Below are 72,089 nucleotides of genomic sequence, written 5' to 3' on the forward strand. Positions count from 1 at the left end.
TAGGCAGAAGGCGAGATGTGGTTGTCTTAGAGATGCCTCTTCAATGCTACCCTGTCAATGTGCCACAGAGAAGGCACTCAATGCATTTGTCTTGAGCAATTGACCAAAGGAACCCATGACAAGAGGGAGTGCCAGATTGCAGTCAGAAAGTCCAATCCATCAGAATGATGGCAGGCTTGTCCTGGCTGAAGGAAGTCAGTCTCAGAAACCAGAGATAGAAAAAGGCAAGTGTTGAAGCAAAGGATTTTTTGGGTTTTGTTTGTTTGTTTTTTCATTTATTTTTATTAGTTGGAGGCTAATTACTCTACAATATTGTAGTGGTTTTTGTCATACATTGACATGAATCAGCCATGGATTTACATGTATTCCCCATCCCAATCCCCCCTCCCACCTCCCTCTCTACCCAATCCCTCTGCATGAGACAAGTACTCGGGCCTGGTGCACTGGGAAGACCCAGAGGGATTGGGCAAAGGTTTCTTAAGCAAGAAAACCAGAGATGGCTCCAACTGGACCACAGATAGAGATGTCCAGGTAGTCTGGGGTACCTGGAAAAATGGACCAGTCAATCATAAAAGAAATCAATCCTAAATGTACATTGCAAGGACTGTTGCTGAAGCTGAAACTCCAATACTTTGGCCCCCTGATGTGAAGAACTGACTCATTGGAAAAGACCCTGCTGCTGGGAAAGATTGAAGGTGGGAGTAGATATGGACGACAGAGGGTGAGATGGTTGAATGGCATCACCAACTCGATGGGCATGAGTCTGAGTAGGCTCAGGAAGTTGGTGATGGACAGGGAAGCCTGGCACGCTGCAGTCCTTGGCGTCACAAAGAGTTGGACATGACTGAGCAACTGAACTGAACTAAGGATTGATTGCTTCTGTCTCCTTGCCCTCCATCTGCCTCACTGAAGACTGCCATACTTCATCTTTACACAAATCCAACATCTGGAAGCCCCCCACCCCCACCCCCAACTGCCCTCAGCCCCAGATGCTGGTCAGCATGTACCTTCGCAAGTTGGGCGCTGTAGAAAGAAGAGGAAGACATTTACCTGTTCCCTGTTTTTGTTTGTTTCCCTCTTTTTCTTTTCTTGCTTTTTTTTTTTTTTCCCAGCCATATTTCATTTCTTTTCTAGGGCAAGGGCTATATCCTGCTGCTTCTCTGCCCCAAGTCCTAACCACCCACTGCACTCTTTATATTCTTCATCCAGGATCCCAACAGAAAGGAGAACAGTGTGTGTGTATGTTGTCTGTGTGTGTGCCCGTGTCTGTGTGTGGGCTCAGTTGCTCAGTCATACCTGACTTTTTGCGGCCCCATGGACTATAGCCCACCAGGCTCCTCTGTCTGTGGAATTTTCCAGGCAAGAATACTATAGTGGATTGCCATTTTCCTACTCCAAGAGATCTTCCTGACCCAGGAATTGAAACTGTCTCTTGCATCTCCTGCATTGGCAGGCATACCTTTACCACTAGCATCACCTGGGGTGGGGGAGGGGCTGGTGACAAATTGACCCTTGGATTTCTATTGATCCTCTGTATTCTGCAGCAATGATGCTGAATTCTCTTTTCGGAGCCCATGTTCTCAGGGTGATCAGAATGCCAGCCAGTCCTCCAGCAAGGCCTGCATTCTTGGAGATCACTCAACATCGCAGAGGCTCCCCAGAATCTCGGCGTCCCAAAAGTTCTTTCACCCCACAATTTAAGAACTAAGAGAGACATATTTCTCAGACTCAGAGGCAGTAGCCACACAGGAAGAAACCCCAGGCAGCTAGAACACAGAGGAGAAGTTACTGGAAAAAGATGTGCCGTGTCCTGAATCCCAGAAGGCAAGAATGGAGTTAGCCATATAGTAGCTCCCAGGTGACCTGGTGTTTGCATGCTGAAGATGCTGAGGTCCTGAGGCACTGAGCAACCTGCTTAAGATCAAAGGACATTCAGGACAACTCAGCAATAAATGAAAAGAAAGATCTGCTGATACCTGCAACAACATGGATGACTCTCAAAATTGTGCAGAGTGAAAAAGCCAGACCAAGGAGAACTCCTACTCTATAGTTCCATTGATAAAACCTTTAGAAAATGAAAATTAACCTCTAGTGACAAGATGATCAGTTGTTGCCTAGGGAGAGGGAAGGGAGGGGAGACGGAAGGTGGAGGGGAGAGGAATGGCAAAGGGGAGGAGGAAACCTTTAGGTCAATGGTCATGTTCATGATCATGATTTCATGGGGATACATTGATAGATAGCTGAAATACATTATCTATGTATTTATAGGAAATGGGAAGTGACTGCTAACAGGTATGGGGTTTCTCTCCCTGATAATGAATTGTTCTGCCACTAGACAGTAGTGATGGCTGTGTGTCCATGCTCAGTCGCTTCACTGGTGTCTGACTCTTTGTGACCCTGTGGACTGTAGCCCTCCAGGCTCCTCAGCCCATGGGGATTCTCCAGACAAGAATACTGGAGTAGGTTGCCATGCCCTCCTCAAGGGGATCCTCCCAACCCAGAAATTGAACCTGAGTCTTGAATCTCCTGCATTGCAGGTGGATTCTTTACTGCTGAACCACCAGGGAAATCCCAGCTATGGTTGTACCACCTTATAAATATACTAAAACCACTGTGCACTTTATAAAGCTAGACTTCATGGTATGTGAATTATATCTTGATTTTTTTCAAAGTTTTTTTTAAAAAAATATTTATTTATTCATTTGGCTGCACTGGGTCTTAGTTGCAGCACTTGAGATCTTCTATCTTTCTGGGCCATGCAGGATCTTTTACCACAGTTGGGGCATGCGAACTCTTAGTTGCAGCATGTGGGATTAAGTTCCCTGACCAGGGATCAAATGCGAGCCCCTGCTTTGGGAGCTGGAGTCTTAGCCACTGGACCACCAGAGAAGTCCCTCTTGATCTTTTTAATGGTGGAAACATAGAACCCAAGAGGCAGCAGCATCCTCTCGGTCCCCAGAGAGGGCTGGGCAGCCCCAAACCAGCCCATCAGGGATTTGACAGGGCAGGCTGAGTGACAGCTGGGAAGAGCTGGCTGGGAAGAGGGAAGAAAGCTGGATGGATGTAGAAGAAACTTCAGCCAGTATCTGAGTCTCTCACCATGGATGGATGGCTAGGCTGTGCCCACAAAGGGCTTGGGTGGCTGTGTGCTGGCAAGAACCAAAGACCTCATGTCTCCTTCCACCTCCAGTCTCTCAATGTTCTTTTGGTTTCTCCCTTATTCTCTGCTTTATTCCTCCTCCACCCCCTACCTACCTCCTGGTCCCAGACCCACACACTTAGCCTGGCTAACTACTGCTCAACTTTCCAGCTTGAGATAAAATGTCCCTCCAACAGTGTCAATGATAAACACATTGGCACTGGAAGTGGAAGTGAGTGAAAGTGGTGAAAACAGATTTTATTCAGTCACTACCGACAGTGAGCAAAGGGCAGAGCTCCATTTCCATTGTGCAGAGGTGGTGGGGCATGTTACAGGTGGATTGAAAGAGCAGCTGGGGGTGGGGTGGGTGGTGCAGGGGCTCAGTACAGTCAGAGAAGCCAAGAATCGCAATGGGTCAGTGGGTTGGTCAGTGCCCATGCAGTTAGGGCAGCTGTGTCTACTAGCTGGCATGTGGAGGTCAGGGTTTCATCCTCCCACAGAGACTGGGAGAGATGAGAAGGGAGAGGAGCCCTATCTTCCTGATGATGACTTCTCAAGGGGATGGTCCTCAGGCCCAAAGAAGCCCCCCGAGATGTAGGAGATATGTATATATCTCAAGGGGACAGAGAAAGGATTCACAATGGTAAGTACTTTTTAATAGATCACTAAGAAACAGAAGTTTGGATCAATGTCAGGTGTTGGCTAGAACAGCAGTGAATTCTCGTGGCAGCCTGGAGGTGTCCAGGCAGGCATTTGATGGGGATTGAGATCTTCCTAAGGACAAGATCTTAAGCTCCTAGAAACCTGCTAGGGTTTGGTCCTCTCCCAGTTGTAGGGGTTTGGACAGAGTCTTTAGTTCTCACCAGGGGCCTGTTGACTTAAAAAAAAAAAAAGTACAATGTGAAAGTTGCAAGATCAGTTTTATTTGTGGCAAAATGAGGACTGAAGCCTGGGAGACAGCACCTCAGATAGCTCTGAGAAACTGCTCCAAAGGGGGTGGCGGGGAGGTCAGTATATATGTGATTTTGATGAAAGGGGAATACATTAACTTGATCACATACATATTTTTTGCAAAAGGTTTTTGCTAGTCACGAGAAAGAGTCATCACCATGAAGGATTTTAGTGCTTTTCTAGATATGAGGAGATACAAGAATTGGGCTCATAGCCAGGACATGGAAGCAACCTAGATGTCCATCAGCAAATGAATGGATAAAGAAGCTGTGGTACATATACACCATGGAATATTACTCAGCCGTTAAAAAGAATTCATTTGAATCAGTTCTAATGAGATGGATGAAACTGGAGCCCATTATACAGAGTGAAGTAAGCCAGAAAGATAAAGAACATTACAGCATACTAACACATATATATGGAATTTAGAAAGATGGTAACGACAACCCTATATGCAAAACAGAAAAAGAGACACAGAAGTACAGAACAGACTTTTGAACTCTGTGGGAGAAGGTGAGGGTGGGATGTTGCGAAAGAACAGCATGTATATTATCTATGGTGAAACAGGTCACCAGCCCAGGTGGGATGCATGAGACAAGTGCTCAAACCTGGTGCACTGGGAAGACCCAGAGGAATCGGGTGGAGAGGGAGGGGGGAGGGGGGATCGGGATGGGGAATACGTGTAAATCTATTGCTGGTTCATGTCAATGTATGACAAAACCCACTGAAAAAAAAATAAATAAATAAATTTAAAAAAAGAAAAAAAAAAGAATTGGGCTCATAAAGTCAGCTCCTGAAAATATCTATCTGAAGACCCAGTCAAACCCAACCAGCACAGAATTTCTGCTCTCCACTCTGAATTCCTTTCAGAGAGGTTGAGAGTCAGAAGCTGCAGCAGCACATGATTTGATCTTTGTGAAGGTAGATAAAAAGTGAAAGTCACTCAGTCATATCTGACTCTTTGTGGACCCAGTCCATGGAATTCTCCAGGCCAGAACACTGGAGTGGGTAGCCATTCCCTTCTCCAGGGGATCTTCCCAACCCAGGGATTGAACCCAGGTCTCCCACATTGCGGGCGAATTCTTTGCCAGCTGAGCCACCAGGGAAGCCCATGGCAAGTGCCAATTTGTAGCTGACAGGACCTTTTCCTGACCGCTCACCCTGAACTGGCCCTGCTCTGAGGCTCCCAGGCACCAGCATTCCCCAGCATAAGTCATCACACTACTGTGCATCACTTGTTTGACTTGTTTTCTCTGATGGAAAACTGCTGGTAATGAGAACCTGTTTGTCCTGTGTTATTAAATGTCCAGTGCCTGGCCCAGGGGATACATTTAACAAATGTTGAATAAATGAATGAGTGAGTGAATCTTAAGAAAGAAGCATCTAAGACAAGGAGGATTTGAGCAGAACAAATGGAGGGAAATGAGGGGAAAGTATAAAGCCAGGCAACCTGGGAGCTTGTTACACTCTCCCTAGAACTAGAGAGGAGTGGGGATTGACAATGAGTCAGATGGTGGCTTGAGGGGCTTGGGAACTGGAGGTTTTTAATGCCCCACTTGGACTTCTGTCCCAACCTGGCCTTTCCCTGGTTGTAGGAGTAAGAATGGGGATCAGAAATCACTGAGCCAGTTAATTGCACATTGCATCAGCTCTCCCCTCCCTTCACACTTGTTTCCCTCCAACAAGCAATCAAGCACTTTAGAAGATGCAGGATTAGTGAGAGAAAAAGCTCTTAGAGGGAACTCTGATCAGAGTGACAGACTGACCTCCATTGACAGCAAATCTCCAGAAAATTAAATATCCTGAATGCCACATAGCCTCCTCCCTCTAGAGGCAGGTGGTGGACAAGGACAGGTGAAGAGCATCCTCTTCTCCCTCCACCCCTGGGTTTAAGGCTTTTTTGCAGGGGAATCTGTCCAAGTAATTAATGGAAGTAATTAGGGTCAGATGGTCATGAAAGGAAATCTTTCGATACCAAGCTACCAATGTCAAGGCTAGTTATGCCAAGGAGAGGAGAACACGAGGGAGGGGGACCCAAAGTGAAAAAGAGTCAGTTGCTGCCCCCACCCACAGCACATAGTGATCCAAAGAGGGCTTGTTCTCCTGGCTCTCAGACGAAAGGCAGGGTGCAACGTCTAGGGGTTTGCGTCTGTAATCAGCAGCCCACAAAGAGCAGAGGGGAAGACTTCAAGCTGCGACAAAGATGGGCAACTACTAAAGAAGGAAACACCACAAGTGGCTCCTGACAGTACTGCAGCCCAAGGCTCAGAACTGTGCCCTCTGCAAGGTGAAAAAACACTTTCTTTTAATGTACTCAGTATATCTTACGAATCCTTCCTTGATTATATTCCTCACACGTTATGTGTGGCTTTCAAGTCTTTGAAAGGGTGGAAAATTTTCCATCCACTCATCTACCCATCCATCCATTCATCAATCCACCCACTCATCCATCCATCTGCTCACTTACTCACCCATCCATTCACCCACCCATTTATCTATCCATCCACCCACCCACCTTATCCATCTACTTCGCAGATATTCATCAGATTTCTGCCAAGCCCTGGGCCTACAAGGCAAGCAAGGACCTTGCTCTTGCCATTAACAATTCAGGGAGGAGGAAATGGTACACAAGCAAGCAAACAAACCCCGGGAAGCCCACACATGAGTGCTGTGAAGAGAATGAAACAGGGTGTAGCCTTAAAAAATATTCATAACTTCAAAATTGAGAATTGTGTTTTATTTGCGGAGATCGTTAGGACTTTCAGCCTGGGAAGCAGTCCATGTCCTATATGTAAAAAGCACTAAATTCCTTAACTTGAGATATCTGGTTTTCATTTACTTAGTAATCTTTTGATATTCAGACTACAGTTGTTGCAAAGCTTCTATAGAGCCTGGCTGCTCCCCTTGCCTCTTTGGAGCAATTCTCTCAGGGTTACTTGAGATGCAGCTTCCCAGGCTGGAAGTCCTAAAAATGGCCACCAAATAAAATGTAATTTTCAACTTTGAGGTTGTGAATATTTTTTAAGGCTACACCCTGTTTCATTCTCTTCACGGCAATCATGTGTGGGCTTATCGGTTTTGTTTGCTTGCTTGTGTACCCTTTCCTCCTTTCTGAATTGTTAATGGCAAGAGAAAGGTCCTTGCTTGCCTTGTAGGCCCAGGGCTTAGCCGAATCTGATAAATATCTGTGAAGTACATGGATAAGGTGGGTGGGTGCGAAGAACTGACTCATTGGAAAAGACCCTGATGCTGGGAAAGATTGAAGGCAGGAGGAGAAGCGGATGACAGAGAATGAGATAGTTGATTGGCATCACCGACTCGATGGACATGAGTTTGAGTAAAGGTGTTGGTGATGGACAGGGAAGCCTGGCTTGCCGCAGTCCATGGGGTCGCAAAGAGTCAGACGTGACTGAGTGACTGACTGCACTATGTATAGGAAGATGCAAGAGTCTAAACTCACTGAGACTGTTCCTTTGATATGCCCCACAGATATCTGGGACCAGTATCCTGCATTTCCACATCCTGAGTTTCCTCAGGGCTCACCTTAGGCTGCAGGGAATGGCTGCAAGATGGCAAGTATTCTTTTCCTCCCTGAGTGTCCTCAGGGTTCACCAGTTCAACTGCTGATGATTTTGACATCCTTTATTTACTGATACAGCAGGAAATATTGCTTTTCTCAAGGGTGACAAGGCATCAGAGGGTGACAGATGAGGTTTTCTTCAGCTGGGATAGGCAAAAAGACCTTTTTGAAATAGTGACCTTTGAGCTGAGGCTTAAATGCTAAGGAGAAGCAGAGGTCTAGAGGAAGAGCATTCTGGGCTGAGGGGAGAGCCCTTGATTGAAGGAGTGCCCAGAGGCTGAAAGGAGTGAGTGGTGAGGAAGGGGGCGGGGAGGGGAGCAGTCAGCAAAGTCCAGGACCACTCACTGCAGCATCATACAACCTGAGGGCCTGCTGGTTACCCTCCCAGTACTCAGGCGGAGTGTGAACACCCTGGTACTCATACACCAGTAAGTTTTATTACCCTGCTATTTCAGTGCTCCAACAATACTTCTTCCAAATACTCTGTTAGGACCATTTCAGTGGTTGTAGGTCAAGTGCCATAAGCTGGCATGAACCCCAGCCTGCTCCTGCCTACTCCCTCTCTCGGACTCCCTTAAGGTAGACCACATGGTGTGACCCTCTTCAGATGGGCGAGTGTGCATTTTCTGCTGTTCATGTGACAACTGAGGTCTCCTGTCTGCCAAACTGGTCAAAGACTGGTGCTTAGTGAAGGTGACCGACTGGCTCTGACTCTGTATGGAGCATCTCTGGGGACGGAGAATTCCATAGTGCCAACTCAGAGCCCCCTGGTAGGAATATCTTGTCCCTGCATTTCTTGCCTTCCCAAGCAGCTCTCAGGGTGTGGAGAGTCCAGGACTCCCCCCGCCCCCCCCGCCCAGTCTCAGCAGAACCTGCAGCCTCCCTCATCAATTAGGAAGGATGTCTGTATCCATGTCCCACCTTAGCTACCTCTGGCTCAGAAGCTGGCTGATTGCCATGGCTGCAGGTAGGGGCAGCCCTGCCCAGGGAATCTATTTGCTCTTGTTGATAAACTGGAGTGGAAACCTGAGGGAGGAAGCCAGAGAGATGAGGAAATTGGGAAGTTCTTAGGGGGTCTGGTTCTAAGCCTGGCCTAGGGTCTAATCTAACCTAACCCTATGGAGGGGGGTTGTCCCATCTGTGGGAAACACCCCATGGATGTGAGTGAGGGAATGGTAGTCTGAGATCATACACCTGGATAGGGCAGGGATGGTGTGGGGAGATGAAAAGTGAAATATTTCCTGCCATATCAATAAACAAATGCCATATCAATAAATGACTATGACTTCATCAGCTATCGCAGCCCTTCAGTGTGAGCCAGTGAGCCCTAGGGGCACTCAGAAAGGAGAAGAATGCCTGCAACCTAGCAAACATCAGATTACAGCCATTCCCTACTCTGAGCCCCAAGGGAGCTAAGGATGTGAAAAACACAGGATACTGTCCCCTTAGCTGAAATGCATATGAAGGGAATGATTTCAGTGAGCCCAGACTCTTGCATCTTCCCATGCATAGAAAAGCCCTAAATTCCTTGAGATATTTGGTTTTCTTTAATTAATAATCACCTTTTGACGTTCAATGGGCTTCCCTGATAGCTCAGTTGGTAAAGAATCTACTTGCAATACAGAAGACCCCGGTTCGATTCCTGGGTTGGGAAGATCCTCTGGAGAAGGAATAGGCTACCCACTCCAATATTCTTGGGCTTCCTTTGTGGCTCAGTTGGTAAAGAATCTGCCTGCAATGTGGGAGGTTTTATCCCTAGGTTGGGAAGATCCCCTGGAGAAGGAAAACGCTACCCACTCCAGCATCCTAGCCTGGAGAATTTCATAGACTGTATAGTCCATGGGATCACAAAGAATCAGACATGACTGAGTGACTTTCCCTTCGATGTTCAGACTACCTCCCCTTCGTTGCAAAATTTCTATATAACCTGACTCCTCCCCTTGCCTCTTTGGAGCAGTTCTCTCAGAGGTACTTGACATGCTGCCTGCCAGACAAGAAGTCCTAAAAACTCCCACCAAATAAAGCATAACTCTCAAACTTTTAAGTTGTGACTATTTTTTAAGTCGACAGAGGGGTCCCCCAAGGAGCCACAGTATGGCTGGTGGAGGCCATGCTGCCCAGGGCAAGCATGAACCCTCAGCAGAAATGATGGATGCTTGCTGGAAGCCAGTTCATGCTGGATTTCAAGCCTGAGAGAGACTCCCCATTCCCATAAATATGTAGTGTCTGTAGGGCGGGGGTGGGGTATTCTTGCTGACTTGCCATCAGGCAGGCAGGATCCACAAGGACAACATAGTCTGAGTATTGATGTGGCCTCATTTGTATTCCTGATGAGTGGACCCCAGGGAGATGCATGCAAAAGTGGCCTCTGACATTTATGCAGACTTGAGTCCCAGATGCAGCTGGGTTTGATAGGCCACTGGCAGCAGGGCTGGGCACTGATTACAGCATGTAGAAATGAGAACTGAGCTCCTATGATTACCCACTGGGGTTGTCAGACTGCTGGCTCTTGGGGCCTGTTATCTGATGCTGGCATTCAAGATCTGGTCTTGATCTCTTGAAATGGCACCCTTTTCTATGGATACCCAAGGACTCTGGAGAAGGAGGGAAGGGACCACCTTTGGTTGGAGGGGGCATCCCTCCCATTGTTTCATTGTGTTCTTTCTCATCAATTCTGCCAACAAGTTAGTGTTTCTCTGTTCACAGGGGAGGACTTGAGGTTCCCAGAGGGTCCCTGGCACAGCCCAAAGCATGAGCTATGGGCACAGGCCTTCACTCCACTGGAGGCTGACCCTCCACCCCTGAGGGCTCCTTTTAAGGCCAATTGACATATGATTGCTTCATTCCAATTATGAATACATAATCAAAGGCTTGGATAGGGATGGTGGGTCTGTACTGGAAAAAACACTCCCAACTTAGGCACCAAAGGCTCTCCAGAGAGCAACTGAGCTTATGACTTATGTGCATGGGTGTGAGGCTTCACCAGAAAAGCACATTGTATTTTTCCCAAGGCCAAAATATAATAACTCATGTACTCCCTGGAAAAGTATGTTTTCAGAAAATGGATCACGTTTGCAAACAGCAGAGAACCCTGTTTATTTTTATTTCTAAAAATTATTCAATATGGAAAACAATGTAAAGTTTGGATGTGTGTTTATTAGTCTGGAGTCTTAAAGAATAAAGCTACCTTTTTGATTGCCGAAAGATAAAATCCACAGACGTCTGCTTTGGGGCAATTTCAGTGAGAACAGACCACTTGCAAATAATAAATCACTAATCTTCAAGGCCACTAGAGATCACTTAAAAAAATTTAATGGCAGAGGTCCAAGGCTCAAGGTCTGAGGTTGGCTCAGTTGGTGGCAGTGGGATGTTAAGGGAACAGAGTCTTGATGTGTTCTGGAGTCCAGTTAAGTGTAATAAAGGTGGAAAAACCACCTACCTCCAGCCACTGACATACCTAGAGTTTAGGTCTGTAACACTGGTGTGGGGAGGAGAAAGTAGAAGAGGAGGGGAAGTCAGAGGGGGAGGTTCAGGATGAAGAGGAAAAGGGGAAGCAATGGAGTAGGGAAGGGAAAGCATGAATATTCAACGCAAACCTCTCCATCACTGGTGATAGCAATCAGTGTGTGTGCCTTTTTTAGCCTTTCTGTATAAAGGCTCCTGTGGACCAGCCACATAAGGAAGCTGTGTGCGCTCACACACGTGTGCTGTGTGTGCTCCGTCACTCAGTTGTGTCCAACTCTTTGTGATCCCATGGACTCTAGCCTGCCAGGCTCCACTGTCCATGGCATTTTCCAGGCAAGAATACTGGAGTGGATTGCCATTTCCTACTCCAGGGGATCTTCCCAACTCAGGGATAGAACCCACATCTCTTGCGTCTCCTGCATTGGCAGGCAGATTCTTTACCACTAATGCCACCTGGGAAGCCTTTGGGAAGAAGCGGTGTCCAGTCCTAGGGCCATGGCCAGGGGGCATGTCTGTCATTTTGTCTCTGCTGTGGTACTCGGGCTTACCTGTAACATCTGTGAAGCCTGGACAAGAATACAAATATGCTCCACACACCCATACCTACACATTCATAAGTCATAAAGAAAGATAAACTGCTAAGGCAACATTCCACCCAACTATCTCGACAAAAATACCTTCTTAATGACTTGGAAGATGTTTAAATGATGATTCTTGGATTCTTGGAAATTTGGTCAGAGCACCTGTTGCCAAATCCTACTCCATCAGAATATGGGAATGTGGGGAGGGCTGAGCCATCTAAGACCTCTCCCTTTCTCTTTCCAGCCCCTGCTCCATCCTGACCTTCTAGGGTCTTGTATACCTACACTGGATGCCCCAGCCTGCACATCCACCCTCTGTTCACATGCCCTGCCAACATCCACTGCCTGGCCTTCAGTCCACCCTGTAGGAGGAATGCTTGGAAGCACCCACAGCCCCCTTCCCCCCACCCCTGCCCCTAAGCTTGGAGTTATTTGTCCAGGGAATTTTGGTGTCTTGAGAATGTGCTAGAAGAGGGCACTGATTCTGGGTGGATGTATGTATGCCCTTGGTCCTTCAGATTCTTTACCCTGGCTCCTCTGTCCATGGGATTTACCAGGCAAGAATACTGGAGTGGTTTTCATTTCCTTCTCCAGGGAATCTTTCCGATACAGGGATTGAAACTGCCTCTCCCGCATTGGCAGGTGGATTCATTACTGCTGAGTCACCAGGGAAGTCCTGTACTTGTGGTATCCACTATCTTTACAATAAGATGAAATCATTTGTGATGTTGCTGGAATCCTCTGGGCAATAGATCTTAAGGAGAGCAAGGTGGTAAGACAAGATATTTTGGTGGTTTTGACTCTCACAAATGGGTCTGCGATGTTGAATTTGAGGCTCAAAATGAACTCATCCGGGGTGCACCCAGCAAATGCAGGCTGCTTTTCCTGAAGCAGAGCACACAGCCTCTAGAAATGTGCCACTCTGTGCAGTCCCTGCCAGGCCAGCTCCTGCTGACCTGAGACAGGAATGCAGTTGGGTACAGGGAGTGTATGCCGTGGTCACAGCATCCTTTGCCAAATCCTATTCCATCACTTATCAGCTATGTCCAACCGGGTAATTTATTCACAGGACCAAATCCAATCTCTCAGTGACCACATGGAGGCAATGAATCCACAAAGGAGAGATGACAATGGTACCTAACTATGATGATTTATTTTATGTGTCAGGTTGGTTGGGCCCTGGTTTCCAGATGTGAGGTCAAACATTATTCTGGATGTTTCTATGAGAGTGCTTTTAGATGAAATTAACATTTCAATCAGTGGACTTTGAGGAAAGCAGATTGCCCACCATAATATGGGTGGGCCTCATTATATAAGTTGAAGGCCTTAATAGAACAAAAGACTGACCACCCCCAAGTAAGAGGGGATGTGCAGCAGATGACACCATACTTGGACTGATATACTAGCTCTTCCCTGGATTTTCGGCCTTCTGCAGATGTGGACTTCTTAGCCTCCACAATCACACAAGCCAATTCCTTAAAATAAATCTGTTCATATATAAATGTGTGTATGTATACATACATATACATATACATACATATACATATATATATATATATATATATATATATATATATATGCATTCTATTGGTTCTGTTTCTCTGGAGAACCCTGATGAATATACTGCCTTACAGGGTAAGTTGCACAAAGGTCTTGGTCCAACACCTAGCCCAGAGAATGCTCTCAATACACATACAATTTTAACCAAGAGCATAGCTTTGGAGTTCAACAGCCACAAATCTGTCCTGGCTCTGTTGTGTCCTATAATCTAGCATCTTCTCTGAACCTCGGTTCCGTCACCTATGAAATTGAGAAATGGAATATTTCCTGCCATATCAGTAAACAAAGGACATCACAGTCATCACTGGTTGCAGCCACAGCCAATGGTGAGCTGGTGAGCCCCAAGAGAACTCATATCAAAGGAATGATTTCAGTGAGCCCAGACTCTTGTATCTTCCCATACACAGAAAAGTGCTAAACTCCTTAACTTGAGATGCCAACTCATTGGAAAAGACCCTGATGCTGGGAAAGATTGAAGGGAGGAGGAGAAGGGGGCAGCAGAGGATGAGATGGCTATATTGTATCACCGACTCAGTGGACATGAATTTGAGCTAACTGTGGAAGCAGTGGAGGACAGAGGAGCCTGGCATGCTGCAGTCCATGAGATTACAAAGAGTCGGACATGACTTAGCAACTGAACAACAAGAAGCAACTCACTCCTGGAGTTGCAAGGTGTTTTAGTAGCACTCAAGTTTGTAAAGTTTATAGTTCATGGTGCCTGGAATTCATTTGTTGCACTTTCACTCCATATGCATATTGGTTGTGCCACTACTGTTCAAATGCTGGAGACATAAAGGGCCTGAGTTCCTGCCCTTGGGGAGTTAATGCTTTAGTCCAGAAAGGAAGACAATAAACATGTAAATAAATATGTAGGATAATTTCAGACCATAGTACGTGCTGTGCAAAAAATAATACAGGGTAATGTTGTCAACTTAAAAAAATGCACAACATGAGAATTGTGAGACAAGTTTTACTTGGGAGCCAAATGAGGACTATACGATAGCCCTGAGAAACTGCTCCTAAAAGGTAGGGGGGAAGGTCAGTATATACATGATTTTGGTGAAGAGGGAGTTCATGCAATGAAGCACATATTTTTTTTGCAGAAGTTTTCTTCTAGTCATGAGGAGCAGTCATCACAATGAAGAATTTTTGTGCTTTTCTACACATGAAGAGATACAATAACTGAGCTCATAAAATCAGCTCCTGAAAATATCTATCCAAAGAACTGTTCTGCCAGTTTTTTCCAGAGCACAGAGTGCCTTATTTCTGCTCTCCATCCTGAGCTCCTTTCAGGAGGTATTGAAAATCAGCAGCTGTGGTAGCACATGATTTAATCCTTATAGAGGTAGATGGCAAAGGCCACTTTGCAGTTGACAGTGTGTTGAAAGTGACTCTGAGGAGGTAGCACTTGAGACCCAAATGACACCTATGGAGACTTGGAAGAGGGACAGTCCTGGTGCAGAGGAGGCCCTCAACTAGCATGCAGAATTATCACTATTGCTAATAATATCTTGAGGCACAACAGCAAGTCAGGGAGCACTAAATCATCACCTACTGTTTGTGCAATGTCACTTCTCAAAAGGTGTTTCCCTAATTGAGCTAAGCTCCTGGTCAGTGTATTTCCCTGGGTTTGACCACAGATGTCCCTAGGTCCCCCATGGTGTCCCCAGGGCTTCAGAGGAACTTTATATCCAGGAGATGACTGTTTCAACAGGCAATACTTTAAAACTCTTCTTCTTCCCTAGAATCATGTTCTTTCCAAAACTCTGGGTTGCAGCTGGCAGAAATGATGGTTGATGGGTACCCAGCAAGCCAGGGAGCCTCTCCCCCACTCACCTGTCCATTCAGCATATGACCCCCGGCTTCTGTACTCTGCAGGGCTTTTGTATTTGAGCAAACAACTGAGTCTGCTGACCACAATGAACCACTGGAAGTGGAATGAAGGAATGAAGTAGACTCATTAAGAGGGAACTCATCTACCAGTACCTACCACAATGAGGGTGTAATGCTGTTTACACAGCTTACAGCTTGGGGGCACCACCTCCCTAGGATTCTGGGAGAAACACACTATGACTTTGGTAGAGGTTCAGTTGGATTGGGCTACCGAGATGGCACAGTGGTAAAGAATCCGACTGCCAATGCAGGAGATGCAGGTTCAATCCCTGGGTCAGGAAGATCCTCTGCAGAAGGAAATGGCAATCCACTCCAGTATTCTTGCCTGGGAAAAAAAATCCCATGAACCAAGAAGCCTGGTGGGCTACCCCTCATAGGGCTGCAAAGAGTTGGACACAAAAACTAAACAACAACAAAAATAACAGTTGGATCCAGGGTCTTCAGTTATGTCCCTGGTAGGATACTCTTGGGAGTGGGGATTAGAGACAGTGATGACAGAAGTCCAGTACCACCTAAGTCTCATCTGAGTCTGTGGCCAGGCTGGGGTGGTGCTGGTGTTAGACTGTTTTGTGTCTCAAACTCCCATCCTATGAGCCCTCAGCCCTCTCCTTCACGATCTTTTCTATCTCCCCTACAATGGCCAAACATCAGTGGAGTTCTCTCCCTTGATCAAAAACCATCTCCAGATACCTTCATTCACAGTAAGGTACAAATGATGGCTGGAGTCTTTCAACAAGAATTCAAGCAGCATCTTGTATGTTCAGGATGACCAGTGTTTTTGCCTATATTGTTTCCCCAATGGAAGCATTACCTGCTCTGAGGGTGGAGCCCACAGATGTTGCTATGAACTCTGGGAAGATGCTGGCATACTGCTCCACCTGTGCAGAGACTCTGAGAAGACAGCCCCTCTGAGCTGGGGGTCTCCTCTGCTGGCGTCAACAATGCTGGTGGCTGAAAGGGTGACCAGGGGTCTCCTCAAGGGTGAAGGAGAGAAAGAAGAGTAAGGACAGAGAGTGAAAGAGAAGGAAAGCAGGGATGAAGTGAGAGAGGCAAGGAGGTGGGAAGAGGAGGCAAGATTTAGGCTCAAAGCAACCCAATCAGAGGTCCCCGGGTGATGGCTGATTTTATGCATCAATTTGTCTAGGTCATAAGGGACACAGATATTTGGTTAACCATTATTTCTGGATGTGTCTGTGAGGGTATTTCTGGATGCAATTAGTACTTTAATCTGCAGACTGAGTAAACAGATCACCCTCTCCAAAGCGGGTGGGTAGCATCCAATCCATCAAGGGCCTGAATAGAACAAAAAGATGGAGGAAAGAGGAATTTCTGTCTCTCTCCTTCTCTTCCTCTCTCTCTCTCTGCCTCTCTCCTTCTCCCTCGCCCTCTGCCTGACCACTTGATCTGAGTTTTTTCCTGCCCTCAAACTAGAACTTAACCTTTGGCTCTCCTGGTTCTCAGGCCTTTGAATTCAGACTAGAATCAAATCACTAGCATTTTTCATGTCTCCAGCTGGCTGGCTGCAGACCATGGGCCTTTCTGGTTTCCATAACTGCCTGAGCCAATTCCTTATAATCCAGACAGATGGACAGACAGATGGATAGATGATTTCCTATTGGTGCTGTTCCCCTGGAGAGTCCTGGCTAATTCACCCAATCATCCACTCTTGACTGTCTCCAAGCAGTTATTCTGTCACAAGACCTCATTTAGTTCCTTCACAGCACTTATCACTACCTTAAATTACTGTTTCGTTTACTTGTTTGTTTTCTGTTTCACCCATAAGAATATGAGGCCCAAGCCAGCAAGAGCTCTGTCTTCATCATGAAAGGCACACCCACAGCACCTGGGCTAGAACACTTAGCAAGCACTCAGTAATTCTCTGTGGAGGCAAAGACTTAAGGCAGCTTCCATATACATGCGTTAATATGTGGTATTTGTTTTCTCTTTCTGACTTACTTCACTCTGTATGACAGAGTCTACGTTCATCCACATCACTACAAATGACCCAATGTTGTTCCTTTTTATGGCTGAGTAATATTCCATCATAGGTCCTGATGAGCCTATTTGCAGGGCAGGAATAGAGATGCAGAAGTAGAGCATGGACTTGTGGACACAGTTGGGGAAGGAGAGGGTGGGACGAACTGAGAGAGTAGCATCGACATATATACACACCATGTGTGACATATATACACTACCATCATCAGGGCTCTGTGATGACCTAGAGGGGTGGGATGGGGGTGCGGGTGGGAGGAAAGCTCGATAGGGCAAGGAGATATGTATCAGTTAGTCAGTTCAGTCGTTCAGTTGTGTCCGATTCTTTGCGACCCCATAGACTACAGCACGCCAGGGATCCCTGTCCATCACCAACTCCTAGAGCTTGCTCAAACTCATGTCCATCAAGTTGGTGATATGTATACACATAGCTGATTCATGTTGCTGTACAGTAGAAAACTACACAACATTGTAAAGCAATTATACTCCAACTAAAAAAAAAATAAATGTCATTAAAAACTAAAAGTGAAAAAAAAAATTCAAGGGGAGCAACAGAGAAAGAAACATAAGGAATATATTATGGGAAACAACGGAGAGATGATTCCCAGAAATATCCCAGGAGCTTCTCACCAGTCCCCTGTCTAAGTGCCAGTCCCCAGCAAGGTCCGATGATGCTAACACCCATCACTTTGCATCAACCTGCCGGGCGTATGACATTGTTTCATATCATCTCTGAATCACAGCACTGCATTCCACATCCTGGAAAACACTGCCTGTCACAGCCTATGCTCCAAAGAAATGTCACACACACCCTAAGGCCACTGATGTAGGTTTTTCAGAAGCCAAGTCCCACGGCTTTTTTTTTTGTTTTGGTGTTTTTTTTTTTCTTTTTTTTTAACATTTCTTTGGTCCAAGGTAACCTGTTTTTTGGAATCCTGGCCTCCAGGAAAGTTTATTTCAAGTTCTGGAGATGACAAGTCTGGAATGGTGCCGGCACAGAATGAACAGGTGATATTCAGCGGAGGTGGGACTCACGGTTGGGGGAGGTGTCAGGGCAAGTGGGAACCACCTGGCTGTACTTTAGAGGGAAGACTCTGAGCAGAGGCCATCGCAAAGGTATGAATCGGCTGTCCTTCCTTTATGAATCAGAGGAGGATATGACAACCCACTCCAGTAGTCTTCCCTAAGAAATCCCATAGACTGGAGGCTGGTGGGCTACAGTCCACAGGGACACAAAGAGTTGACACCACCAAGTGTCTAAACAACAACAGCAATCTCAGGATAACCATGAGGGTTTGAGTTCTGTTGACAAAGTTTTCCTGACCCACTCAAAAAAACAGAATGACAAACACCCTTTGTCCAGGTGTTAGCTTTTTCCTCAGTGCCACTTTAGCCAGACACGGGTTGTTCTCTATATAACATCTCAAGGTGGCTGAAGCCTATTTCAGGAACAGAAATCCTGCTCCCAGGACTTGAATTCCAGTCCCCACCATCTGGGCTGCTGCCTCTGGGGATGAAGGAGAGGCTGCCTGGTCTCCCAGTCCAAGTAGGAGAATTGGATAGGACAAAGTCATCTTTGCAGGTCAGGCCTTCCAGTCTTCACATCCCCTACGCGATTCTCAGCTGTCAGCTCCAAAGCCTGACTCAGCCATCTTCCCCCGGCACACACATCTCAAGCCACGAGGCAGGCTCTTCTCTGGGAATCCTTCCTCGACTCCTCCACTCTACGGATTCTAAACTCCGAGATCGGAGGTCTCACCAGATGCACCCAGGGGCCAGGCTCGGAGCATGCGCTCCTCTGGTCACTGATGGTCCGTTCTCCTCCCTTTCAGCATTTCCCTCTCTTCTCAGAGGGGAGCCACCGGCTGGGGATCAGGAGAGTGAGGAAGGGTTGGGGGTGGCTCAGTCGTCCTCATCCTCGTCTTCGTCCTCGGTGTCCTTGTTGGGGGCACACCTCTGGAAGCACTGCACCACGGTGGCCAGAAAGAAGCTGGAGATGATGGCAGCGATGGACACGGCCACGCCGGAGAAGATGATGACAAACAGGTCTGTGAGCGAGAGGCTGAACTTGCACTCGCTGAAGCTGGCCTCCGACAGCTCGTGCAGGAATATCCTCCTGTTCTCCATGGGCAGGGAGCACTGGATTTCGTCCAGGCCTGTGAAAAAGGCAGGCAGAATGAGAGAGGTTTAGGCTGTGTCTCAGGATGGCCCAAAAGTCAGCAAGGTGAGTGCAGACCAAGTGCAAAGGGCGCATCACCCAAACACAAAAGGGGGACAAAGTGGACTTGAATGCAATTTAGACTGTTTCAAAAGGCCTCACAGTAATCACATGGTAGAATCCAGAATGTGCTGGTCTCCCCTGACCCGCTTCAAGACAGGGGTCCCCAACATCCAGGTCACGGACATGTACCTCCTATCAGATCAGCAGCAACATCAGATTAGAAGTGAAGTGCACAATGAATATAATGCACTTGAATCATCCCCAAACCATCCATCCATCCCTCTGCCCACCCCCCTCATCAGCCCGTGGAAAAATTAGTCTTCCATGAAATCAGGCCCTAGTGCCAAAAGGTTGGGAACCACTGCTTTAAGGCATGGCACTCTTGATTTTGAATCACTAAGAATGGTTGATGGAAGGGAATATCACCTTTTTAGGGTTTAGAAGCTCAGTAGACCCTAATCCAGACCTGATAATACCCAGCCTTGCGGGTAGGCAGAGGGTGGGGCAGAGGCGGTGGGATGTATAGGGCCAATACCAACCAATGATGGCACACTTCAGTTTGTAGGGTAGCTTTCCAAGAGGAATGCCAGCCTCCTTTTCACTGCTAACCAGGCGAAACTGAACAAAGAATCAGTGTAGCATCATAGAGACTCCAATCACTACTCTAGAAGAGTAGTGGGGAAAATAAGCCTACATCCAAAGGTGACCTTCAGTATATAGTTAGGAAGCTGGCATGAAGCTCCTGTGTGCTTCAGAAGCACCTGAAGACTATACTGAAATTCAGATTCTCAGGCTCCACCTCTTGGAGAATCCAATTCAGCAGGTTTGGAGTGGGACCCTAGGCTCTGCATTTTTAATAACCATGAGATTCTGATGCTGCTGGTCCCCAAGGCACACTTGAGAAACATTATCTTCTAGTTGATGAGGAAGAGTGTGAGGGGTTTTGAGAGAGAGTTCTTGGGACACCCACCCCACTACAATCAGAGAAGTCCCTGCAATTTCTGTTTCATATATTGGGGTTCCCTTTAAGATCTCACTTGAAAAGTGTCTTGCTAATTTAAAAAGAAGTTTCAAACCCACAGGCCCCCCCAAAATATTACACCTGGATATGTGCTAAGAAAATGCTTCATCAGTTCAGTCTCTCAGTCGTGTCTGACTCTTTGAGACCCCATGAACCACAGCACACCAGGCCTCCCTGTCCATCACCAACTCCCAGAGTTTACTCAAACTCACGTCCATTGAGTCGGTGATGCCATCCAGCCATCTCATCCTCTGTTGTCCCTTTCTCCTCCCACCTTCAATTTTTCCCAGCATCAGGGTATTTTCAAATGAATCAGTTCTTCACATCAGGTGGCCAAAGTACTGGAGTTTCAGCTTCAACATCAGTCCTCCCAGTGAATATTCAGGACTGATTTCCTTTAGGATGGACTGCATAGCAGCGACAATAAATGCAGTCTAGAGCTTACCATGGGCTTCCCTGGTAGCTTAGACAGTAGAGAATCTGCCTGTAATGCGGGAGACCCAGGTTCTATCCCTGGGTTGGGAAGGTTCCCTGGAGAAGGAAACGGCAACCCATTCCAGTATTCTTGCCAAGAGAATTCCATGAACAGAGGAGCCTGGTGAGTTACAGTCCATGGGGTCACAAACAGCCGGACATGCCTGAGAGACTAACACACACACACACGTGCACACACACACACAAAGCTTACCATAGGCCAGGCACTGTTCTAAGCACCTCACACATAACAAATTATTAAATACTCACAACTCCATGAGAAAGGTCCTGCTATCATCCCCATTTTAAGGATGAGGAAACAGGTTCAGAAAGGTAAAGTAACTTGTCCAAAGCAGCACAGCTAGTAAGCAGCCTAGCTTTAACGCTAACTCAAATAATCTGCCTCCAGTAGACCTGGCCTATTGCCACTGTGCCTCCAAAAGGAACAGAAAAGGGATGCAGGGCTGGAAAGGATAGGCAAGAAGACAGGGGGCACAGGAAGCTGATGCTGTCTTCCCATGACGGCCACCAAGAGGAACGGTGGCGACAGAAGTTGTCAGTCACCTAGGGGTGAGGGACACGTTCCTAGTGTAATGGGTTTATGACATTTTAGATACTTCTGGAGGACTGCTCCCTCATCAGTAAACTGTTCCTCCTGGGGTACCCCATCTGCCATCAAGCAAAGTGAAAGGAGAGCTAGAGAACTACAGGTTGGTGAATTTTATCCTTTCCACTTACTTGTAGGAGCCTAAAGCTGAGACTTGTCTGGGACAAAGGACCATCTTTAGAAGGGGTTGTCAGTTAAGGTCTAAAGGATAAGAAGGAACCAGCCATGGAAGAAGAGTTCAGACATAGAAGAAGAAAGCTGGTAAAGAACTCAGGATATGGGAAAAAGTTCACCTGGGGCTGCAGAGTGAGCCAAGGGGAATTTAGCAAGAGCTGGGGTAGGAGAGATGGACATGGGCTGAGCCCCTGAGAACCCGGGTCTCCAAATAAATACTACGAACAGAGGCCCACCTCCACCAGCAATCCTATTATGGACTGGACTAAACCTCCCCACACCTCAAATTTATGTGTTGAAGCCCTAACATGACTATATTGGGATACCAGGTCCTTTAAGGTCTTTATGAAGGTGATTAAGGCTAAATGGGGTCATAAGGGTGGGGCTCTGATCAGTAGGACTGATTTAAGAAGTCCTTAAAAGAAGAAGAGACAGCAGAGAGCTCTCTCTCTTTCTGCGCGTGCAAAATCCATGTGAAGATACAGTGAGAAGGTGGCCACCTGCAAGTCAGGAAGAAAGACCTCAGCAGAAACCCACTCTACCCACACCTTGATCTGGACTCCTAGTCTCTGGAACTGTGATAAAATAAATTTCTATTGTTCAAGCCCCCCAATCTGTGGTATTTTGTTATGGCAACCCTAGTAGACTAATAACAATCCTCACCACACACAAATAAAAGATATAGACTTGTGTTAGTATTAAACAATAAAAATTGTTCATTACCAAGCATAATCTACACATCCTGATGGATATACAATACGAACTATATATTAATACTAAGTCAAATTATTGCCATAAATTCAAAAACTTCCAAATATGAGAAAATGCATAATAGTAAAATGCATGATATTAAATTAATAAAAAGGTCAGCTGTGTCTCTGATCTGGAAGAGGAGAGAAAAATAAAGTAGTAGTAACTAACATTCATACTGCACTTACTACACCCAAACACTATTTTAAGTACTATATGCATATTAACTCTTAATTCTCACAGCAATTATTACTATACCCATTTTACGGATGAGAAAACTGAAGCACAGAGAATCCATATAGCTTGCCTTCAGCAACACAGTTTCACAGAGATGTGAAGACACTGTTTTCACATTAAGCTCACCTGCCTGCAATTTCTGTTTACCTTTGACTTCCTCTCCATTCTCAGGAAACCTTCCATTGTTCTCTTTTTCAGTGCTTCCTGGTTTCAGAAAGCTGCCTTCAATCCATCTCCATGGGGTACTTCCTCACACCTCACTAATTTGTGTATCTTTCCTTCTCCCTCAGAAATGGAAGATGGAGGCAGGCTGGCTGAGCTTCCGCCTTCCTTCTGTCCTCACCCACCTTTTATGTAGTCTATAGCCAACCCACTGATGTTCTCCTTCCCATGGGAACCATTGTCTAGTGACCAGATTCACATTCCCTCCTCTCCCTGAATCTGTGCCTACCTTAGATATCCAAGGAATTACCTGAACCAGAGTTCTGCAGGTTTCTCCAATTTACACTTGACAATGTTTCTGCCTATTTCTTTTCTTAAGCCAAGCTTTTGCTTACCTCTAAGTCTTTAAAATGCAGTTAAACAGAACCAGAGAGTTTTAAAAGAGAGTTTTAGTGAGGTTCCCTTGCAGACACTGTTTTCTTCAACAGAAAATCGAGAAAATCAATTGATCTGCCTCTTCTTAGCATCCACCCCACCCTTCCCCAAAGATATTACAAAGGAAACAAGATGGACACCAATGGACTGCATGAAGCCCAGGCAGTTTCTAAAACCGAGGTAATATTTGCAATTTTCAAAGTCATAATAGGTCATTATGACCCAGAGAAAAGGTCCAGAAGTCCTTTTTTCAATGAGCTGTATTAACTGGCAAACAACCACCCCCCCAAAACAACACAAGTCCACAAAGCCTGCCATTTAAATCTACCTTTGCCGGTCACGACTCCTCAAGTCAATTCTGATTTCTGTAAGTTCTTTGTGCCTTGAGATTAGGCTTGGCATTTTTACAAAGAGACACTTTTAGAAAATGTCATCTCCGATTTCTCTGTGGCTAGAGAAAACAGGCTTGCTTGAAAAACACCACACACAAGCCCACCAGGAGTGGGAGACTCTGGACGCACGCTTGATGGAGCCATCACGATAAGACATACTGACTTAATGGGTTTTTGTATTTCACAAAGGGCAGAGAAATGAGAGTCAGCAGGGCCCAGAGGAGGGGGGCAGGGCACTGCTGTCGGGCCGTCTAAGGACACATTCAAGGCTGGCTGCAGAACTCAGGAATTGGAGTCATATTTCTCTGGGGTCACCTCTTCTCTCCTGCAGGAGTTACTCAACCAGGGTTTCTCAACCTCAGTACTACTGACATTCGGGCCTGGATAACTCTTTGGTGTAGGGGGCTGTCTTACACACTGCAAGATGTTTATCATTGTCCCTGCCCTCTGCCCGCTAGATGCCAGCATCCTTACCCAGTGTGACAATCAATAATGTCTCCAGACAGTGCTACATGTCCCCAAGAGGAGGGCAGAGAAGGAAACAGAATTTCCTGGTTGAGAACTGCTGCTTTCAACTGAAATGCTCAGCTAAATAGATAACTTTCTAAGGCAGGGCTACTGTTAGCTACTAGGCACACATTTAGTTGTTAAATGGCTTTTTAATTCATGCATCAAACAAAACTGGTAAGGCTTTACGCTAGATACAGAAAAAAATAAGAAAGGAGAAAAAGGCAGGAAGGAAGAAAAAGGAAGAAGTGCCATATTGCAAATGGCTGGTCCCAACTGAGTCAAAACTGGGTGGAAAGCAGAACTAAGAAAGCCCAGGGGAGACCCAGAGGCACCCTGGGTAGATTTCTGAAAACAAAGACACACACATCTCCCAATCCAGTGAGCCCTCATTCATTTCCCAGACTGTGAAGAATGTATGTGCAGGGGGCAGGTAGTATTTATTGAGCACCTACTATGTTCTGATGCAGTGCATACCCCTTATAACTTATAAGCATGACTTATAAGCATGACACTTATAACTGACCTCCCTTGGGGAGGTGAGTGGCATTATCGTCAATTCATAGGCGAGGAAGCAGGCCTCAGAAATCTTGGCAATTCACGTACTATTAAATAAGGAAAGCCCGAATTCAACTTATCCTCTCAGCTCTGTTTTAGTCTAAAGCCTGTGTTTTTCCTACAGCCCTATGTTGCCTGTAATGCTGAAGAAAGGGACACATTTGGCCTCAGGAAGCTCATAATCTGGCGTGCCTGTGTGTTCAGTCGTTCAGTTGTATCCTACTCTTTATGACCCCATGGACTGTAGCCCGCCAGGCTCCTCTGTTCATGAGATTCCCCAGGCAAGAATACTGGAGTAGGTTGCCATTTCCTCCTCCAGGGGATCTTCCCAACCCAGGGATCAAACCCACGCCTCCTTCGTCTCCTGCATTGACAGGTGGATTCTTTACCACTAGGCCACCTGGGAAGCTATGGTCTGACGGAGAAGCCTAAACTTAAAAACAGCAAGCAGTGGATAAGACGATGCATGACTGAGAATCGAGTATGGACTTTACAAATTCAGAGAATAAAGAGCTGAATGTCTGGAAGATATGGTAAGTATTCATCCATATTCATGGAATGAACGAGTTCTCTTTGAGTTGGGGGGATCATTGGAGAGGAATGAGAAATGTACTGCAGGTAAGAGGCCTGAGCAGAATCTGGACATGTGGGTGGGAAACTACATGAGATATGTCCTCCTGGGCTACTATGGGCGTTCTTAGTCGCTCAGTTGTGTCCGACTCTAAAACTCCATGGACTGTATCCCTCCAGGCTCCTCTGTCCATGGGGATTCTCCAGACAAGAATACTGAAGTGGGTTGCCATGCCCTCCTCTAGGAGATCTTCCCAACCCAGGGATGGAACCCAGGTCTCTCACATTGCAGGCAGATTCTTTACCGTCTGAGCCAGGAGGAAGCCCAGTACTGGAGTGGGTTGCTGTGCCCTCCTTCAGGGGATCTTCCCAACCCAGGGATCGAACCTGTGTCTCTTAGGTTTCCTGCATTGGCAGGCAGGTTCTTTACCACTAGCACCACCTGCAACATCTGGGCTAGAATAGCAACCCCTAAATACAACATTTTCCCAAATGACTGTTACTGGTTGGTGTCCAGTGGCTGCATGTGGAGTCACAGGAGCATCGCTGCAAGGAATTGAGAATCTGGATTAAGAGATTAAAGGAAGGCAGCCCTGAGCCAGGATCAGGCTGCAATAGCTTTTTAAGCTTTTTTTTTTTTTTTAATCAACTCAACAATTGTTGTTGTTGTTTAGTCGCTAAATCATGTTGGACTCTTTTACGACCCCATGGACTGTAGCCCTCCAGGTTTCTCTGTCCATGGGATTTCCCAGGCAAGTGTATTGGGATGGGTTGCCATTCTCTTCTCCAGGGGATCGTTCCAACCCGGGGATCAAACCTGTGTCTCCTGCATTGGCAGGTGGATCCTTTACCACTGAGCCATGTGAGAAATTCCAATTCAACAACAGGGGTCTTTTATTTTAAGCATCTTAAGAAAACATTCAAATCAGGAGATAAGGCAATGCTGTCACACAGAGAAAATTGTCAGGCTTCCCTAATGAGACAGGACACCTGGCGTGAGCCTGCTCACTCATTCATGTCACCTGATGGCCCCTGGGCAGGCATGTGAGCTTGTAACCCCCTGGGCAGTGGGTTTCTGCATGTCCTGCATCCCAGAGGCAGCCAGAAAGTACAAGGCATGGGCAGAAGTTGAGGGTAAAACCATCAGCCCATGACTAAGATTGCTTGGAAGCCTAGAGTCCAGAGCTATGGTCCTCAGGCTTCTGAATTTTATATAGTAGTAAAAAATTTTAAAGTAAGAAATAGATGAGACTGACAGAGGACTGCAGCTGATAATTCTGCTCAGTTAGGACACCGAGCACACACACACAATCATCATTTTATAAAAGATAAAATTTGTACATCTGTACACCATTAAAGTAGAGACATCATTTTGCTAACAAAGGTCCATATAGTCAAAGCTATGGTTTTTCCAGTAGTCAGGTATGGATGTGAGAGCTGGACCATAAGGCTGAGCACTGAAGAATTGATGCTTTTGAATTGCAGTACTGGAGAGAAGACTCTTGAGGGTCGCTTGGACTGCAAGGAGATCAAACCAGTCAACCCTAAAGGAAATCAACCCTGAATATTCATCAGAATGATTGATTCTAAAGCTGAAGTTCCAATACTTTGGTCACGTGATGCAGAGAGCCAACTCATTGGAAAAGACCCAGATGCTGGGTAAAGCCGAAGGCAGGAGGAGAAGGGGGTGACAGGTTGAGATAGTTGGATGGTATCACCAACTCGATGGACATGAGTTTGAGCAAACTCTGGGAGACAGTGAAGGACATGGAAGTCTGGCGTGCTTCAATCCATGGGGTTGCCAAGACAGGGAAGTCTGGCATGCTGCAATCCATGGGGTTGCCAAGACAGGGAAGTCTGGCATGCTGCAATCCATGGGGTTGCCAAGACAGGGAAGTCTGGCATGCTGCAATCCATGGGGTTGCCAAGAATCGAGCATGACTTAGCAACTAAACAACAACAACATGAATAAAGATGGGATTGGAGAGCATGGCTTACCTGTGTGGCCACAGGAGTTCCTAAACCATCTCCCCAAGGGGACCGACTGTCCCACCTAATGGCCAATGGTACTGGACAAGCACAGGCCCCTCCTTTGCGGGACAGAAGTCCTTTTCCCTAAACTCATCATCAGATACTTCGCAGCTGCCTGGAAAGAGGAAGAAGTTTCTCCCATGCTTTTCCCTCTTGGAAGGTGGAAACATTCACTGCTTTTTGGAAACAGGTAGAACAGAACAGAGCACTCACAGAGAGTGAGGCCAATCAGCTCACCCCTGCAGCCTTACAGGATAGTCTGCCAAGCGCTGCCTTGTCTGTGGGGGTACGTGTGTGCTCGCTCACTCAGTCTTGTTCGACTCTCTGTGGCCCCATGGACGGCAGCCCTCCAGGCTCCTCTGTCCATGGGATTCTCCAGGCAAGAATACTGAAATAGATCGTCATTTCCTTCTCCAGGGGACCTTCCCAACCCAGGGATCGAACCTGCGTCTCCTTCCTCTCTTGCATTGGCAGGCGGATTCTTTACCACTGAGCCACCTGGGAAGCCCCTATTGCATTATCTATGCTCCTGTAATCTATAAAACAACCTCCATGGCTAGTACTGTAGTGACTCTGGTTTGCAGACAAACAGAATACTATTTATGTTACCTGCTTCCGATTCCCCAGAAGAGAAACGATGGAGCCTGGATTTGGAGTCATTACTCTCCCCTATTGCCTTACAAATGCTTGAACAAGTTTTTGTGGGGATACTGAGACCCAGTAGGTCACAGGCTTTAGCCAAAGCTGCACAGGAAACTTATACACTCAGTCTAGAATCCTTACTACCTCCAATGGAGGCCCAAGCCCGGAGTCCTCAGTGGGGAGAGGTCATTTCTTAAGGGTTTGGGTGTTGTCCTAACTTCCTATGGCTGCCATAAAAATCATCACAAACTGGGTGGCTTAAAACAAATTCATCTTCTCATAGCTGAGGTCAGAAGTCCAAAATTAAAGTGCCAGTAGGGCCAGGCTCCCACTGAGGGTTCTAGGGGAAAACTCTTTCTGGCCTTTTCCAGCTTCTCGTGACTCATGGCATTCCGTGGCTTGTGGCAGCATCACTCCAGTCACTACCTCTGTCTTCACAAGACTTTCTGCTCTGTATTTGACTGACCAAACCAGTCAATCCCAAAAGAAATTAGCCCTGAATATTCATTGGAAGGACTGATGCTGAATCTGAAGCTCCAATACTTTGGCCACCTGATTTGAAGAACTGACTTATTGGATAAGACACTGATGCTGGGAAAGATTGAGGGCAGGAGAAGTAGGCAACAGAGGATGTGACGGTTGGATGGCATCACTGACTCAATGGACACGAGTGTGAGCATAATTTATGAAGGACAGAGAAGCCTGGCTTGCTGCAGTCCACGGGGTTGCAAAGAGTCGGACATGACTTAGGGACTGAATAACAACAGTCTCTTTCACATCACTCTCTTTCTCTTACGAGGATGCTTGTCATTGGATTTAGAGCCCATCCTAAATCCAGGATGATCTCATCTTGAGATCCTTAACTTAACTATATCTGCACAGATTTTTTCCAAATAAGGTCACCTTCACAGGCTCTGGGTATTTGGGCTTAGACATATCCCTCTAGGGGATACAATTCACCCAGTCGAGATGTCTAGCATGTAACAGTCATCCTTCAGCTTTTTTTTTTTTTTTTTTTTCAGCTTTTTACACTCCATCTCTACTCATATGGAGTCTGCTTTCAGATTTCATTTTGGGCAATCACCTCTCACCCCCTGGGTATGTCTTGTCCAACTTTCTTTCTTTATTCATTTATTTTTTGGCCGTACTGCACAGCATGTGGGATCTTAGTACCCTGAACAGGGACTGAACATGCAACCCCTGCAGAGGTCGTGTGGAGTCTTATCAACCAGATTACCGGGACAGTCCTTTGATGTGACTTTTTAAAATGCATGACCCCTCGCCCAAGTCTCTCTGTCCCAGCACACTGATTCTTGTGTGGACTGACCAAAAGCATGGCCAGAGCCCACTCAATCCAGCAGCCCCGCCCCGCAGAACTCATCAACTGGTCTCTGCTTTCCAGACTCCAGGGCGGCCCCATTCTCTCCTGAGTCTGCTTCCCAAGCCTTCTCTTCAGTTCTGTGAATTACCTGACATCCTTGCACTTGCCTTGCGTACATTAGCCAGGATTGGCTTCTGTTGTTTACACTTCAGAGGCCAAATTAACCAACAGATTATAGGAAAACTGAGTTCAAGAATGAGCCGGACACCTGTTATACTGTCACAAATCATCTCATTCTGCCCAGCTGTCCCACCAAACCACATGCTGTGGCTCCAGGCTCTTGGGAGAGCAGGGATAACTCTGTGCAGCTCATCTCCTGGCCTAGGGACACAACTCAGGGAACAGGCACAACTGATGGGAATCTGAGTTTCTACCTTCTGTCTCCTTCCTCCAACCCAGACCCACCTTCCACTGAAACAAGGTGGGTGCCGGCTCATCCGGGCCCAGGCAGAATGCAGCACACTGCTCCTTCACTTCAGAACCACCTCCTCCCGCTCTGCCAGGCACGCTCCGAAGAGATGGGCCAGTCCTCATGCAGGGCGGTTTGGCTCCCTGCCTGCTGCCACCCCTCCAGACCCTCTCCTCTGACTGATGACTTCTCCCCAGCAGCTGACACCTGAGCCAGAGAGGGTGAAGAGCTGCCACACTCCTGAAATAGATGGTGACACAGCGGAAGGCAGATTGAGATTAATCTCTCGTCCCTTTGCCAACAAACAGGCCTGCAGCCAGCCAGAGGCTCACATGGGGCCCTTCCCCTGATCTGGCCTCTCTCGGGACCTGCCTAATGCCAGGCTCTGCTAAGTGCCTTTTGTCATTAAAAAATATATTTTTGTCTTCCTAATTCCACTTATTATGCAAAGCCTGTGTATCCACCAAAACAACAGAACTAAAAAGAAGGTGGATAAAAGAACCCTTAAATACATGTTTAATACATTGGCTTACACCTGTCAAGAATTTTTTTCTTCTCTGTGTTCAGTTCAGTTCAATCATTCAGTCATGTCTGACTCTTTGCAACCCCATGGAATGCAGCACACCAGGCTTCCCTGTCCATCACCAACTCCCGGAGCTTGCTCAAACTCATGTCCATCGAGTTGGTGATGCCATCCAACCATCTCATCCTCTGTCATCCCCTTCTCCTCCTACCTTCAACCTTTCCCAGCATCAGGGTCTTTTCCAATTAGTTGGCTCTTTGCATTAGGTGCCCAAAGTACTGGAGCTTCAGCTTCAGCATCACTCCTTCCAGTGAAGATTCAGGATTGATTTCCTTTAGGATGGACTGGTTGAATTTCCTTGCAGTTCAAGGGACTCTCAAGAGTCTTCTCCAACACCACAGTTCAAAAGCATCAATTCTTTAGCACTCAGCCTTCTTTATGGTCCAATTCTCACATCCAAACAAGATTACTGAAAAAAACCATAGCTTTAGCTAGATGGACATTTGTCGACAAAGTAATGTCTCTGCTTTTTAATATGCTGTCTAGGTTTGTCATAGCTTTTCTTCCATGGAGCTAGCATCTTTTAATTTCATGGCTGCAGTCACCATATGCAGTGATTTCAGAGCCCAAGAAAATAAAATCTGCCACTATTTCAATTGTTTCCCCATCTATTTGCCATGAAGTAATGGGACCGGATGCCATGATCTTCGTTTTTTGAATATTTTAAGCCAGCTTTTTCACTCTCCTCTTTCACCTTCATCAAGAAGCTCTTTAGTTCCTCTTTGCTTTCTGCAATAAGGGTAGTGTCATCTGCATATCTGAGGTTATTGATATTTCTCCCGGCAATCTTGTTCCAGTTTGTGCTTCATCCAGCCCAGCATTTCTCATGATGTACTCTCCTTTGTGCTTGGACACTTTTTTTTGGTGAGATCCAACATTCTCCTGTCAATGGTTGTTCAGTAGCAAGTTGCAATTTTGGAGTTCTTGCAAGAGAAGATGAGTGCACGTTCTTCTCTGTGTGCATGCACATAAATCCCCAGAATAGATCCACATTCCACCACTCTGGTTGACAAACATTCTGGGGACATCCTTCACTCCACCAACATAATCATCAAATATCACTCGAAATGGTCACATCCTTGGAATAAAAGCTATGATCAATTTATACAACATATTAAAAAGCAGAGACATCACCTTGTCGACAAAGGTCCATATAGTCAAAGCTATGGCTTTTTCAGTAGTCAGGTGTGGGTGTGAGAGTTGGACCAGAAAGAGGGCTGAATGCTAAAGAATTGATCCCTTTGAACTGTGGTGCTGGAGAAGACTCATGAGAGTCCCTTGGACAGCAAGGAGATCAAACCAATAAATCCTCAAGGAAATCAGTCCTGAATATTCATTGGAAGGATTGATGCTGAAGCTGAAGCTTTAATACTTTGGCCGCCTGAAAGTGAAGAATCAACCGACTGGAAAAGACCCTGATGTTGGGAAAAATTGAAGGCAGGAGGAGAAGGCAAGGACAGAGGATGAGATGGTTAGATAGCACCACTGATTCAATGGACTGAGCAAACTCTGGGAGATAGTGCAGGACAGGGAAGCCTGGCATACTGTAATGCATAGGGTCACAAAGAGGCAGATGCGACTTAGCAACTGAACAACATGACTTACTTGCCCAATCCCAGAATGCTTCCAGTTTTTTGTTTTTTTTTTTTAGTTCCCAAAGCAAAGCTACTATGAGCACCATGTTGTTGCTGTTGTTTAGTCGCTCAATCATGTCTGACTCTTTGTGACCCCATGGACTGTAGCCTGCCAAGCTCCTCTGTCCATGGGATTTCCCAGGCAAGAACACTTGGAGTGGGTTGCCATTTCCTTTTCCAATGAGCAACATGTATCAGTTCAGTTCAGTTGCTCAGTCATGTCTGATTCTTTGCGACCCTATGGACTGCAGCACACCAGGCTTCCCTGTCCATCACCAACTCCTGGAGCTTACTCAAACTCATGTCCACCGAGTCAGTGATGCCATCCAACCATCTCATCCTCTGTCATCCCCTTCTCCTCCCACCTTCAATCTTTCCCAGCACCATGCGTATACATCCTTAATTATTTCCACAAGACACATCCCCCACAAGTTGAAGATTGTGTGAGAGTCCCTGAATTAATGACAACAATGGATTTTGTCACCTTTTCATCTTTGCCAACCTGACAGGCCATAAAAGTGAACACTGGTAATTGAATTTGCATTTCTCTGATGACCAATAGAGCTAAATAAACAATGTATGGTGTGCTCAGCGCTCACTGGGAGTTGTTTTTCTGTAAAGTGCCTGCCCAAGACCTATATGCTAAGACATTCACAGGTCCTACCCAGGCTGAGAAGGACCTGTGATGAGGAGCAGTGGGGAGAAAGTCAGGCTAAACTCCTCCACCCAACCCACTCTGGAGCAACAACTCCCAAGGAAGGAGGTTCCCTGCCCCATACCCAGGAGGAAGGACATTCTCCAGGACCACCGGGTGTTGGTCCCGCTGCTCTTGGCCAGGGGTCATCACTGCTGTCACTCTCCTCTCCTGCTCATTGGAGTAAGAGGGCTTAGCCCGGGCCAGTCTAACACCCTCCCTACCAGCCTCCTGGCACCCTAACCCAAGAGGCCAGGAAGCAGAAGCAGCTGTGGTTCTTTCACACGAATGGTCAGACTTTTGGCCTCCTGATTTCACAGCATCACAGAAGGTTAAACCCAAAGGCATCTTTGACATCTAGTACCCCTCCCCATCCTCTCCCCTTTATTTTACAGCTGAGAGACCCAGAGAAGTGAGGCAACTTGCCTGAGGTCACACAGAGTCTGGATGGAACCCAGGTCTTCTGACTCCTCATTTAGTGCTCTTTTGGGGCATCAGGTTCTTAGTTCACTACAAACACCTGGAGTTGCATGTACATGGCCCCTCCTGAAGCTACTTTGTGCTACAAAGGAAGACTACAGGAGAGGGCATCGCAGATGGCAGGCAGGGCCTACTCCTGCTTCTGGGGAGCGGGCACTGGGGAACACCAGCTCTTTTTTATAGTGCTGACCTTTGCTCCCCATCACCACTTTCATTGAATATCACCACATGGGGGAAGTTCCCAGTTGTCTTCACCATCTCAGCCAGGAGACACTCCATCTGATTAAGTAATCAGCTGATCTCTCCCCAAGGAAGATGCATCAGCATCAGCAGGTCAAGGGCTCCTGCTTGGTCCTGGCTCCGCAGAGCACATCCTATAGAAAGGGTGGATCCTGCACCAGGGCTGTGACTTGTGTCTACTGCCCTCCACTCCAGCCTGACTCCCACCCCAAACCGCCGGACACCGACCTCAGTCACACACATAAACATGGAAAACTGACTGCCTCCCAATGTGGTTTTCCTGGCCTGTCTTCCCCCTGGGAAGAAATGACAGAGATGATCACTGACGGCTTGCAATTTTATTCTCTGGGAAGCATGCAAGCATTTCCGCTACCACCACCACTGCCGTCATCTTGACCCATCACCACCATTGCTACACCCACCCTCTCCACCATCTCCACCCTCACATCCACCTCTCCTGTGTCCACCTCTCCCGTGTCCACCTCCCCATGACCACCTGCCCTATGACCACCATCTCCACCTTGATGCCCACCTCCACTGTTTCTACCGCCACCACTGCTGCTGCCACCTCCACTATCAATAACAGACATTTGCTACAAGTTGGACCCTGGGCTGAGTTCTGAGGTCACCAACCTGTGTCTACTTATGATAACTGATGAACTAGTTAGATCTTTCTGGCAAGACCAGCATGAAGAAATCTAAAACTGGCCCCAAGAGGCTGGTACCTCCCACCACCCATGGTGACGATGCTCCATGCTCCTCAGAGACACTAGCTGCAGCTCCCTTCCTGGACCTGCCCCTCTGAGCACCCAGTGTCCCTGGTTAACATCTGCTGTTGGGCTCACTGGCCAGTTGGAAGAAGCGATGCGTTGAGTGTTCTGAGGGTGATGAGAAGTGTGTGCATTAAGTGGGTACCTCAGATTACTTCTATGGGGAAGTAACATTTATTGAAACTCTTACCATTTACCAGAAATTATGATAAGTACTGCATCACTACCATGTCCTTTAATCCTCTTCTCAACAGCCCTTTAGAAAAGTGATTCTCATCTGGGGATGATTTTGCCCCTCAGCAGGCATCTGACAATGGCTGGAGATTTTTTTGGTCCTCGAAACTGGGTGGGGTGCTATTGACATCTAGTGGGTAGACGGTAGGGCTCCTGCTAAACACTCAGTGACGACCTCCATGATGCCAGCATTGCGTGCATGTGTGCTAAGTCGCTTCAGTCATGTCTAACTCTTTGCAGCCCCAAGGACTGCAGCTGGCCAGGCTCCTCTGTCCATGAGATTCTCCAGGCAAAAATAATGGAGTCAGTTGCCATGCCTTCCTCCAGGGGATCTTCTGGACCCAGGGATTGAACCTTGTCTGTTACATCTTCTGCATTGACAGGTGGGTTCTTTCCCATAATGCCAACAGGAGGGGCTTTCCTGATGGCTAAAGAATCCTGATGGTAAAGAATCCACCTGCAATGTAGGAGACACAGAAGACACAGGCTCAATCCCTGGATCAGAAAGACCCCCTGGAGGAGGAAATGGCAACACACTTCAGTATTTTTGCCTGGGAAATCCCATGGACAGAGGAGCCTGGCAGGCTACAATCCAAGGGGTCGCAAAGAGTCGGACACGACTGAACACGCATGGATGCTGTGCCAGGAGGATTGAGGCTGCAATGCCTGCTTTGGGGCACTTTCTTTCTGTCCCATTTTTTAATTTAAATTTTGTGGTAAAACATACATAATATGAAATGTACCATCTTAACATGTGTAAGTGTACAGTTCAGTGGCATACAGTACATTCACAATGTTGCACAACCCTCCCCACCATTCACCTCCAGAGTGCTTTCATCTTGCAAAACCAAATCCCTCTTCCTATCAAGCACAAGCCCTCCATCCCTCCCTCCTCTCAGCCCTTGGCAACCACTGTTCTGTGTCTACGAAACTGACTATTCTAAGGTGCCTCAAGTAAGTGGATGATACAGTATTTGTCCTTTTATGACTGGCCCCTTCCACCGAGCATCTTGTCCTCAAGGTTCATCCATGTTGTAGCATGTGGCAAATTTTCCTTCTGTTTTTTTAAAGATTTTTTTTTTAATGTGGACCATTTTTTATTGAGTTTGTTACAATATTGCTTATGTTGTGTTTGTTCTGGCTTTTAGGCCAGTAAGGCATATAGGATCCTAGCTCCCTGGCTAGGGATCGAACCTGCACCCCCTGCATTGGACGGTAAAGTCTTAACCACTGGACCACCAGGGAAGTCCCATGAATTTCCATCTTTGTGGTCCACTGTATGGATGGACCACTTCCTGTTTATCCATTCATCCATCAATGGACACCTGTGTCACTCCCACCTTTCAGTCATTTGAGTAATGCTGCTACAAACATGGGTACAAATATGGGGTAGGTTCTAGATGCAGCGACCGGGACTCCAAGAAGCTGTATGACTTGCCTGAAGTCATACAACTCATCTGTGAGGGTCTGGACTTAAGGGCAGGCCTGGCCGTCACCAAAGCCCATCTTCTTTCCATGATAGCGCGGCAGACTCAGTCTTGACTGGCCTTGCTCACATACGCATCACTGGTTGGATTTCACTTGCCTGTACCTCTCTGGAGTGACCTGGTGGCCATCCCCATCTATGCAGCGTGAGACACCCTCTCCAGGACATCTCCTCATGAGTGCTGGCACTTCCCTCTCAGGCCATAACATTCTTTCTATGCCCAAATGGCTCAATTTACCAACAATTTACCAACACAATTTACCAACAATTTACCAACACAGCAACTCTGATTTTCTAGTAAGTCGTGAACCAGACTGTTTTTGTTGTTGTTGTTAGATTTATGTTTCCTCTGACAGCAGAGGAAGGCTTCCCAGGTGGCTCAGATGGTAAAGCGTCTGCCTGCAATGTGGGAGACCTGGGTTCGATCCCTGTATCAGGAAAATCCCCTGGAGAAGGAAATGGCAACCCACTCCATTACTCTTGCCTGGAAAATTCCATGGATGGAGGAGCCTGGTGGCTACAGTCCATGGGGTTGCAATACAGTCCATGGGGTCACAAAGAGTCGGACACGACTGAGCGACTTCGCTTTCACTTTCACTTTCCTCTGACAGCAGGGGCCACAGGGGACCCTGCTGTCAGAGGATCCAGCACCTGCAGTGATAGTCATGTCTGTAGCTCAGGGTGAGCCTCTGGAACTGCGTTCTTATGGTGGTAACACAGGCCTTCATCTACAGCTGATAATAGTAACTGCATTTATGAACAGCTTTCTGTTTGCCAGGCCCTGTGCTAAGCTTGTCACAGGGGTTATTTGACCCATGTGCTTTGACCTATATGACAGACTTGTGAATACTAGCTCAGCTGGTAAAGAATCCACCTGCATGCTGTAATGTTCTTTATCTTTCTGGCTTACTTCACTCTGTATAAGGGGCTCCAGTTTCATCCATCTCATTAGGACTGGTTCAAATGAATTCTTTTTAACGGCTGAGTAATATTCCATGGTGTATATGTACCACAGCTTCCTTATCCATTCATCTGCTGATGGGCATCTAGGTTGCTTCCATGTCCTGGCTATTACAAACAGTGCTGCGATGAACATTGGGGTGCACGTGTCTCTTTCAGATCTGGTTTCCTCGGTGTGTATGCCCAGAAGTGGGATTGCTGGGTCATATGGCAGTTCTATTTCCAGTTTTTTAAGAAATCTCCACACTGTTTTCCATAGCGGCTGTACTAGTTTGCATTCCCACCAACAGTGTAAGAGGGTTCCCTTTTCTCCACACCCTCTCCAGCATTTATTGCTTGTAGACTTTTGGATAGCAGCCATCCTGACTGGCGTGTAATGGTACCTCATTGTGGTTTTGATTTGCATTTCTCTAATAATGAGTGATTTTGAGCATCTTTTCATGTGTTTGTTAGCCATCTGTATGTCTTCTTTGGAGAAATGTCTGTTTAGTTCTTTGGCCCATTTTTTGATTGGGTCATTTATTTTTCTGGAATTGAGCTTCAGGAGTTGCTTGTATATTTTTGAGATTAATCCTTTGTCTGAACATTACAGCATACTAACACATATATATGGAATTTAGAAAGATGGTAACGATAACCCTATATACAAAACAGAAAAAGAGACACAGAAATAAAAAACAGACTTTTGAACTCTGTGGGAGAATGTGAGGGTGGGATATTTCAAAAGAACAGCATGTATACTATCTATGGTGAAACAGATCACCAGCCCAGGTGGGATGCATGAGACAAGTGCTCGGGCCTGGTGCACTGGGAAGACCCAGAGGAATCGGGTGGAGAGGGAGGTGGGAGGGGGGATCGGGATGGGGAATACGTGTAAATCTATGGCTGATTCATATCAATGTATGACAAAACCCACTGAAATAAATAAATAAATAAATAAAAAGAATCCACCTGCAATGCAGGACACTCTGGTTTGATTCCTGGGTCGGGAAGATCCCCTGGGAAAGGGATAGGCTACCCACTCCAGAGTTCTTGAGCTTCCCTGATGGCTCAGACAGTAAAGAATCCGCCTGCAATGCAGAAGACCTGGGTTTGATCCCTGGGTTGGGAAGGTCCCCTGGAGGAGGGCATGGCAACCCACTCCAGTATTCTTGCCTGGAGAACACCACGGACAGCGGAGCCTGGTGGGCTACAGTCCATGGGGTCACAAAGAGTCGGACACGACTGAGCGACTAAGCACATATTTCACACATGAGAAAGCTGAAGCACAGGAAGGTTAAGCAATCTGCCCAGGCTCACAAAGCTAGTAAATAAAGGATCAGGGTTCCACCCACAGAGGATCTAAATCCAAAACCCCCTCTAGTGCCTGCCCTACAAGGTGAGGGGGTCACATAGCCCAGGAAACAGGGGCTTTGGCACTTGTCTTGCCTTTTCACTAGTTTAATGTGTGACTTTGGGCAAGTCTCTCAGTGTCGCTGAGCCACAGTTTCCTACCTGAAAGTAAAGAAAAGTAGACAAGATAACCCTATTATCTAAGCTTTTCTGAGTCTTCTGGAATGTTCACTCCAAGAGGTCAGAGCCCTTGTTATATGCGCTATTATGGCCTCGAGACTGGGAGCTGAATTTGTCCTCACAAGTGTTTAGTGTGCTTTGGTTTCCACTAAACTGTTCAAGTCATCATTGGTTTAAACCCTCCAAGACCAGGTTCTGGATCAGGGAAGCTCACTGACTAATCTAGAGGCTCTGGACCCAAGAGGATAGGCTTCTAACTAAGAGCCCTTGGTTTCTGATATGAGATTTTGGAAGCCATGTGATGGTTAGTGACAGAGCTCCTGGAGCCGGGCTCTCTGGAGCACAGAGCTGAAGGATGACAAATATTCACAGGGGACTGAAGGGAAGAATCTGGTGGCATATACGGGGGCATTCCTGCTGTGTCTGAAAGCTTGAATTATGTGGGCTTGAGGGAGAGCCCAAGAAGACCAGTATCCTGGTTCAAGGGGAGCTGAATGTGAACTGACATGGTGTTGTTGCTGCTGTTTCGTCACTAATTCATGTCCAACTCTTTGTGACCCCGTGGACTGTAGCCCTGCCAGGCTGCTCTGTCCATGGGATTTTCCAGGCAAGAATATTGCAGTGGGTTGCCATTTCCTTCTCCAGGAGATCTCCCTCACCCAGGGATCAAACCCATGTTTCCTGCATTGGCAGGTGGATTCTTTACCACTGAGCCACCTGAACTGGACACACATAATACATTTAGAAACCAGTTCTGAACAACACAATAATAGTGGGAGACTTCAATACCCCACTCACACCTATGGACAGATCAACTAAACAGAAAATTAACAAGGAAACACAAACTTTAAATGACACAATGGTCCAGCTAGACCTAATTGATATCTATAGGACATTTTACCCCAAAACAATCAATTTCACCTTTTTCTCAAGTGCACATGGAACCTTCTCCAGAATAGATCACATCCTGGGCCATAAATCTAGCCTTGGCAACCCACTCCAGTCATCTTTTGGTAAACTAAAAAAAATTGAAATCATCCCAGTCATCTTTTCTGACCACAATGCAGTAAGATTAGATCTCAATTACAGGAAAAAAACTATTAAAAATTCCAACATATGGAGGCTAAATAACACACTTCTGAATAACGTACAAATCATAGAATAAATCAAAATAGAAATCAAAATATGCATAGACACGGATGAAAATTAAAGCACAACAACCCAAAACCTATGGGACACTGTAAAAGCAGTGCTAAGGGGAAGGTTCATAGCATTACAGGCTTACCTCAAGAAACAAGAAAAAAGTCAAATAAATAACCTAACTCTACACCCAAAGCAACTAGAGAAGGAAGAAATGAAGAACCCCAGGGTTAGTAGAAGGAGAGAAATCTTAAAAATTAGGGCAGAAATAAATGCAAAAGAAACTAAAGAGACCATAGCAAAAATCAACAAAGCTAAAAGTTGGCTCTTTGAAAAGGTAAATAAAGTTGACAAACCATTAGCCAGACTCATCAAGAAACAAAGGGAGAAGAACCAAATCAACAAAATTAGAAAGGAAAATGGAGAGATCACAACAGACAACTCTGAAATACAAAGGATCATAAGAGACTACTACCAGCAGCTCTATGCCAATAAAATGGACAACTTGAAAGAAATGGACAAATTCTTAGAAAAATATAACTTTCCAAAACTGAACCAGGAAGAAATAGAAGATCTTGACAGACCCATCACAAGCACAGAAATTGAAACTGTAACCAGAAATCTTCCAGCAAACAAAAGCCCAGGACCAGATGGCTTCACAGGTGAATTCTACCAAAAATTTAGAGAAGAGCTAACACCTATCTTACTCAAACTCTTCCAGAAAATTGCAGGAGAAGGCAAACTTCCAAACTCATTCTATGAGGCCACCATCACCCTAATTCCAAAACCAGACAAGGATGCCACAAAAAAAGAAAACTACAGGCCAATATCACTGATGAACATAGATGCAAAAATCCTTAACAAAATTCTAGCAAACAGAATCCAACAACATATTAAAAAAATCATACACCATGACCAAGTGGGCTTTATCCCAGGAATGCAAGGATTCTTTAATATCCGCAAATCAATCAATGTAATACACCAAATTAACAAATTGAAAGATAAAAACCATATGATTATCTCAATAGATGCAGAGAAAGCCTTTGACAAAATTCAACACTCATTTATGATTAAAACTCTCCAGAAAGCAGGAATAGAAGGAACATACCTCAACATAATAAAAGCTATATATGACAAACCCACAGCAAACATTATCCTCAATGGTGAAAAATTTAAAGCATTTCTGCTAAAGTCAGGAACAAGACAAGTGTGCCCACTCTCACTACTACTATTCAACATAGTGTTGGAAGTTTTGGCCACAGCAATCAGAGCAGAAAAAGAAGTAAAAGGAATCCAGATAGGAAAAGAAGAAGTGAAACTCTCACTGTTTGCAGATGACATGATCCTCTACATAGAAAACCCTAAAGACTCTTCCAGAAAATTACTAGAGCTAATCAGTGAATATAGTAAAGTTGCAGGATATAAAATTAACACACAGAAATCCCTTGCATTCCTATACACTAACAATGAGAAAACAGAAAGAGAAATTAAGGAAACAATACCATTCACCATTGCAACAAAAAGAATAAAATACTTAGGAGTATATCTACCTAAAGAAACAAAACACCTATACACAGACAACTATAAAACACTGATGAAAGAAATCAAAGAGGACACAAATAGATGGAGAAACATACCGTGTTCATGGTTTGGAAGACTCAATATTGTGAAAATGGCTATACTACCCAAAGCAATCTATAGATTCAATGTAATCCCTATCAAGCTACCAACAGTATTTTTCACAGAACTAGAACAAATAATTTCACAATTTGTATGGAAATACAAAAAACCTCGAATAGCCAAAGCAATCTTGAGAAAGAAGAATGGAACTGGAGGAATCAACCTGCCTGACTTCAGGCTCTACTACAAAGCCACAGTCATCAAGACAGTATGGTACTGGCACAAAGACAGAAATATAGATCAATGGAACAGAATTGAAAGCCCAGAGATAAATCCACGAACCTATGGACACCTTATCTTTGACAAAGGAGGCAAGGATATACAATGGGAAAAAGACAACCTCTTTAACAAGTGATGCTGGGAAAACTGGTCAACCACTTGTAAAAGAATGAAACTAGAACACTTTCTAACACCATACACAAAAATAAACTCAAAATGGATTAAAGATCTAAATGTAAGACCAGAAACTATAAAACTCCTAGAGGAGAACATAGGCAAAACACTCTCCGACATAAATCACAGCAAGATCCTCTATGACCCACCTCCCAGAATATTGGAAATAAAAGCAAAACTAAACAAATGGGACCTAATGAAACTTAAAAGCTTTTGCAAAACAAAGGAAACTATAAGTAAGGTGAAAAGACAGCCCTCAGATTGGGAGAAAATAATAGCAAGCAAAGCAACAGACAAAGGATTAATCTCAAAAATATACAAGCAACTCCTGAAGCTCAATTCCAGAAAAATAAATGACCCAATCAAAAAAATGGGCCAAAGAACTAAACAGACATTTCTCCAAAGAAGACATACAGATGGCTAACAAACACATGAAAAGATGCTCAACGTCACTCATTATCAGAGAAATGCAAATCAAAACCACAATGAGGTACCATTACACGCCAGTCAGGATGGCTGCTATCCAAAAGTCTACAAGCAATAAATGCTGGAGAGGGTGTGGAGAAAGGGAACCCTCTTACACTGTTGGTGGGAATGCAAACTAGTACAGCCGCTATGGAAAACAGTGTGGAGATTTCTTAAAAAACTGGAAATAGAACTGCCATATGACCCAGCAATCCCACCTCTGGGCATACACACTGAGGAAACCAGATCTGAAAGAGACACTTGCACCCCAATGTTCATCGCAGCACTGTTTATAATAGCCAGGACATGGAAACAACCTAGATGCCCATCAGCAGATGAATGGATAAGGAAGCTGTGGTACATATACACCATGGAATATTACTCAGCCATTAAAAAGAATTCATTTGAATCGGTTCTAATGAGATGGATGAAACTGGAGCCCATTATACAGAGTGAAGTAAGCCAGAAAGATAAAGACCAATACAGTATACTAATGCATATATATGGAATTTAAAAAGATGGTAACGATAACCCTATATGCAAAACAGAAAAAGAAACACAGATGTACGGAAGAGACTTTGGGACTCTGTGGGAGAAGGCGAGGGTGGGATGTTCTGAGAGAATAGCATTGAAACAAGTATACTCTCAAGGGTGAAAGAGACCACCAGCCCAGGTTGGATGCATGAGACAAGTGCTCAGGGCTGGTGCACTGGGAAGACCCAGAGGGATCGGATGAGGAGGGAGGCGGGAGGGGGGATCAGGATAGGGAATACATGTAAATCCATGGCTGATTCATATCAATGTATGGCAAAAACCACTACAATATTGTAAAGTAATTAGCCTCCAACTAATAAAAATAAATGAAAAAAATAAAAAATTTAAAAAAAAATGAAACCAGTTCTGATAGTTGGCAAGTGATGTGGTTTCCTACAGTGACTGGCATGAGGAGAGCAATAAGCAAAGGGCTAGGACTCTGACTTTCTCTCCAGCTGCATGACTTAAAAACTTTGTCTACTCAGGTTCAGAAAGAAGCATGGGTGAAGAAGGGAAAGGCAGAAAGGTGGGGCGATTGCTCCAGGCATCAAGACAGACACAGTCACTGGATTTCCAGTACACTGGAGCTTCGTTCAAGACATGCTTCTCTGGCCAGAGAAACAGAAGAAAATGAAAATAACCCCAGAAAGCTAGATTCAGAGGACTGAAGCACCGTGGCAGAAGCACCCACTCCTTAATACTCCCTTTAGCACCACAGACAAGTGGTCATCTGGTCTCTGCTTGAATGCCTCTAAGGATGGCAACTTCACTATCTACCCAGGCAGCCCATTGGCAGAGCCCTAACAGCTAGCTGTTGCTCCTTACAGTGCATCAAAATCAGTCTCCTTGTCGTTCACAGACACTGGTCCATCTTCTGAGGCCAAAACAAGTCTCCTACATTCCGTGACAGCTCCTCAAACACCTGACAGGGATGATGTCCTTCCACATCTCTCCTTAGTTAAATATCCATTTTCCTATGTCAACATGGTCTTACTGTCCAAATACAAAGAGTATCTGGCATCTTTTAAGAGATAGGAAGACCAGGTAACTGCTTAGAAGCTGTAATTTGATGAGGCCTGGGGCTCTGACCTTCCCTCCAGGCCTCCTCCATCTGACATTCCCGTGTCTGAAATTCTATGCAGACTGTGCCTCTCTGGTAAGCAGAGGTCCCTTCCTTCTGCTTTTACTGTGTCTATTCCTGGTTAAGCCTCAAGTCACTAACACATTGATGAGAATCAGTTTACCAAACTAGTTCCTCTAAACAAGAGGGTGGTCCTGGAGACTGCCTCCTCTCTGCTCTTCTCCCCTTTGCCTGGTGTTAGCATCCATCACTGAGCCATTCATTCATTCAGCAAATGCATATTGAAGGGGAATTCCCTGGCAATCCAGTGGTTATGACTCCACACTCCCAATGCAGAAGGCACAAATTCAATCCCTGGTCAGGGGACTAAGATCCCACATGTCGCACAGCACAGCCAAAAAAATAAAAAACATATTGAGTACCTAATACATGCCAGCCCTGGAGTAAAAACAGTGAAAAAATAATTTGTGACTACGATTTGGTGAGGGGAAACGGACAGACCACGAGTCAATCAGTAAGATGTATTATGCAGCAGGCGGTGACAGGTGTGATGAAGCAAAAGCAAAGTGGGGAGGGAAGGATAGCTGGAGGTGGCAGGTCCCAGAGCTCACTGGGGCTGGGAGGAAAGCTCCATGAGAAGGTAGCATTTGAAAGCAGCTAAAAGGAGCCAGGGGGCACGTCATGTGGACATCAGGACAAGGGCGGTCCAGGTGGAGGGAACAGCAAGGCTTTGAGGTAGGAATATGCCTGTGACGTTAGGGAAACAACACGGGGCCTGGGTGCCTGCACCAGAGTGAATGAAAGGAGAGTAGTTGGAAATGAGGCCAGAAAGAAAGGAGGTCAGATTGCAGAGAGGGTGGGGAAGCCCTTGGAAGAAACTTGGCTTCTAACCTCAGCAACATGGGAGTTACTGGAGAGTTCTGAGCGGAGGAAAGAAACAACTTGATATCTGTCTGGCAAGCAGGGAGGAGTCATTGTTCCAGATAAAGTCTCAGAAGAGCCTAAAGTAGGAGGTGAACTTGCTTTCTCAACAGGTCTACTCTGACTTTCACTAATACATTTAAGTCACCTTTGATTCAGCCAAGTCAAGGTTCTGAGTTAGCAAGACTCACTAAGTTTGGTTCTAAGACTAAAGCAGGAGCTGTGAACGAGAGAGCGGGTTTGTGGCTAAGGGACCTGGTTCTGACATGAGATTTGAGAAGTCATGCAATATTTAGTGACAAAGACCCCAGCTCATCTCTCCCTCTGTCACTTCTTGGCTGGGGATCTTGGCCAAGTTATATTAACCCGTCTGTGCCTTGATGTTCTCACCTGTAAAATGGGGTAAGTCTGGCGCTGACCTCTTTGGAAAACACTAGTAGACTTAGAGTTATACTGTCCACTACAATAGCCACCAGCCACACGTTGAGAAATTGATCGCAGCCAGTTTGGACTGAGATGTGCTGTAAGTATAAAACACACCCAGATTTTGAAGACTTTGTATGAAACAAAGAATGGAAAAATAGCTCATGAGTGAGTTTTCTTTTGATTACAAGTCGAAAGTATAACATTTTGGATATGTTAGATTAAATAAAATACCACTCAATTATATCTGCAGTGACCCTTGTATTCATCATGATTTTTACATTCTACATTTTATTTAGCTTTGGCATCTTGAGGCCTTGCCACTTGGGGAAGGACTGTCCCTCCCAGTGCTGGCTAGTTTCTAAATCCATGCCAATGAGCACACCCTTGATATGCAAACCTACCAACCCTAGTTGGTACCCCACCCACCTCCTTTGATCAGGTTCTTGCAATCCCAGACTCTTAACTTCCTGCCCTAAAACACTGCAGGGCCAGGTACTTATCACCCTTTTAATGAGAGCTTCCTGAAATTACTCAAACTAGCCAACCTTAAACCTGCCTCCTCTGCTTACCCCGCCTCACCCATTCCTTCCTGCAAAAACCACAATAAAGACCCTCATCTGTTTTTCTTTTTACTTCATCTGCCTCCTGACCATCCTTGCTGCTTCCCTGTGTGGCCCTGCATGGCTTCCATTTCTCCTGTTTCTAGACATCTGTGAGTATAAAACTTCATCCTTAGAGACAGTCATTTCAGGGGTCTTTCATGGCAGTGCAATGGTTAAGATTCTGTTCTTCCAATGCCGGGAGTACAGGTTCAATCCCTGGATAGGGAAGTAAGATTCCACATTCTGCATAAACAAAGTAAATAAATAGCACCTAATTCTGGTTTTAAGACTCAAAAAAAAAAAAAATCTAAATAGCTTTCCATGAGTAATTTTAAGACTATACATAATATAACACAGGAAAAAAACAAAGTTAAAAAAAAAAAAAAGACAATCGTATACATGTCTGCACACTCCCATTTTTTCCTAAAGCCCTTTTATATTAGGATTTCCCTGATGTTCACGACAAACCTCAAGGTTACAGATGAAGGAATCACATACCAGACAAGTCAGGTGACCTGCCCAGGTCACAGCAGGTGGCAGCAGGTGTCCTGATCTTCAGCTCTAAGTCCTCAGGCCCTGAACAGGACCATGTGACATCTTTGTTTCTGATGCAGATAATCATTCATGATGCTCTGTGCTTAGTCGCTCAGTCGTGTCCAACTCTTTGCAACCCCACAGACTGTAGCCCACCAGGCTCCTCTGTCCATGGGGATTCTCCAGGCAAGAATACTGGAGTGGGTTGCTACACCCTTCTCCAGGGGATCCCGACTCAGGGATCGAACCCAGGGCTCCCTCATTGTGGGTGGAATCTTTACCATCTGAGCCACCAGGGAAGCTTATGTTAAAAAGAGATATCATTCCCTTGGTGTTTTGTGAAAAAGCAATGCCATTCTTTCTAATAATGTGGTAGGGGCAGGAGAAGAGAAAATCATACTCTTGTACCTGCTGATTTGAAAGAGAGCTGCCAGAGTGGTGGGGCCAGGGAGCCCACCCAGGAGACCTTTGCTTGGAGCTGGGGACAGGGGACTGTTGGACCTTCTCATTCCATGACCTGGAGGAGGCTGGCTGGGGAGGGCGCAGAGCCAGCCAGAATCAGAGCTAGAAGAGGCCTTCCAGGTCATCCAGCTCCCGGGTTTGCAGCTGACAGAGGAATTCAGACACCACTACGTTCTGGGGAGTCTAGTCAGCACAGAGCTCCAAGTTCTTTCTCATGTGCCTGTGGTTCTCCTTCTGCCCTACCTCCTCTGAGGACTCCCACCTACCGCCCCCAGGGGCATCTGGGGTCACTGTTCATTATCGAGAGCAATTGAGAAAGAGGACATGACTCAGGTCAACCGCTGGCCAACAGAGAAGTAGGGACAGGAACCCAATTCCTAGATCTCTGGTTTGGGTTCATGTCTGAGAAGCTGCCCCTTAATCCTGAGTGGCCCGCAGCTCCTTTGAGGTCTTGACTCCTGCCTCTGGCATTTATCCCTACGGGAAGCCTGGAGGATAGAGGAGATGAGGCACTGGGGGCTTTTTGATGGGCAGCTTCAGAAGCAGAGGGGCCAGGCTGAGAGCCCCTGGGAGGACGTGCTGAGAACACACGGCTAATGCCCATCTGCATGGATTGTGGACATCTGGGATTTAACAGGCAATGCTTAAATCCAGAGGGATTTGTAAGCCTGTTTGTCCACATTTCTATGAATTGGATAAAGAAGAAAACAACAGCTTCTATGTGCGGTGTTGGAAGAAACTGTACTCTGAGCATCTTCATATGATGTCACTAGAGGTCAAAGGGCAGATGCTATCACCTGCATTTGACAGAGGGGAACACCAGGGCCCAGGATCAGCTCACAGGAAGCCAGGCCAGAGTCATGCGTGCCTAGTGGGTGGTCTGCCCAGCCCCCATCCCTAAGCTCCGCCCCTCAGAGTCTCCTCTTGGATCTGGAAATTGTAACCAGGACAGCACAGTCTCACCCAGTCTCAGCTGGTCCCATGAATGGAGCAGCATATTATTTTGTCACACGGACGGAAAAAATTGAGAAAGCCTATCAATATATGAAGAGGAGAAAAAAAGACGATGTGCGCACAGGGACCTCTGCTCCGTGTTAAGTGTCAGTCTGGGTGGGAGGGGAGTTTGGGGGAGAATGGATACAAGTATATGTATGGCTGAGTCTCTTTGCTGTCCACCTGAAATTATCACAACATGGTTAATCGGCCACTGTCCACCTGAAATTATCACAACATGGTTAATCGGCCATGTGTGCGTGTGTGCTAAATCACTTCAGTCGTGTCCAACTCTTTGAGACCCTATGGACTGTAACACACCAGGCTCTTCTGTCATAGGATTCTCCAGGCAAGAATACTGGAGTGGGTTGCCATGCCCTCCCCCAGGGGATCTTCCCAACCCAGGGATCAAACCTGCAACTCCTGCATTGCAGGCAGATTCTTTACCTCTGAGCCACCAGGGAAGCCCTTAATCGGCTACACACCACTCTAAAACAAAAAGTTAAAGAGAGATGGTGTGAGAAGTAGAGAGTGAAAGAGGGAGGTGCTGTGTTCCCTGCAGCCTCCCAGGTCTCACCCCGAGCTCCCTGGGCCTGACTGTTGAGGACTTGGGCTCCTGGCGACACCCACGTCCTCACAAGACACCTTTCTGTTTGCTTACGCCAGATGAAGCAGGTTTCTGATTCAGCAGCGTAAACAGATCTGTGGTCTCCGCGTCCTGGACCCTCTCCCCCAGCCACTCACACTGCAGCCCGCAGGGCAGAGGCTCACAGGCTCCCGGGACGAAGGCGGCCCCACTGTCTTGCCAGCACTGCTCTCACAGATGGGGTAGGCGCAGCTGGCCCCTCCCTCCTTCACAGCGACTGCCTGACGGTTTGAGCAGGATCTGCTAATGGAGCCAAGAACCCCCACTCCTGGCCTCTGCCTCTGCCGAAAGGTGATCTGGGTGTCTTTGGCTGACCACAATCAGGCAGGGGTCACTTGGTGGGGCAGTGACGTTGGCCTGTCCCCTGATGGCCTGTGACAGAGGCCCCCGGAGTGTGCATTTGTCCACTCACACATGCCCACAGCTCCTTGGAGCCCCTTCTACGCTGGGCACGGCCCAGTCACTGGGGACACTGCAGGGAGCGTGTGGCTCTGGAACTCATGCTTCTAGAGCCACAAGATTTGTGACCAAGATAATGTGGACTCTACAAGCACAATGCCACGGACACAAGGAGATACGACAACAATGAGCGGGGTGGGGATGGGACTGCTTGGGTGGGGTGGTCAGGGAATGCCTCTCTGAAAAGGGGACGTCTCATGGGGACCTGATGATGAGGGAGACACAGCCATGGGAAGGTGGGACCGTCTCAGCAGAAGAGAGAAACCATAACTTAGGAGGCCCTGGTTGGTCACCAGTACCTGGCGTGTTCCCAGGACAGAGGAAGGCTGGTATGGCTGGGGTGTGGATGGACCCTATCAGGACACAGGAGGGAGCTGGTTTGTTCCAAGGGCAATGCAAGCCATCAGAAGGTTTCCAAACATGTAATTTACTGCACCAACTGCGGGGGTTCAAGGAGAAAAAGACACACTTTGTGCCTCAAAACAGGCCAGACTCGCAAACTGGCAGGTCGAGCAATGATCATAGAGGTAATACAGCATCCGATGAGATTGCACAGGCCAGCCTCCCAATGCAGCCTCGAGGCCCAGAAGGTTGGAGGCTGGAAGGTTAAGTAGGAACCAGAAAGGCAGAGAAGTAGAAATAAGGATGGGAAGGTGGGGGGTGGCAGGGGGTGGGGGAAGTGAAGAACTGGGGAAGTGGCTGGCACAGCTTGGGCGAAGACTTGAGGGCAGGCGCCCAGGACAGTCCCAGGACTGGAGAGATACACTCTGCTGTGATCTTACAGTGACAGTGCTCAGGATACGATTTGACTCAAGTAACCACGAATGCATCTGATTCAGGTCTTCACGACAACCAGCCTATGTGGGGGTCCTTCTGGACCACCATTACACCATTACACCCCACCGCCAGCCGGGGGGTGACAAGGCCAGCCAAGCACCTCATCCTCAGCTACATCAGGAACCACAGGATTCTGAGACAGTGGGCAACGGACAGCCACTTGGCTGAAAGGCCTCAATTTTGGGGGACCTAAGTCAGCTGGCAGCTGGTCAGCTTCAGGTAACAGTGCTACTGGCTTCTCCAGAGCAAACTGCCAATTGCTCCCCCAGGGCTGTCTGAGTGAGGCAGAGAGGCAGGTCCCCTGACCCACTGGCCCAGCAATGAGGTCGCCCTTTGAGTTAATTGATAGAGTACCCCAACTTCCCAGGTGGCTCAGTGGTAAAGAATCACCCTGTCATGCAGGAGACGCGGGGTTAATCCCTGGGGCAGGAAGATTCCCCAAGGAAGGGAATGGCAACCCACTCCAGTACTCTTGCCTGGAGAATCCCATGGACAGAGGAGCCTGGCGGGCTACAGTCCATGGGGTCGCAAAGAATCTAACATGACTCAGTGACTAAACAACAGCAGCAGCAAGACGAAGGTGCCATTTCCAGAAAGATCCAGCATTTGGGACAGAGTAGCAGGAACGGGTGGGGCGCTCCAGCGAGAAAAGAGACAGGGGGTTGTCTTGGGTCATGTCTGCAGCCAACTCTCCCCGGGACTCCAGAGCGCGGTGCCCGTAAAAGCTGACACCCGGCCAGGACACTAGGGATGCTGAAAAGTGACACTGAGGAGTTGACTCTAATTAAGAGACAAGTTAGAAACACAAGCGCCTGTGGCACCAGGACATGTACAAACCTGTCAACAGCGGGAGGCAGGCCACTTGAAAGAGCGAGTGAGACCTTGATCTACCTCTGCCAGGAATGTGGTTCTCTTAGGTGTGTAAGCACAAGGAAAATGTGCACTCTGTGCGTGCCTGCTAAGCCGCTTCAGTCACATCCGACTCTGCCACCCCATGGGCTGTAGCCCGCCAGGCGCCTCTGTCCATGGGATTCTCCAGAGTGGGTTGCCATGCCCTCCTCCAGGGGATCTTCCCAACCCAGGGATCGAACCTGCGTCTCTTATGTCTCCTGCATCGGCAGGCAGGTTCTTTACCACTAGTGTCACTCGGGAAGCCCAGTAAGATGTATGCGTATGTGTGCTTAGTCTCTCGGTTGTGTCCGACTCTTTGCAACCCCACGGACTGTAGCCCACTCTGTCCATGGGGCTTCCCAGGTAAGATTATTGGAGTGGGTTGCCTTTCCTTCTCCAGGGGATCTTCCCAACCCAGGGATCAAACCTTCACCTCCCCAGTTTCCTGCATTGGCAGGCAGATTCTTTACCACTGAGCCACGATTCCTCAAATCCAGTGGCCTTTCCTGCCCAAGGCTCCAGGAGCAAGGCTGGGTCATGTGGGATGAACTGTGAGCCCAGAACCCCAGGCTTCCTGGGTGTGCTCACCCCCTCCCTACCGCAAAGAGACTGCGGCCCCTGGATTCCAGCAGTGGGATCTCTGGAGGGGTCTGGTCTCCCCAGGCCTCAGCTTCCTAACCTTTATGACACAGACCATCTTCTCTTCCCTTGAAACCACAGAATTTTAGGGTTGGAAGGAACCTTAAAATCCTCCCACTCACATGCCTTTGTTTAGAGCAGAAAAATCTGAGGCAGAGAGACAGGAAAGTCCCACAATGTCACACAGCATTTTCACAGCTGCCGCAAAAAGCCTGCCCCCTCCAGCAGCAGTTTTCAAGCTTAAAGTGTATGCACTGCAAGCCCCTTTCAGGGAATGTTGTTGTTTAGTCAGTAAGTCGTGTTCAATTCTTCGGCAACCCCGTGGACTGTAGCCTGCCAAGCTTCTCTGTCCATGGGGATTATCCAAGCAAGAATACTGGAGTGGGTTGCCATTTCCTTCTCCAGGGGATCTTCCTGACCCTGTGATCAAATCCAGTTCTCCCACATCGCAGGCTGATTCTTTACCACTGAGCCATCTGGGAAGCCCTTCAGGAGGTGGGGGCATTTAAAATGCAGATCCCCAGGCCTCATCCACCAGGCCAACATTCAGTGGGTCTGGGGGCCCAGGAATCTGCAAGTCAAACAAACTCCCCAGGGATCAGTGCACAGAGGCTCCTCACCACCTGTATGTTTTCATTTCCAACACACCTCGTTGGGCTGCTGTGAACAGAAGACAACGGGAGGGACTGGAGGGCTTTAAAGATCACCCTCTGCCAAGAAGGGTGCTGTCCTGCCACTTCCCTGTCTCCCACACGCCCCCCCCCCCACCTTCTCTCCCTCTCTACCCCACTGTCGCCTGAGCGAGTTCCCATGTCTGTATCTTCCAGACCTGAAGCTACTTCTACTTGAAGAAGGATGGTCACTGTTCCCTTGAGGGCACAGTGTCCTACCTGGCCCAGAACCTGGCTCCTGGGAGAACCACCAGACCAGGAGCGGAATCTGGGGCTGGAAGGGCAGCCAGCTGTCCCCTAGGGGAGTGAGGGATGGTAGAACAGAGCAGGGGCTATTCTCGCCCTCCTGTTCTAGGCCATCACAAAGAATTAGGAGTGGAGTCAAACACTCCTGAGTGCACGCTAATCTCAGCCACTAACAACATGAACTTGTGCAAACCACTTCTTTTCTTTGCACCTCACACCCAGCGACCAGTTGTGGGTAAAGGTAACTTGCCAGGCACGGGTTTTTTTTTTTTTAAAAAAAGACGGCCCTGGTAAACCACAAACTGCCACCAGAAGGTAGTGAAAGTGAAAGTTGCTCAGTCGTGTCTGTCTCTTTGCCACCCCACAGACTATACAGTCCATGTAATTCTGCAGGCCAGAATACTGGAGTGGGTAGCCTTTCCCTTCTCCAGGGGATCTTCCCAACCCGGGGATCGAACCCAGGTCTCCCTTATTGCAGGTGGATTTTTTACCAGCTGAGTTATCAGGGAAGCCACTGGATAAAACACAGGATGGCCTGTGATGTGAATTTCAGAAAACAACAAATAATTCTGTGCTTGCGAATATCCCAAACATTGCACAGGACTTACTTATACTAAAATGTTATGCATTGTTTACCTGAAATTCAGAGTGAATTAGCATCCTGGGATTTTGTTTGTTTTCTTGCTTGGGGTTTGTTTGCTTGCTTGTTGTTGCCAAGTTGGCCGGTGAGCCTTCCTTCAGATCCAGCCCCAGCAGGCCAGCTCCCCCAGACCCCTCTGCCCCCGAAAGCAGAGCCCTGCAGGAGTCTGCGCGGCGGGGACCGGCTGACCCCGCGGTGTTCCACCAGTGGCCAAGCGGTCCCATCAGCGCAGACACTCACCTGGCAGGCATCATGCTTTTGTGCTGTCAGAGCTTGTCAAGGTCACTGGTTCAGCCTGATTTGCTTCTCTGGGGAGGAAGAGGCAGGGGAGATGACAGAAGGCGTTGTTGTGGGGCCAGGGCGGGGGGAGGTCTCTGCTCTTTCCTCTGAATTCCCCACCTTGGGCCCTGCCTAGAAAGGCCTAGAGCCTAAGCCCCAAGGTGCCGAGTTTCCTTGGCAGGAAGTGGGTGGTCAACTGGTTGGAGGCCAGGAGCCAGGAGGTCCTGATGTGCTCCCCCCTCCATCTGTATTTAACTCTCTGTATGACCTTGGGCAAGTCCCTCCCATCAGCTCTCCAGGCCTTCTGGACAAAACAGGGTAATAACAGCAATATTGCTTATTGGTAGTTCCGGTGTGTGAGGCACTGTTCTAAGTACCTTATAGATCCGTGGTTCCCAATCTTTTTGACACCAGGGACCGGTTTCATGGAAGACAATTTTTCCACAGACCCAGGAGGCAGGGGATGGAATGATTTGGGGATGATTCAAGCGCATTTACATTTACTGTGCGCTTTATTTCTATTATTATAATATCAGTTCCACCTCAGATCATCAGGCATTAGATCCCGGAGGCTGGGGACCCTGTTATAGAGGCTACCCTTCTACTCCTCCCAACAGCCCTGTGAGGTGGGTACTAGCATGATTCCCATTTTAGAGGAGAGGAAACTGGAAGGCAGAAGCACACACAACTAGTAAGAGGGAGAGGCAGCATCTGAACCAAGCAGATCTGAGCTGGAGTCTGCACTCTCAGCCCCTCACCAGATGCCTCTGTGAAAATATGAGAGGCCCGAATGCATGAGGAGAAGGGAAAGGAGTGATTAATGCCTGACCATCACCTACTCCTTGCTAAAATCACTGTGCCCTTTACAGAGAGGACCTCATACAACCCTCGCCGCAAACCTGCTATCGGATTCTGTTCTTCAGTCTGAAGTTAGGGCAGGGAAACTGAGGCACAGAGAGGCCTGGGACTTGCCTAGGGTCATAATCTGAGTCTTCATCAGAACCCAGCTCTCTCGCCTCAAGGCCTAGACTAGGTGCTCCCCACTCACCCACCCACCCCACCCTCTGCCCTGTTCTGGTTCACAGAGCTAAAGACCCTGCTCTGGCCACAGGCCACGGGCAGTGAGGTCACAGATGTTCTCGGTCCTTCACCCCATGCGACTCCGGGAGCCCCCAAGCTGTCCTCCTGCTGCCTCCATCTTCCCTCTCTGAATGAGACCAACCCTCCACCAGCGCCTGGGCCTGTCCTGGACTTGCTTTGGACCTGTCCATCCTTACCCCCCACATCTCCATCTGGTGGCTCTTTGCTTTCCTGTATTATGGACAAGAGGAAGAATAACGTTTTCTATTCTTGCGTGCTCATGGGTGCTCAGTTGCCTCGTCGTGTCTGACTCTGTGCAACCCCATGGACTTCAGCCCTCCAGGCTCCTCTGTCCATGGAATTTTCCAGGCAAGAATACTAGAGTGGGTTGCCATTTCCTACTCTAGGGGATCTTCCCAACCCAGGGATCGTACCCACTTATCCCATGTAGCCTGCATTGGCAAGCAGATTCTTTACCTCTGAGCCACCTGGGAAGCCCTTTCTATTTTTACTGCTCATTCATTTACCCACATTAAACGGCTCTGATACTGACAATCACCAGTCAGACATATTGGTCAGCATTCCAGTGTCCCAATTTCACACAGAAGAAAGAGGAGGCTCAAAGAACTCAAGTGACCTGCCCAGAGTCACTCAGTTTTTAATCCAGAGCTCCAATCTAAGCCTTCCAAATCCAGGGCTCTATAGAGACCTCAGAGGTCAATTAAAGTACTTTAGAAATGAAAAAACTGAGACCCAGACAGGATACATGTCCTGGTCAAGGTCACAGCCATCCATGGCAGAACTGAGACTGAAATTCACGGCTCCTGACCCATAACACCAAGTCCTCATCATCATGTGACTAACAGTGAGAACCAATTATACTCCCTCAACTGACAATGGGGGTTCATGATGCCAACACCACCGAGAAGCAAAGGCAGAAGCAATCAAAATCAGGGTGAACCCCCATTCCACAATGAGGTCTGCACCTGGACCTTCCTGTCTCCGCGACAGTCTTCTGGTGGGGAGGGTCTGGGGAGCCAGACAGCAAATGAAGGCAAAGTGTAAAGCTGGGGGACTCTGCACCTTGCACATCAGGTCTTTTTAGAACTTGCTGGTGTGGGAGAGCCAGCCTGGGCTGAAAGTGTCAGCTCGGGAGAGAAATGATTGCCTGGGATGTGTGCTTCGTGACAGTACGGAATGAGTAAGTGAGCACAGGAATTCAGGACATAGATGAGCAGCATCCTTGAATTCTCAATAAATGGAAATATATATATATATATATATATATTTCTCAAAGATAAATCCACATCAATGTCACCTTTTTTTACTGTGGGTCTTACAGCTCTGCTTCCTATTCTGCCAAGCCCCCAGAGGCAAGGGGGGAGGTGGAGTCTGGCTCTGAAGGCTCGCTGCTGGGACCACGCTCACAGGCTCACCAGTGGAAGCCTGGAATCCACTGAAGGTAAGGACAGTCCACCTGCTCAGGGCTCATCCTTACGGATGCTGGGGTCCCCTCTTCTCAGCTCTGCCTTTGCCTCCTTCCTCCTGGCCTTCACAGGGCCCCTTACCTACTGTGCCCTGATGTTCCTGTCTGCCAGGTGGGCATGTATGTCTATGTCACCAACAGAAAAAGTGCACCAGGCAAGCAAAAGGTGTCCCAGCCCAGGGGATTTTTGTTCAGCAATTTCACATCTGGGCTGAAAAGCTACTGCAAGTCTTTACTGCATCACTGGCTCTTTGCAGGCTGCCGTTCGTTATTCCTCACCAGGAATATTCCTTACCCCTTTTAGACAGAAGAACAAATTGGCAGCTGAGAAATCAAAGCCAGCTCAGGCTCCAGAAGCTATTAGAGAGCTCTTAGAACTGGTGCGCTCTCTCTCCATGTTCAGGGTACTGAGAAGAGTGCTGAGTCGCTGCTCACACAGTAGGGAGTCTTCTACTTACAAGGGGCCCAGAAATAAGGTACATTCACCATTGATATTGTTGTTGTTTGGTCCTGTCCAACTCTTTTGCGACCCCACGGACTCCTCTGTCCATGGGCTTTCCCAGGAAAGAATACTAGAGTGGGTTGCCATTTTCTTCTCCAGGGGATCTTTCCCACCCAGAGATCAAACTCAGATTCTTTACCGCTGAGCCACCTAGGAAGCCCTAGGTGCTAGGAGCATCCACCGGTGCTAGGAGCCAAAGTCCCATGAGACGATCTGGGAAACCCAGGTTCCAAACATTGTTGGAGGTAAACAAGGAGAAAAGAACAGCAACAAGGCCCAGAAATTCCAAAGAATTCCAAATGTGTCCCTCCCCACTATCCTTCCCGAGGAGAGTCCCAGGAAAAGTTCAGGCTGGGAACATGCGAGGATTACACCTGGAGCAACTCTCCTTCAGGGCAGTGGCCATGAGCGACCAGGTCTCTCCTTCCGGGCTCTGCCCCAGACGGCTGCCCCGTGGCTATCCGGCTGCCGCAGCCTCTCCCTACGCGGTCCCTCCGTTCCCCCACTCCCCCGCGCAGACTCACCTTTGGGCAGCTTGGACACGTTCTCCTGGATCCAGGAGAAGAGGTGGGCGAAGTCGCAGTCGCAGAGCCAGGGGTTCCCGTCGAGGCGCAGGGTGCGCAGCGCGGGGAGCGCGGCCAGGGCGGCCACGCTGAGGCTGCGCAGGTTGTTGTCGTTGAGCTCCAGCACCTGCAGCGACTCCAGGGTCTCGAAGGCGGCCTCGTGCACACCCGCCAGGTTGTTGTTGGCCAGGCTCAGCTTGACCAGCCTCCCGGCCGAGCGGAAGGCGCCGGCGCCCAGCTGGGTCAGGTTGTTGTAGCTAAGGTCGAGGAAGGCGAGCTTGGCCGAGCCGCTGAACGTACCCTCCTCCAGCGAGCGCAGCGAGTTGTTCCTGAAGTCCAGATAGACCAGGTCGCCGTAGAAGATGAAAAAGTCCTCGGGGATGTGCTGGATGCGGTTACCAGCCACCAGCAGTTTGCGCACGTCCAGGGGGAAGGGATCCGGCACGCTGGGCAGTCCACGGTCGCGGCAGTCCACGGTGTGCGGGTCGGTGCAGGCGCAGCCCGCGGGGCACGCGTGTCCGGGCCGGAGCAGCAGCAGGCAGCTAAAGAGCCCCAGCGCCGCGGCGGCGGCGGCGCCGGTGGGGGCGCGGGGGGCGGCGCGGGGGCGCATGGCCTGGACCCGCGCGAACGGCGGCGACGCGGACGCGACTCTGGGGCTGAGCCCTGGCGCTGGGCGGCGCGCGGGACCCCGGAGGCCGGGCGCGGGGAGGGCGTGCGCCCGGGAGCGCGGGGGCGATGGAGCGCAGCGCGGACCGACGCGGGGAGCCCGAGAGGCCGGGGCGGAGGTGGGGGAGCGGGGGACCAGGGAGGGAGGGGCGACGGACTCGCGAAGGATTTACCCGAACAGGAAATTAACCCGCTGGAAAATCCCGGAGGAGAGGCGGGAGAGGTAAGGGTAGCGGAGTGACCGTCGCCAAACGCGGCCCCGCCCGGGCAGCTTCTTTCCTTCACCGGGCGATTGGACCTGTCGCGCAGACTTGGCGCGGGACACTCGACGACCAAGTTCAGTTCCCACGCGCTCCCAACCCCAGTGGATTTCTGAGGGGGCGTGCGCCCCCACCCCCACCCACGCGCCCGCCAGGTGCCAAAGCGCGCTCCCCGCGCGCCACCCCTGCTGCAGACGGGAGCGCGACCTGGGTCCCTCTGGCTCTGCGCCCGGTGCAATCCTGGCAGGCTCTTGGAGAGCCGTGCCCGGGTCTGCCGAGCCGGCATTGGGCGGGGCTCCAGGGAGCTTCAGGGTGGCTGACCTTCCTACCTCGTTTCCTCCGCCGGCACTTAACCCCTATCACGGAGGCTGGCGGGGTCAACCGAGGCGGGCGCTGCCAGGGCCCCCGCTGTGGCCCGAAGAAAAGCCAGGGCCAGTCAGCAGTTTCCACGCTGGCCTGAGTGTGGCGGGGACCTGGCAGCCACCGGGCGCGGATCTTCTGCTGGTCTAACCAAGGCCTCACCGAGAGGCCGCCGGGCCTGGGCTCAGAGGCCCGGGTTTCCAGTTTTTGTGTGTGTGTGTGGCCCCAGTACCTGTGTTTCTTCCTCTCTGGACCCCGTGCACCCCGTCTGTCAAACGGGAGACGGTAATATGTATGACTCCAGCGTGGGGGGAGGAAGACAGAGTCCAGAGAAAGAGTTTAAGGATGACCTTTTCCCTCTTAATTTCTACCCTCTCCCCAGCAAAACCCCAGCTTTGGTCCCCAAGGAAGGTGGTCAGGGAGGACAGCAAGTAGTATGTGAGTTTAGCCCTCGTCACTTCACCCACCCTTCAAATCAAGCCCCATTTTAGAAACTTTTCTAAGGAGAAGTCCCCACAGAGCCACCAAGAGATGGTTCGGCTATTGGCTATTTTGGTCCAAATGTCCTGGAATTGATAAGCTCCCCACTGGACCAAAATAACCTAGCAACAGCTGTTGGGCAGCAGGCCCCCAATACCCTGCCCTGGCCCCTGGCCCCTGGCCCCACGCAGATTGGTGGAGGCTTGAATTCTGAAGCCGCAAAGCTAAGCCCTCGGCCTTTTTCCAAAGGTATGTGAGGCCCAATGCTTTCCGATGGATCAAAACCCTGAGCCTCTGGGACTGAGCCAAGGGCTCAACAGAGAATGAGTGTTTGCAGGAGCCCTGGGAGAGGAGGGGTACAGAGCCCTGGGGGAAGCTTTGAGGCACTTGGGGTCCTGTTTATACCCCCAGCCTCCACACCAGACCTCCTGAGTTTCCTGTCTGTCCCCACTCTCTTGGGGTCCCCAGTTTGTCTTTGTCATCCCCAGCTGCAAGAACTCAGCCCCTACTCTGGTCCCTGGCTACATTAATGATGCATTATTGCAGTGTCAAAGCAAAGGCCAGTGACAGAACAAACAGGTCCCCCCATTGCAACTATCCAGAAGCACTCTGGAAGCATCTGCTACACCCTTCACTCCTCGAACCTCAGGATCAGCTCTGATTCCTCACTCCAGTATAGAGGGGAACCTATTTCTTACTGGTTTGAGCCCCTAGCATCACTGCTACAGGGCACCTGCATTTGACTGAGCTGCCATTTTGCATGCATGCACCCATGTGCCTAGGTATCTGAGTGTGTATCAACCTTCCCTGTCAATTGATCTGGTTGTCTGGAGCCCTGGCCTGAGTGTCAAGCTCCTGGACTTGGTCCTGGCCCCACTACTGGCTATAGAACTTTCCACCCAGGCTGCTCGATCTCTCTGGGGAAATACTCCCCAGCCTGGGATCACTGAAGATCAACTCTGCAGAATTTCAAAAACTGGTGAAAATTGAGCCTTTATCTATGAAGAGGTCACCCAGAGCAAATGCCATAGTTCTTGGCAATGAAGTCAGTGATAGCCCGAGTTCTTTTGCACTGAACAGAAACTGGTGACTTTGATTAATGGAAACAGATGGATTTCTACCTAATAAATGCAGAGCCTTTAGCAAGGGCCTGCAAAACGGGGATGTGAGGTGGTAAGATAATAAAAGGGTCCTTGGTAAGGAGAATGTTGAGAAATGACTCTCTTGGCCTTGACTGCCTCCTCTTGAAACTAGAGAGAAAATACCTTCCCTCTCCTCTTCCACAGCTGATGTGGAGGCCATGTGGGGAAATATTGGTTTGGAACGTGAGCTGGAAAGTGTTTGGAGAGACAGTGCATATAAAAATGGCCATAAGTCTTGCTGTGGCAGGAACGCCTTGCTTCTTGCTTTGAGTGTCCCCCAAGGTGCCTTGAATTTAAATCAAAAACCATTTTTCATGAATAACAGCAGGAACAGACATGACTAGGATTCATGGGGTGCAGGGAGCCCCTCCCCATATTCCAGGACTCTCATTCCTTGGGAAAACGCAAGGTTTGCCACCTCTGATGTTCCCCCAGCAAGGAAAACATAGCCGTGACCTCAGCAAGGTCACACGGTGAGTCAGTGATAGCTGCTGGAAATAGAACACAGGCAATTGACTCCCCAGCTCCCTCCCCTTGAAGGGGGCCTCTTACAACCCCAGGAGAAAACACTGCAAGTGATGTGGACAGGCCTTTGGAGACTCGGTTTATCAACTCCCTTTCTATATTTATTCCCAGAGTCAACACACTTTGTGATTCCTGATCAAGAGTTTCAAAACGGGGGCCAAATATCCAAGGTGTCTCATGTTTTCAAAACCTGACGTCACACATTCCCCAAGTCACCAAGCAGAAACCCTGGCTCCTCTTCTGAGTTCCCCAAGCTATGGAGCACTTCCTATAAGTGGCCCCTGGTCTGACTGCCCCTGAGACTGGGCCTTGGGAGCTATGTAGGTGGGCTTTCCTGGTGGCTCAGGCAGTAAAGAATCTGCCTGCAATGCAGGAGACCTAGGTTCAGTCCCTGGGTTGGGAAGATACCATGGAGAAGGGAATGGCAACCCACTCCAGTATTCTTGCCTGGAGAATTCCATGGACAGAGGAGCCTGGCAGGTTCATGGGGTCACAAAAGAGTCAGACACAACTGAGCAACTATAATGTGGGTGGGGTCCCCAGGAAATCCCCCATGTGGTAACTTGTCCCTAAGCAAAAACCATCTGGTTGTGAGATCAGCCCTCTTGGTTGCCAGACTGACCTCTACATTAGTCCAAATCCTAGGTCCTAAATTGTAAACAAGATGATCCCAGTATGGTACGTGCTGGAGTCTGAATTTGGGTACAGGCGCTAGGTTTGAATGATAAGAGCGTGGCTGCTGTTTGGTGATGTCATTTGGGTTACTGGCATGCATCACCTCTGATGAACGCCTGGCTGACCTGGCACCCCATGGACCCCAAGAACGGGGATATGCCCTGGCCTCCTTTGCCTGGGGGCAGGCTGACTCCGAGGAAACGGCTCTCTGCCCCCAGGACATTGCTCTGTATCTGTGCCCCCATTAACTGTCTTAACACCAAGCTCTTCTTTGTTCCCACCCGCTGCCCTTCCCAGATACCACCACCAGGGGGCACCATCCGCCGCTTGTATAGGTGAGAACTGAACCCTTCCTCTCTCAAGGCACCAGCTGTGTCCTCCGTTAGGTTGGGGTGGGAGATGAACAGTAAAACTTGCTTTTGTTTTGCTCCTCTCTGGCAAGGCTGGACCCACTTTTTGGAAGAAAAGCTCTTGCCCCTGTTTCACCCCTGGAACTGGGAAACGGATCCTTAACCAGCCGCAGTGGGAGGCAGATGGTGCTTGTGGTGGTTGTTATTTAGCCACAAAGTTGTGTCCAACTCTTTGCAATCCCTGGGTCTGGAAGATCCCCAGGAGAAGGAAATGGCAACCCACTCCAGTCTTCTCGCCTGAGAAATCCCACAGACAGGGATGGTTGCAGTTAAGAACATGGATTTGGAGTCACACAGTCGGGTCAAACTTGGCTCTCTTGTTCCCTGGCTCGGTCACCTCTGGCAAGTTGCTTCATTTCTCTAAGCCTCAGTTTTCCCATCAATGAAATGGGATAACACTAGTGCCTACTTCACTGGGTTGTTATGAGGATTAAATGGCATATCTGTGGAGTGCTTAGCAGTGAGTTTGACATCATAAATGGCCACTTAACTATCTTTATTCTTTATTTTTTCACCAATAGCCTGTAAATATTTAATGGAGGTGGCATTCTTTAGTTAAAGAATAAAAGTGTTTGTCTGAAATATATTTGCCTCTGTGTGTGCGTGTGCGTGTGTGTGTGTGTGTGCACACGTTCAGTTGTGTCCAACTCTTGGTGACCCCATGGACTGTAGCCTGCCAGACTCCTCTCTCCATGAGATTCTCCAGGCAAGAATACTGGAGTGGGTTACCCTTTTCTATTCCAAGGGATCTTCCTGACCCAGGGATCGAACCTGCATCTCTTGAATTTCCTGCATTGGCAGGTGAGTTCTTTACCACTGACCCACTTGGGAAACTCATATTTGCTGTGGATATATATGTATATTTGACATAACTTTCTAGGATCAGTTTTAATAACTCTCCCTGCCCTGAACCTTATTCCAAATGTAGCATCTCTCAGACAGACAGACACACACACCTGCACACACACACACACACACCTTTAGCCCTCCCCAGCTCTGGCTGACTTTGTGAGCACAGTTGTAGGTGAGCAGCTTCCAGCGTCCTGGCTTGGTTGGCCTGAGCGTGGGCAGACTAATGAGACCAAGGACATGGGGTCAGTCCCGCAGCCCGGCACAAGGAGACATCTGTTCTCCGCTCACGGCCGGCGCTCCTAGTGCTGGCCAGCCAGCCAGCAAATGTGTGACCTTGGTTAAGGAGGACGGAGGTGGTGCCACCCTGTCTCCCCCAGGAGGAAAACACGGAGCACACATCCCACGAGTCAAGGGCACCATCACCCCACAGTCAGGAGGCTCAGGTCACAGCAAGCTCAGGACTCATCCTGGCTTCCTCTCCCCTCACACCCACCTCCTGCCCACTGACAAGGCCCCTTGGTGCTATGTCTCTGCCTCCGCTGGGACCTCCTTCTCCCAGACAAGCATCGTCTTTTACAGAAGCCCCACTGGCTTTCCTGCTTCCAGCCTTGTCCAATCCCCACTGACTCTCCCACCACTCAAGAAAACCAAAGTAAGCCTTTGAAAATATACACTGGACTACATCACCTTCTTGTCCAGACACCCCCATGGCTTCCTGTGAGTGGTAGGCAGACTTCTAAGAGAACCCCCAGTGATCCCCACTGATCCCTGAATGAGGGCATGACCTGTAACTTGCTTCTTTTTTTTAACTTTTTATTTTATATTGGAAAATAGCCCGTTAAAGGCTTCCCTTGTGGCTCAGCTGGTAAAGAATCCACTTGCAATGAGGGAGGCCTGGGTTCGATCCCTGGGTTGGGAAGATCCCCTGGAGAAGGGAAAGGCTACCCACTTCAGTATTCTGGCCTGGAGAATTCCATGGGCTGTATAGTCCATGGGGTTGCAACGAGTTGGACACAACTGAGCAACTTTCACTTTCACATGGCCGATTAACAATGCTGTGATAGTCTCAGAAGGACAGCAAAGGGACTCAGCCATACATGCACATGTATCCATTCTCCCCCAAGCTCCTCTCCCACCCAGGCTGCCACATAACATTGAGCAGAGTTCCCTGTGCTCTATAGCAGGTCCTTCTTTGTTATCCACTTTATTTTTTTTTTCTTTTTTTCATTTGGGTTCCAGGGAGCCTAGAATACAAATGACCCTCCCTCCTCCACCTTCCCCATTTAAAATTTACATTCAAGTGCCAAATGACCAATTTGCCAACTGGATTTCCTCCGACTCCTAGGAAGCTCATTCATACTGGTGGGAGCCTTAAAGCATCAGGTATTCTGAGCTTTTGTTGCTGTCTCATCTGACTCTGAGACCCCATGAACTACAGCACTCCAGGTTTCCCTGTCCTTCACCATCTCCCAAGCTCATGTCCATTGAGTTAATGATGCCATCCAACCATCTCATCCTCATCCCTTCTTTTACCCTCAGTCTTTCCTAGCATCAGGATCTTTTCCAATGAGTTGGCTCTTCGCCAAAGATGGCCCAAGTATTGGAAACTCAGCACCAGTTCTCCCCTTATTGTTTGCTGTTTTTTGCTGTTTGTCCGACTCTTTGCGACCTCATGGACTGTAGCCCGCCAGGCTCCTCTGTCCATGGATTCTTCAGGCAAGAATATGGAGTGGGTTGCCGTTTCCTTCTCCATGTTATCCACTTTAAATAGAGCAGTGTGTGCATGTCCATCCCAAACTCCCTAACTCTCCCCCAACCCCCATAACTTGCTCCTAAAATGTTTGGCCAAGGTGAGGGCGGCCACTTCTGTGACTCGATCACGAGAGACGGTGACTTCCACCTTGCCATCAGATCCTCTCTGCCGTCACTTTGGCTCGTGTGCTCTGATGACGCGAGCTGCCGTGTTGGAGTATCTGGCACAGCGAGCACCTAAAGATGGCTCACGTCTACCAGCCCACGAGGAACTGAGTCCTGCCAACAACCACATAAGCCCAGCAAACATTTTCGCTGCAGCCTGTCAACGAGACTAAGCAGAGGACCCGGCAAAGGCCTGTCAGACTCCTGACCCACAGAAACCATCAGATTAAAATGTTTGGGGGATCTTTTTGTTTTGGCCGCATCATGCAGAGTGTGTGATGTTAGTTCCCCAACCAGGGATTGAACCCACACCCTCTACATTGGAACCATGGAGTCTTAAGCACTGGATTGTCAGGGAAGTCCCTGTTTTTTGTTTTATTTTTTAATTTTATTTGTCTTTGGCCGTGCTGGGTCTTTGTTGCTGGACAGACTTTTTTCTCTAGTTGTGGAGTTGGGAGGCTACTCTCTAGCTGCAGTGCCTGGGCTTCTCATTGCAGTGGCTTCTCTCGTTGGGGAGCACGGGCTCTAGGGTGCTCGGGCTTGAGTAGCTGCAACTCCCGGGCTCTAGAGCACAGGCTCATAGTTGTGGCTCATGGGCTTAGTTGCTTCACAGCATGTGGAATCTTCCCACACCAGGGATCGAACCCATGTCTCCTGCATTGGCAGACAGATTCTTTATGACTGAGCCACCAAGGAAGCCCTGGGTTTTTGTTTGTTTGTTTGTTTGTTTTAAATTGCTAAATTTCTGGGGCATTTGTTACACAGCAATAGCTATCTAATACACCTTGGCACTTGGAATAAAACTCTACCAGACTCTGCATGCTCTGGCCCCACGTGCCTCTCTCACCCATTTTTGACCCCTATCCCCTTGGCTCACCACCTTCCAGCCACTCTAGTCTTTTTGTGCATCTAATTTATCATGTTTGTTCCAACCCCAGGACCTCTGCATGTGCTGTTCCCTCTGGCTGGAACACTTCCTGCCCCACTCCACCCTCAGCTTTTGGCATGGTTGGTGCCATTTGGTCATTCAGATTTTCTCAGCCCAAACGTCACCTCCTCTAGCTGGCCTCCATTGAGCTCCTTCTCCCCCTACACCACTTCTGTGCTACCACCTCATTTTGTTTTCTTCAGAGCATTCCTTACCACCTGATATTACCTAGCCTGCTAGATGATTTACTTATTCACTTTACCTCCTGCCACTGAAATAGAACCTCTAAGAGGACATTTTGTTGTTGTTGTTCAGTTGCTAAGTCATGCCCAACTCTTTGTGACTCCATGGACTGCAGCACCCCAGGCTCCTCTGTCCTCCACTATCTTCCAGAGTTTCCTCAAATTCATGTCCCTTGAGTTCATGATGCCATGCAACCATCTTATCCTCTGCCTCCCTCTTCTCCTCCTGACCTCAGTCTTTCCCAGCATCAGGGTCTTTTCCAGAGTCAGCTCTTCCCGTCAGGTGGCCAAAGTATTGGAGCTTCCGCTTCAGTATTCTTGCCTGGAGAAGCCCATGGACCGTATGAGGACATTACATTGCCCCAGTTCCTAGAATCAGCCCCAAAATATGATAAGCATTTGGAAAATGCTTAATTAATTTCCATCTACAAATGATGCTTTTCCACTAGGCCACCAGTTTCTCCATACCTCCCAGTGGTGTTTCACCTGGAGATGCCCACCCACCACCTACAGGGAGCAAGCACCTTCATCCCTTCATAGGTGACCTCAGCTCTGGTCTCATGGAGGGAGAGGGATTCATATGTGGAGCACGAAGTGCCAGCTTTATGCGTGAAGCAGCCTGGGAGTCTGGGCTCCCCCAAACACATGTTTTGCTACAATCCACCCCATCAAAGCCCACAGCACTTTATTGCATTTACCTTCGAGTCTTCACACACATTCTCTTCCCTGCTTGCCTCTTCCTATGTTCCCAGTTTGGCTCATTGAAACTTAGTCTCCTCCAGGGAGCCTTCCAGAATTGCTCTGAACAATTCCCTGGTCCCCTTATTATCCATCCCAGGAGAATAGGTGCTGTGTTAGGTACGGGGGTACAAGGATGAAGCAAGGACGGCCCCATGCTCAAGGAGCCCCTAATTTAGGAGGCAGCCATCGGAAGAGATAACCACAAGTTGGTTACAGTTCAGGACTTACCTGTCTGTCTGAAAACTCCAACACATGCTGCTTTGCTAACCACACTGAAATGGGCAGTAATTGGGTAGAGTTGGAGCTAAAAGCATCGGCCCGTGGGCCGGTCAGGCTGCTTTCCAATCCTACTTCCATCACTTCTAGACTGCATCTTTTCTGCAAGTTATCTCGCAAAGCTCCAGTGGCTTCATCTGTAAAATGGAGACTAATTGTATCCACCTCGTAGGGTCACCATGAGGATGAAATGAGATAATGTGCAAATTAGCACATGGCACCGCATCAACCGGGTGTTCAAAGTAGCAACACCTGACCCGCCATCCATGTAGATGCCTCCTGCAGCAAACGTCTGTTGCCTGCTCAATATTCACAAGAAAGGCATTGACCTGGGTTCTGAGGAGCTAAAGATAGAGTAGACAGCCTCCTCTCAGGTGACTCACAATCTCTTTGAAGAGACAGGACACACATCGGCAGCAGAGAGCAGACAGCTCAAGGACTCACTGTGTGATAACTGCCAACAAGCCTCATGAGTTCATAAGTGTCACCGGCGTCTGCAGGAACCAAGGAAGCTCGGGTTGGTATGATCGGGGAAACGTACATCTGACACCATTAACCATATTTTCTAAATCAGATTTTGGAGCACATTTGGCTTCATGCTCTGTACTCGGGCATGTGGCATTCCCTCTCCCAGTCCACCTGGCAGGTGCCTGCTCGCCCTTCAAGACGCTGTGCAGTTCTTTAGGTGGCCTTGACCTTCCAGGTGCAGCCTCCTTCACCTCTCTTGCTCCCCAGGCTTCCATCACTGTCCCTTGCATGTGCTGTGGCATTTATTGATGACATGTTTGTCTCCCCTGCTGGATATTAGTGAGCTCTGGTGTGAGAAGAAAGGTCCTTAGGAACAAGGACTACAGGAAAAGGTCCTTGTGAACAAAGCAGGTGTCTTTTTCATCTTTAAATCTTGGAACCCAGCACAGGTCAGCTGCTCCATATCTTTGCCTGATGGACAAAGGAGTGTGGGCCTGTATAAATGAATGATTCTGCCATTTGGAATGATACTCAGGCAAAGAATATTTTAAGTCTGAATTGCTTTGGAAAGCTCAAGCGATATGAGATCTCTGTAATTACACCACAGAACGGTTCATTCAACCCCACAGGTACTACATACCTGTTCTGTGGCCCCGTGGCTGCTGCTCCCTGCTCACTGCCACCACCCCACCCCAGTAATAATGACAGTGACCCCAAGCGCTCTCATTAACCATCTACAGGACTGCAAAGCCCTTTACACCCATGATCTCAAAGCAGTTGTCAGGGATGTGGGCCAGACATCATGTGTCCACTTTACAGAAACCCAGCCTTGGACGGCTCACTGAACACTCAGCTTGCACAGCTGGGGAGCTCCAAGGATGTTTGACATTCCCACCCCAGGAACAAGTTCCCTGTGCTCTTTTTGCACCTCTTGTGGCCAAACGGGAGCTGTTAATTACTAATAATGATGGGAGGTGGTTAGATGGCTGCTGATTAGGTGGACTGATTGGCTATAGCCTCAGAGTCTGAAATTGTTGTTTATTTTGGAAAAGTCACATATATCTGATTGCAGAGCAGTATTAAGCCACCCTTACTAGCCACCTTGGCATTGGGGCCACCATCCTGCCAATATGTGCACACCCCCACCTGCACACACACCCCCTCCTTCCAGCCAGGTGTGTCTTTCTGAGAGTATAAATGAGGAACAGAATGTGACATAACCCGAACAGGGTATAAAGCCACTAGAATTCTTTCTAGTAAATGTAGAGGTACAAAGGAGCTATTTTTGTGTTAATTTGCATTTCATTTGCATATATTTGCATGTATTTTCCCAAAGCCATCACACAGAGTTCATGAAACAAACAATTAATAGATGAATCCAATTCATCTGTGCCACCCAGTGGCAGAAGTGGACACATTAATGATTTGTAAAGCAAATAATAATAAAATTGTGTACAAAATCCAGTGGTATGGAGAAAGAAGGGAATGATAATTCTACCTAGATGGGAAGGATCAGACAAGGTGTCAGAGAATAAGTGACAACTGACTAAGGTTTTGGTTTTTCTGTCTTTGTTTTTGGTTGTTTTTCTTTCTTTTTTAATTGAAGTAGAGTTGACTTACAATGTTTCAAGTGTACAGCAAAGTGATTCAGTTACTATACATATAGATGACTAAGGCTTTGAAGGATGAACAGGAGTTCTCCAAACAGTTGGGGAATCTGTTCCAGGTAAGGAATATTATTCCAGCAAGAAATATCTGTGTGCATAAAAGCACAGAGGTCTTATGAAATAATTTAGAGTTTGGCCATGAACGTTTGAGAAAGGCTACTAAAGACTGAAAGAAAAAGAAGGCAGCAGAGGATGAGACAGTTGGATAGCATCACCAACTCAATGGACATGAACTTCGGCAAAGGCCAGGAGATACTGAGGGACTGGGAGATTGTGTGCTTCAGTTCAAGGGGTCGCAAAGAGTCAGACACAGCTTAGCGAATGAACAATGACAGCAACAACTAAACCTCTAAAATCAGTGCTGGGAGGTAACCCAGGCCTCCTGATTCCTCATTTACTAGTTTGGGACCTTCTATTGCAGTTGTCCTAGGGTCTGACTGTCAATCTTGGGGTTTTATACAAGGATTTTTAAAGCTCTGATCGCAGAGCTTCTATTCCCATGCATTCACCCAGCAATGGGAATGATTAAACACATTCATTCTAAATGGTCTCGAGCACTGGGGACACATTGACACCCTGCCTGGCCTGATCCCCAACATGAGAGAGGGGTTTGAGAGAGGAGAGCCGGCTGCAGCAGGAAGGCCACAGTACATTTTGAGGCCAAGAGTCTGGACTTTGTTCTGAGCTCTTGAAAAGTTTTATACTAGGAAGAGATAAACTGAATGTATGTTTAGAGAGAAGACCGTGAGGACAGCATAGAGATTGAGGTAGGGGTTGGCAAGACTCTTCCACAGCAATTCAAGGGGGTGATTATATCACCAGGACTCCAAGGACTCTACCCAAGAGAAGGAACAAGGTGAATCTATCCCAAAACATCTAAGCTAATGCTCCCAGCAGCATTACTCATCATTGCCCCAAACCGAAACAACCCAAATGTTCACCCACTGGTGAATAGATAAACAAAGTGTGGTAGGTTCATACAATGGAATAGTATTTAGTAATTTAAAAAATAATGAACTACTGGTCCATGTTACAACATGGATTACTCTTGCCTTACGCTAAGTGAGGGTTTCCTAGGTGGCTCAGTGGTAAATCATCCTCCTGCTAATACAGGAGACGCAAGAGACACAGATTGGATCCCTGGGTTTGGAAGTTCCCTGCAGGAGGAAATGGCAACCCACTCCAGTATTCTTGCCTGGAAAATGCCATGGACAGAGAAGCCTGGTAGGCTGTAGCCCATGGGTCTCAAAGAGTCAGACACAACTGAGCAACTGGCTGAGATACACTTGCAATGCTAAGTGAAGGAAGTCAATGAGAAAGACCACGTATTGTAAGATTGTGTATACATGAATTGTCCAGTATACACAAATCTTTACACAGAAAGCTGAACTGCCCACAGACAACAGTATAAGTGGGGATTAACACACACAAGCATGAGGAAACTTTTTGGAGTGGTGGAAATATTCTGAAACTGGATCATGGTGACTGTGGCCGAACTTACAAATTTACTAAAAATCATTGAGTTGGACACTTACAATGAGCAAATTTGGTGGTATGTAAGTTATATTTCAGTAAAGTGTTTTAAAACAAGAGTGATGACGGGGTCCTGAACTAGGACTTTGACCATGGGGGAATGAGAGGCCAGAAGGAGACTAGGGGGAGAATGAAAGGAGGTCTTGTCCACCACAGTCCCACTGACCTGCCCTCTGAACCCTGCCCACAACCCTACCTTTCCTGGTGCACGCTGGACAAGTTAGGCATATCACAGATCTTACTGCTTCCCACAAAGCCGAAGTCAGCAATCAGGTTGAAAAGTGTGAGTTTATGGATTTCCCTGATGGTCCAGTGGTTAAGAACCTGACTGCCAATGCAGGAGACACAGGCTCAGTCCCTGGTCTGGGAAGATTCCACGTGCCGTGGAGTGACTAAGCCCACGAGCTGCAACTACTGAAGCCCATGTGCCCTAGAGCCCATGCTCTGTGACAAGAGAGTAGCCCCCACTCGCTGCAACTAGAGAAAGCCTGCTAGCACCAATGAAGACCTAGCTCAATCAAAAAGAAATGAGTAAGTAAATAATTTTTTAAAATAAATAAATCATACAATGTCCACCTAAATAAATGCTATGCAGCTCTTAGCAATATTATTTTTAGAAGACTGTTCAATGATATGGAAAATATCAAGTGAAAAGAAACTGTTTACAAAATGTTATGTGTAGGAGAGTCCCAATTTTGTTTCACACCCATGCAAGACAGAGGAAAAAAAAATAAAATAGAACAGTTTAATTGGTTCTTTATGAGGAAAAGTGTACTTTCTGCTCAGTTGCTAAGTTGTGTCTGACTCTTTGCGACCCCAAGGACTGAAGCCCACCAGGCTCAGACTCTGTCCATGGGATTTTCTAGGCACGAATACTGGAGTGAGTTGCCATTTCCTTCTCCAACATAGAACAGTTTAATTAGCATTTTATAATGAGGAAAAGGGTATTAAAATCAAAACAAAACCTTCGATGGCTTATCTCTGTCCTTACAGAAAGTCCGAACACACATCGAGGTTTTCAATGTTCCAAAGCCACCTCATCCTGGGTCTCAATCTCCATCCGGCCTCTCTCCTGCTTCTAAATGCAGTGGTCATTGGTCCTCTGTGCCTCTAACCTGCTGTCATCTCCCTGCCGAATGCTCTTCCCTGCTCTGTATCACCTCCTTCCCAGGGCCCCCTTCTGCCTGCTCTGTTCCCCAGGATATAATGGGCCCTACACTCACCTGTGTCCTTCTGGTCCTTGGTACATCCCCTGATGCAACTCTAGCCTCACTGAGTTACATTTGCTCACCTGTCTGTCTCTCACATGAAACCACGAGCTCCGAAAGGAGAGATTCCAAGACTCACCCTGACTGTCAGCTCCCATCACATTTCAGGTGTAGGAGTCTGTCGTTTTAATACCTAGGGCATCCCAACTCTGAGTCAGGAATACATACTGAGTCTCTATAGTGTCAAATTCAAAGAAATGCCATCCTGTACCAGAAAGTAATTGCAATACAGGTTCAATCCTTCCTGCCACTTCTCAAGTAACAAGTCAGGGCAACTGTTTTTAGATACCATTGTCTTATTCTCTTCTCAACTCTCTCTCTCTTTTGGTTGTGTTTTTGAATTAATTTTTATTGAAGTATAGTTGATTTACAACGCTGTGTCAGTTTCCACTGTACGGCAAAGTGAATCAGTTATACATGTACATATTGATAGATGCACTCTTGTTCAGATTCTATTCTTCTGATACAGGTCATTACAGAATTTTGAGTAGAGGTCTCTGTGCTGTTCGGTAGGTTCTTTTGGTTAGCTGTTTTATATCTTGTAGTGTGTGTATCTCTATCCCCATCTCCCAGTTGATCCCTCTCCCCCAGACTTTCCCCCTTGGCAACTATAAGTTTCTTTTCTACAGCTGTGACTCTATTTTTGATTTATAAATAGGTTCATTTGTACCATTTCTTTTAGATTTCACATGTAAGCAAAAATCCACACAGCTGTGCCAGAACCCTCCAAATCCCTCACTCTCCACGCTCTCTGAAGCCTCAGCCCACTTGCTTTTTCTGTCCTTTCCCATCCTGGCTCCTGCTTTTCCCCACTCATGGTCCCAATTTGGTATCTCAAAAGCCCAGAAAAGATAGAAAGGACAGAACCCTCCCAAGCAGATGGAGAGGAAGTGCTGTGAAGGCAGATACACCATCATTCCCTAGCTGCTGGGCTGTGCAGGTGGGAAAGAAATTTTCAGTTCCAGGCACTGGAATGCCCATTGTCACGTGATAGGTGAGCTGCAGATTCAAGGCTAAGAAAGGCGCCATGCAACACACAGACCATCCAAGGCCATGGCAGCCACAGCTCTCAGTACCAGATGGTGGGCAATGTCTCCTGCAACCTGGACGGAGATGTCCTCAGTCAGCTCACCCATACCTCACAGGGAAAGAAGAGCAGCCTAGAGAAACAGCCTGGCTGACCC

The 72,089-nt window shown here is 47.7% G+C and overlaps 1 protein-coding gene across 1 annotated transcript; it reads right to left on the reverse strand.

Annotated features, from left to right (window-relative positions):
* Positions 1-18,028: 18,028 nt before the first annotated feature.
* Positions 18,029-57,545, reverse strand: LRRC38 (leucine rich repeat containing 38). Its single transcript, XM_043486226.1, has 2 exons — positions 56,457-57,545; positions 18,029-19,317 (listed from the first exon to the last, which is right to left on the reverse strand). Exons 1-2 carry the CDS (start codon positions 57,103-57,105, stop codon positions 19,064-19,066), a joined length of 903 nt encoding a protein of 300 aa, XP_043342161.1. The 5' UTR covers positions 57,106-57,545; the 3' UTR covers positions 18,029-19,063.
* Between the last annotated feature and the right edge of the window lie 14,544 nt (positions 57,546-72,089).

This window comes from Cervus canadensis, chromosome 13 (assembly GCF_019320065.1).
Source record: "Cervus canadensis isolate Bull #8, Minnesota chromosome 13, ASM1932006v1, whole genome shotgun sequence".
NCBI lineage: Eukaryota > Metazoa > Chordata > Mammalia > Artiodactyla > Cervidae > Cervus > Cervus canadensis.

What these genes read in the sequence shown, in the direction of transcription:
- LRRC38 (XM_043486226.1), bottom strand. Translation starts at nt 57,105, where the DNA reads ATGCGCCCCCGCGCCGCCCCCCGCGCCCCCACCGGCGCCGCCGCCGCC. An exon ending in CGTGTCCAAGCTGCCCAAAG is followed by an intron (nt 19,318 to 56,456) that starts GTGAGTCTGCGC and finishes CCTTTTTCACAG; the next exon opens with GCCTGGACGAAATCCAGTGC.